Source organism: Durio zibethinus, chromosome 20 (assembly GCF_047325235.1).
Source record: "Durio zibethinus cultivar Kanyao isolate XHJ-2024 chromosome 20, ASM4732523v1, whole genome shotgun sequence".
Classification (NCBI taxonomy): Eukaryota; Viridiplantae; Streptophyta; class Magnoliopsida; order Malvales; family Malvaceae; genus Durio; species Durio zibethinus.
Genome location: NC_143181.1, coordinates 9,756,001 through 9,828,089, shown reverse-complemented (window position 1 = coordinate 9,828,089; position 72,089 = coordinate 9,756,001). Strand labels below are relative to the sequence as shown.

The window sequence follows — 72,089 nt, the reverse complement described above, 5'->3', positions numbered from 1 at the left end:
TAAATCAAATGAGTTGACTTTGAACAAACAAGACCAATTTAATTGGGATGCTCAAATGGATTCAAATTAAGGTCTATTTTGATTATCTCAAACAAAATTAGGTGTTTCTAGCTATCATTCTTTGTGCATTACTAAGAATCAAGAATAGAGTAAGGACATCGACAAAAATTTTGTCTAGTCTAACGATTCAAAATACATTTTTTTTTATTTTTTTTAATTTTAATTTTTTTTTTGTTTTTGTTTTTGTTTTTTTTTTTTTTTTGATTTTTTTATTTTTGATTTTTATTTTATTTTAAACTCCTATTATTAGAGGTTCAACAAATTTAAAAATCATACTAAAATGACTTAGAAATTGTACTTAAAGAACTTAGAGATTATGCTTGCAAGTTTTGCAAATCTTGACACTAAAATAGATTCAGCTTAGAAGACTTACAAATCTTGCTCGAAGAACTTAGAGACTATACTCAAAGGTCTTATAAATCTCGATATTAAAACAAATTAGCTAAAAAAACTTACAAACTTTACAAATGTCATCACGTGCTAACTTAACTAGGCCTGAAACTTTGTGCCAGCTGGATTAGGCTTGAAATCTTATCTATACGAACTTAACTGGGCTTAAATCTTTGTGCCGACTAGATTAGGCTTAATGCTCACTTCATGCTAACTTATTTGGGCTTAACTTTTATGCTAGCTAGATTGGGCATAACATTTATCTCTTGCCAACTTAACTGGGCTTAACTTTTGGGCTAATTAGATTGGACTTAACATTCATCTCGCGTCAACTTAATTGGACTTAACTTTTATACTAGTTAGATTGAGCTTAAAACATTCATCTCGTGCCAACTTAACTTAGCTTAACTTTTGTGCTAGCTAAATTGAGCTTAAAACATTCATCTTGTGTCAACTTACCGATCTTAATTTTTATGCTAGCTAAATTAAGCTTGATATCTATCTCATGCCATCTTAACTGGGCTTAACTTTTGTACCAACTAGATTAGGCTTAACATTTATCTTGTTCCAACTTAATTAGGCTTAACTTTTGTGCCAATTAGATTGGACTTAAAACATTCATCTCGTGCCAACCTAAATGGGCTTAACTTTTGTGCCAGCTAGATTGGGCTTGATATTTATCTCATGCCAACTTAACTAGGCTTAACTTTTGTGCTAGCTAGATTAGGCTTAACATTTATCTTATGTCAGCTTAATTGAACTTTAACTTTTATACTAGCTAGATTGGGCTTGGGCTTTAAACTAGTGTCATGGAATCAAATCTCATTGGATAAACTTATCTTGAACCTCTTAAAAAGATTCTGGGAACTTTTTGTTTTCCATAAACTCTTTCTTTTTTTCACCTTTTCATTATAGATTATTTTTTCCTTTATGTTTTTTCTTTGAGAAATTCTCTCCTTTTCTTTTTCTTGATGGCTCTTTTCTTATTGCTACATTACAAATATCTATTCTTAATATGATGGTACAAATGCAATGGTTTTTTTGCTAATGCAAAAACTTTGTCAATCAACGCAAATGCCTCTTTTATGATGCAAACACCACCTACAGAGATGCAAGTACATAAATCCTTACTAATGATGAACATGCCAATTTTTTTTCTACGATATAAATGCCTTAACCAAGATGCAAGTGTAATGCAAAATTTCTTACTATTAACTTTCATTCAAAGATGCAAATGTCTTTCTTTCATATGTGAAAATACATGCCAAATGTACAAAAACTATAAATTTCTTTTTTTCAAAATTGTTTTCCTTTCAATTTACTTATTCATCAAATCACTTCTTTTACTTTTCCCTAAAAGATTTCTAACTTTTGTCTCGTTTTGACCATCAAACTGTCTTTCTCTTTTTTATTTTCATTTTCAAATCCAACATTCAACACACATACACTTAGTTCAATTTCTAAAAGTTCAAAAAACAAATCACCATATTCTCCAATCATTGATAAGACTTAACCAGTCAAACACAATTTTTATAAAAACTATTTTTTTTCATGCATTCTTACATTAAAAAAAAACTTCATATATCAACTTGAATTATGATTTTCAGTGTTTCACATGCATTTTTCCTCCAAAATGGATTTTTTCCCTTTTTTTAAAAAAAAAATATTTCTATTTTTTTTTAGAAGTTTATTCATTCAATGGAAGGCCTTTTATTTTATTTTACTTTTTGAATCAAACTTGTCTTAAAAATAAATCTTTCACAGTTGCTAAAAAAAGTTTTTAAACTACCAACAAAATTACCCTATATATTCCCTTATTGTACAAGTGAATTTCGAGTCTTTAGTAAACTGGTGATGACTACTTGAAATATATTATAGGTGGGGTGATTGAAGATTTAGTTCTTTCTAATGCATCTTGAAGAAAGTTTCACAAAAAGTACAATTTAGTATGGGAGCCAAGTTAACATCTATTCTTTGAAAATCAATCTTGACTCTCTTTAAACTTATTGGAATGTTACTTTGATACATGTCAAAATTAGCTTTCGTTTGTGGGCATAGAATTTGAGTGACTTGCTAGAACAAAAAAAAAGGTTTAGGCTTTAAAGAACATTAGCCTTTGACTATCTTTCATGTTTATTGGATGTTTCTTTAGATTTTCTTTTTTGCAACAACTTATTATGGGTTGTCATCTTTGTTCTTAGCTGCCTTCTCTAGTCTTCACCCTATAACTCTATTTTCCTATATTTTTTTACTTTTTTTTTGTTGGATGATTTTAGCATGCACTTAAGTATTATTTTGAAAGGGAAATTTTTGTAAAAAAAAAAAACCAAAATTGAAGTTAATTTTAAGGATTCTATAAAAGGTAAAGTCCTTATTTCAAGTATTCATGCTTGATCAAAATGGACTTCTTTGGGCAATTAACGTAGGTTAGGGATTAAGTTCTAAATGAATGGATGAATATACCCAAAGCACGTGTTTAAAAGTGATCAAACCAATGATCATTTTTTATCATGTGAAAGAAAACCTTTGGAACATTTGTTTTACCATCCCAACATCTATTTATCTTTTTTTTTTCTCAACTTCTTTCCAACTCTTTTTTTTTTCTTTGCACATTTTGACCTTTGACGGAATGGGTTCAAAACTTTCAAAACTCAATTAATCTAACATTTACCAAAAGATATTCTTCCTTTATTGTTGAAACAAGACTTCATCAAATGGATCCTTTTCGTGTTTACCTCCAATAAGGATGGTGATACTTGGTTAAAGGTCATTTATAAAGAATTTATTAAGCTTAAAAAGAAAATAAATGGATGATTTCATATTTTGTGAAAAGGATGATGTAAGATTGTTATTCGTCATTTCAAACATGATTACTTATGCTGAAAAACAAGTCCTTGGAACACATAGGTTCAAAACAATTTGGTTTTTTTTTTCTTTTTTTTTCCTTTTTTTTTAATTCATTTTCGGACCTTTTTTACTTTTTTTTATTTTTTGGTTTTTGGTCACTTGGATTTTTTTGCCTTTTCTTTTTCTGGGATCATTCAAATTTCTCAAGTGCACAATGTAACCATCAATTTTTTTCTTTTTTTTTTTTTTGTTGATTTTCATTTTGTGTTTCCTCAACCCATCCAATAATCAATCTTTGCCAATGTTACAATTCAATAAGAGTGTTTTTTTTTTTACAAACTAAAAGGTTCATGTGACATTTGAAATCATGTTGGAAGGGTTCATGAGATACAAATTAAAGTGTCATAAGAGCCATAAGAAATCACATTTTTTGGTCAATACACCTTTAGGCATGACAAAAAGATGACTTTTATGAAAATTTTAAGGTATTTTTAGTCTTTTGAAGAATGAGGGGTTTTGGCATATTTGAAACTCCAACATTGTTCTTGACACATATCAAATTACTAAAATTCAAATTATTTAAAGAGTATCATATTTGCTTAACCTCTAAGGAATTCAAATTTATTTTTCTTTTTTAAGATCAATATTTGCTTATAAAAGTCATCTTTTCTCAAAGTTACTGACTTTTGAACTAATGCTCCTTAAGTATTCAGCTTTTTCAAGTGAATTGGGGTATATTTGAAGATGTTTTTGGGGGTAAGTTCATAATGATCACAAATTCTTTTGAGATTTTTTTCACCTTTAAAAAAAAATAATTTTGTTTTCAAATATACTTTTCTTACAAGTTATGTGAGGCTTCAATCTTTTTATTTTCTTTTATTATTATTATTTTTTTGGAAACACTATGATGCTGAGAATTGATGTTTGAGATGTGGAGATTAACTATAAACAGAAAAACTCACAAAGAAGATAACTCACAAGAATTTGAATAATAGCATGATATGATTATTGAATTAAAAGGGATAAAAATTTACCACAAAGACTAGACACTAAGGGATACAAAATAATAGAAGTTCACCATTCTAGGAAATCTACCTAAGATATACAGAACTCGAAGAACAATCTAAAAGATTGCTTAAGGATAAAGAAAACTCTATTCAATCTTCTAGAAAGAATAATAGAAAATATATAGGCTAGGAACATCTTTCAAAGCATGGAAACTTTTAGATTGCATTGCTATAATTGTGCCTAAAATCATTGGATTTGCATGTGAATATAATCTACCCATTTACTCCTACAGATTACATGATAATGAATCTGATCATAATCCTATCCATATTTATTCTTTTCTTTTTTAGCTAGTGTGAACACAATCTTCCTATTTCAACCCATCTTATTTCTACATTTATTTAGTGGATTTAGACCAATGATAGACCCATCTTATTTTTGGATAAATCTACTTTAGTCTCAATCCAAGTTGTATAATGTACAGACACTCTAGTGTCACACTAAAGATCCCAATCATTGAAATTTAAAATTTCCATAAATGAAAATATTCACAAATTCATGGGATAATGTAATGTTCAATTACTGAACGTAAAATACATTCATTTCATGCAAATATTCAAGTTGAACAACCATTCATATTTTCCAAAATGTTCTCAAGATGGAAATATATATAAGCTTAAACTAAGATATATTACCCTAGATTAGCACACTATCTTTCAAAACATTAGTCCTTATTTTCTCACCATTGATTATCATAGCCACTAATAAACTCTTTGAATTTTACAAAATCTGTATTAATTAAAAACTAAACTTTATCCTTGAATGTGGCATAATCTTCTATAGAATGTCTTTCATCTCCACCATGGTAGTCACACTTGTCATTGGGATTGTACCATTTTGGATAGGTTAACTTTTGGGGCTTTGCAGGGATAATAAAGATCTTTTGACTTTGGACGAATAGCGGTAGAAGTTTTGTATAAGGCATTAAAAAAATATGATACACTTTAGCACTTTTTCTTTTATTGCCTTGGAGATTGCCTAAATTGATTTCTTGGTTACTTGGTAAAGCAAAAAGTACTAGAGCATAGGGGTGAAATGGCAAAGTGCTGGCACTGGACATTTGGATGTACAAACGAAAAGGTATAGACAAACTATTGATGGGTAATGATGAGTGAAAATGAGCATAAAAACATTATTTTTACACCACATCAAATTTTCTCTTGTTTAGTCATATAACAATTTTTTCTTGAACATGTCCACCAGAAACATCCATTCTCTTTTCATGATGCACTTATGCAATTTTCCTTTATTATGATGCATCTTCAATCCTACCCACAGAGAATAATATGGCTACAAACTTTGTAAAAGCATTTTCGACCAGTTTATCATAGTATAGGAAAGGCAATGTATCCACAAATAGAGAATTCAACTCTCTATTAGTAAGAGGTGCTCATACTAGTGATGTTATTTTCTTCCATCAAATAGCATATTCTTTATAGCTTTCTTTGGAGCTTTTTTTCATATTCTAAAGGGTCAATCAATCTAGAATTGTCTCTAACATATATTTGTATTGCTTCAAAAATGCTTGAGATAAATCTTTCCAAGTGCTAACTTAATCTCCTTTTAGCTTAAAATGCCAATTAGTTGCTGCCCCAGCTAGACTGTCCTGAAAGACATGAATAACTAACTTTTCATCATGAGCAAATCCAACCATTTTGTGATAATATTTGGCCAATTGAATTTCAAGGCATTTGGTTCCATCATATTTATCGAACTTTGAAACCTTAAACTTTAGTAGAATTATCACATTTGGAACCAAACAAACTTTTTTTGGGTTATAAAATTCATCCTTACCTTCAATAACTCATATCTTCTCTTTTAAGAGATCATACCTCATTTTTGCATTCAAAACCATAGATGTTCCAAATAGATCTTTCTTCGATGGTTCAAGCTAAACTTCACTGGCTTTCAAAGAACATGATCCTTAAGTTGGAATTGATTGAAATAGGGCCTTATCATAGATATGCATATAAAGGTTTTCCTTTTAAGTTGACAGACCCTCGAGGTTAATCATGCCCTTATCGATAAAATCCTCAACATTCTCTTTCATTTGCCCAAAATTCTTTGTTAATGGCATCATCTGTTCTTTTATCTTATTTTGGTTTCTCTCCATTTCATCTAACCATGTTTTATGACTTCTTGCCATTTTATCCCTTCTCAAACCTAAAAAGGAATTGTAAAGATTAATCTCTATCAAAAATTTTTCACGAAAATCCTTTCTTATGAGAGCTTGAAAGGAATATTTGTTTATCTTTAAAGGAGCTAAAATTATTGGTAACTATATTAAGTTCTTTATCATTAGTATTGATAAAGCCATATATATGCCAAGATGAATTGTTGTTGAATGAGAATTTATTAAATGGATAAGTGAATGACAGAGCACGTTAGTGAAATAAGTAATTGACTAAATGCAAACATCATGATTCCATATCCAATTTAGCAAACACATTGTTATATCATATTCATTTCAATCCATAAAACACAAGATCATCCTCCTTAAATGTTTACAAAATCCCTAAACATTCACTGACTATCTTAGCAAAACATTTCATTACCCTAGCACTCAACAAGCCTTTTATAATTAAAAGATCTTCTGGATCATTGTTTCCAAATCCTAGACAAGTTATAGTCGTAAGATCTAACCATTTAGCATTTATAAGTGTTTGAACTATATGTTTAAAAGCCTCAGAGTTTTCAATGGAATGCCCCACATTTCTTCCATGATATTCACATCTTGCATTTGGGTTATACCATTTCGGGTATGGAGGCTTCAAAGGTTTTAAAGGTACATGAGCAACAAGGTGTTTCCAAATTAACAAAGGAAAACATTTTACATATGGGATGGGAACAAGATCAAGCTATGTGTGTTTCTTCTTTTTGGGTAATTTTTGAATGACACTTCGATTAAGAGTTTGGGGATTTGTTAGTGTTGTGAAAACTTGGGCCTGACGAACTACTTGAAAATGTAATTAGGCAATAGTGGGATGGGGATAAAAACTTGAGTGTGGTATCCTTGAAGGGTGTATAGAGTTTGAGGGCCCGATCATCAGCATCTGAAAGGATGGTTGATAATTGGCATAATAAGGATATGCATACGGTTCAGATTCAAAACATTTTGTGAGGATTGTATGAAACTTGGAGACTTCATTTTAGATATTGAATCCTTAAGTTCGGTTATCTCCATGGTTAACTCATTCATTCCTCTTACGAGTTTCTCCAAACTTGATCATTGCTTTAGCCACTTAGTGCATTGGTTTATCCTTGACCTGTATTGGGCCTAACAAAAATCGATTAATCTTGACTCTATGGTTTCTTGAGACTTGACTGAGTCAAAAGTGGCAAAGGCTTTCGAGGAGGAACCATATGACCTTCATTGCAACTCTTAACCATTTTCAATAACTTGGCAACCTGTTGTTTTATTTCTTAGATATCACATCTGAATTCCTCTTGATTGTGCTCTAAAGCATTAATTCATGCCTCTAATTGATTTTTCATATTTTCAACCATCGGATATGAATTAAAGCAAATGTCATTCTTATTATGAGATTTAGCAAGAAATAAACATTATTGCACTCCAGGAGATTAATTCTAACTTGCATGATGATAAAATCCACATGACATGCTTATGGATGCATAGGTCTAATGATGATTAATGAAAGAATCAAATTTAATGACATGGTATGCAATATTTACACTAGACTACTTTTTTTCATTTTCACAACTTCCTCTCACAATCCACAATACTTTTTTTTCACTTATTGTTTCACTCTCTTTCTTTTTTTACATTGAATCACTTTTTGGAATTTTTCACATTATTATTTTTTTCTCCTTTAAAAAAAATTTATTCAGGAGAAAAATCTAAGTGAAAGGATATTTCATTTTCTCCTCTCTATCACTATGCAACAAAATGACTGAAAATAAAAATATTCTTACCTTCCTTTAAAATTTTCATTTTCCCAAAAATACTTTTTTCATTTTTAAACAAAGAATAAGCTAAAAAAATTCTTTTCTCTTATTTTTCCTTTTGTCTTTTTATTTTGGAGGAAAAAAAAACAATATTTTACTTTTTAAAGAGAAAGAAATGCTTAATTTATTTTCAAAGAAAGTAGAAAAGAATTGAAAAAAATATATATCTTTTTATGCAATTTTTTGATAAAAAAATTAACATGCAACATTTTTTTGAAAAATTTTGAAAATAAAAAATATAAAAAAATCATGAGATAAATTAAATTTACCCAAGAAATCTTCATTTGAAACAAAAGAAACAACATTTTTTTTTTACATTTTCCAACAAAAAAATCTCTTACATCTCTTTATTTTGTTTTAGTCATAATGGGTACACAAAATATAGTTATTTCATTATCAATCTAAGAGAAAAAAAATTTATTAGAAAATAATGCCTTCATATGTCTTAATTTCAAGTAATTTTTACAAAAAAAAATGAGGCTTTACCTATGGTTGGCTCTTTATAGCTTATTATATGCTTCGTTTAAATTGACACGTATCTAGAGGTTCCAAATTGTTCATAACTATCGTCTATACTACACTAGTAAGGCATCTTGATCCTTACCCATTACAAGCTATGAACGAAAATTGTTTAATTTGAGTAGAAGTATTTCACTTGCCATTGCAAAGATTATTACCTTGTAAAAGTATTCGTACTTTTCTTTCTCCTATAAGAGATAGAGCCCAAATATAGAGCTCATTCATGAAATACAATTTGTCATCATGTGTGTGTGTGTGTGAGAGAAAATAACGTAGCAATCTCTATCTTAAAAGTCTTCACAATTTATTGAGAATAATATAAGCAAAACATAAAATAATAAATCAATAAATAACATAATTAAAATGAAATACATGTAATTTTTTGTCTTTGTTATTATTATTGTTAAAAAAATCAAAATAAAAAAATTAAAGTTAATATCAATTAAGACCATTAAATCAAAATTAAGGATAACAAATAATTAATTTTTGCTTAACTCTAAAAAATTGCATTCTTAGTGGAGTTGCCAAGCTGTCGTAATAGTTTTGGGACCGCTAAACAAATTTAAAATAAAATGAGTCATCACTAATTTTTTTGGTCAGATATGATTGACCACCTATTAAAACTTCTTTTAATAAAATTTTAAAATTAATTAAAAGTTTATTAAAAAAAATATTTTTGGGGTCTACGAAAATAGTTTGGGTTTAGGAATATGATTACCATTAGGGAAGAATTAGCACCCCACAGTGTCCATTTAAGAAAATAATACCAATTAATTATATATTATCTTTTAATTTTAACAAAATGGTCTTAATTTTGACATTTCAGAAAATTCCTTAACTTTCCTTTTTGTTTAATTTATTTTCATTTCCACTTTTGTTATTTCACCACTTTTTTTTTTTACATATTTTTACTTTTTTTTTAAGATTAATCCATTTTATTCAAGGAAAATAAATTAGAACCTTATTATATAAAAAAAAACTCTTAAAATGTTTTAGTGCATTTGTAACATTGAAAGAATTTTTTTCACTAGAGATTTCTTACGAATCACTAATCGAATTTTCTTGGAATCTCATCTTTGGAGGCTTGTATTTATTTTTCCTAAAATTAAAGATACACCTGCAATGCTAATAATGAAATATTAATATTCATATTTTATTAGTATGTTTTTATTTCATCTTTATTTTATTTATTTATTTATAAATGATTTTTCCCTTGTTTAAAAAAATTGTTTATTATTTTTTTTTGCATTTATTATTAATTTTTTGTATCATTTAGTATAAGAAAAAGGAAATTTTATTTTCTTGAAAATTTGTTTATAAATATTCCAATATGTTTGTGGTATTTAAAAATATCTTTTCACTAAGAGATTGCATATGAATCATTACGCAGATTTCTTTAAAATCCTATCATTGGATAAAAATTTATTTTCTCTCATTTTTATTATTTTTATTTATTTTATTTTATTTTATTTGTAGATACCTCATTTTGTTTGAAATTTTTTTGGGATTGAAAACGAGATTTGATTGTGAAATTAAGTTTGATTGGGAAGCTTCAAGCCTAATAGAAAATTTTTCAATATTTATTTGACTGATTGATTTATTTATTTATTTTAATTTTACTTGTTTTAAAAAATAAGTCAAAAGTAAAAAAAAAAGTAAAAATAAATAAATAAGAAATAAGAAAACAGGGGATTTTGGCTTAATTCACGCAAATCCTCTAAAAGAGAAAACTTAAAATCAAATCACAAATTACAAAATTGTAATAAAATCATAATCTCTTTTATTTATTTTCCAAAATTAAAGTGATTCAATCCTTATAAATAAACAAAAACCACACACAAAATAAGGAAAAAAAATTCTAGAGATTTTAGTTTTCTATTTTTTTAATTTTTAGGAAGAATCATTCAAGCAAATTCTGGAATTTCTTTTTTTTCTGAGTCCTGTGATTTTATTTCGTTTTGAGTTTGATTTGATTTGCTTTTAGGTTTCTTGAATTTGGGTTTTAATTTTTTAATTTGATTTCATATTTTGTTGAGTTTATGAGATTTTTGCTAAGGTTTTTTTTGTTAGCTTTTGATTCTGGGATTTCTATTGGGTTTTCAAGAATTTGAAAATTTTTCTAGGTTTAGGATGAATTTTTTGTTGAAGTTTGAAGTTTTTGCATGAACCCGGTGACTCGCGTGAAGATCCACGATTTCAAGCTCGACCTGATCTAGGTTTTCTTATCTTTTTTTCTTTCATCCTATTTTCTGTTTTGATTTATTTTATTTTATTTTATTTTTAGATTTTTTATTTTTATTTATTATTATTATTTTCATCTTTGATTATTATTTTACTCATTATTTTAAATTGAAATTTTTATTATTTATTTTTTTAAAATGCCTTTATAAATTTCATTTTATTTATTTATTTATTTATTTATTTAAAAATAATAACTAAAAAAATATTTCTAAAATAAATTCATAAATGCTATCAAACTATTGGAAGATTTTTCATGAATTTAAATTTTTTATGAATTCTTCAAAACTATTAGAGAATTTCATAAATCAATTTTTATAAAAAATTGTTACTAAGAAAATATTTTATTTTGATCCTACCAAACTATTGGAGAATTTGTATCTTAAATTAAATCTTACCAAATTATTGAAAGATTTAATACATTTTCTAAAAATAAATTTATAAGAAAATCTCACCAAACAAGTAGGAGATTTGCATCAAAGTAAATATTACCAAACTATTGAAAGATATTACTAATTGTTTTCTTGAATAACAAATATATTAATGAACCCAACTACGGAGCCTCTTCAGAATGAGACACTAGCTTCCATGAATACTTTTGAGGTAAAAAAAATTATCTTAAATTGCTACCAAACTACTAAAGTAATTTTAAAATCAATTTCTAATAATAAAATTACTTGATAAAATTATAAGAATATTTTAAGGTTGGATAATTTGAAATCAAATTGATTCTATCCTTTAGATGGGCGTTATGAGGGGGCTATAACCTTTCTCACGCATAATTGGGCACGATAGGGGTGTTATAACCTTTCTCACGCATTATTGCACTTCCAAATCTAAAATCTAGTTTTGTGGATTTTAGAATCTACTATTTAAAGATATATAAGTCATCTTAGGATTCCTCTTTAAATAGGACAGATTTAGTTAAGAGGTCAATTGTACCTAAACAAAAAAAATTAGTGGCAACTTCTTCAATTTATGTCTAGTAATAGGTCTACGAATCTATACGTTATGACATTATTTTTAAAAAAATAATGGAATTTAAAGTTACCAAAATTTTAAAATTCATTTTAAAATAATAACTATTTATTTTGTAAATTTGAAATTTTAAACATGCATAAGTAAAAAAAGTAAACTAGAAAAAAATGAAAATAGTATAAAAAATAAAAATAAAAATATACATGAATCGGACAGGTCAACAGTCTAAGCGGTTTAAAGTAATCTAAGGTGATTTTCAGTTATTTGGGCAATTCAACCTAATTTGATTAGACCGGTTAATAAGGCTGAATGAGGCATGAATCTTCAGTTAAAGTTGCACAAATCCTCTGGTTAGGTCAAGCCAAAACGAGGATTTTTTTCCCAAAGTGCACTGTTTTATTTTTTAGTTATAAAATCCTAACTTTTTTTGTTAAATAATTTTCTTTTTTTTTGTTTTAAAGAAAAAAACCTAAACACTTTAAAGCTTTTTACCAAAAGAATCGTAAGAGCCTAGATTCTAACCTATAAGTGCCATGCTTTGCTAGTTATCATTATAATCGTTGACACCATCTATCATCACTGATTGTAAAAAAACTCTAAAAGAAACCCAAAAATATTCTTTTCGACCTCTTCTACACTGTCATGAGCCTTATTTTTCGAAAAGCTCTCTCAAAAAGCTACATCAACCCTTAAAGTTTTAACCAAAAGCTTTTTTTTTTTTTTGTTTTCTATTTTTTTTTTTTGTGGTTTGTTCTTGGCATTGGTTACTTATTCCAAGGGATGTGGATTTTGTTTTTAAGTTTTTTTTTTTGTTGACATAAGGCTTTTTTTTAGGCTTCTTTTTTGGGTAAAATTTCTTCTTGCTTTTTTCTCCTCTTTTTTTAGGGTTGTGAAAGCTTAATTTATAGAGTCAAGATAAAAGCCAAATCTCATATTTTTTGGGTCTGTAGGACACCAAGGTGCTACCAACAACTTTCTTAACAATTGGGTTTTAAGCTATAATGATGGTTTTCAAAGTCTAACCTCTTGTGTTCTTGATTTTCCCAAGTTACAATTGATTTTAAATTTTTTATTTTTCTTTTTTAGCTCTTGCTTGGTGGCTTGTGGGGTGAGGCTTATCTATCATAGCCCAAAAGAGGGTGATCACAGAAGAAAAAAGGATTTTCTCATAGGGAAAGAGGAAATTGCAAGTAGGGGTTAGGGTTGGCTGGTAGAGGTCAAAGAGTTGCAATGTAGGGTTTTAAGGTAACTTGGCCTTAGCCTTGGTAGTGTCATATAAGGCACCAAGCTATAATTTTTTTTTTCTTTTTAATTTTTTAAAAATAATTAAAATTTAATAAATTTGGACTTAAAATTTTGGGCTTCATAAATGAATTTTGGGCCAAGGTATAGAATTAATTTTGGGTTTTTAAGCCCAATTATCACAGAATTCAAACACAATTGCAATTGAACTTGTATAATTGACATCAAGTTTTGTTCATGTAATTAAACCAAACAAGATGACTTTGAACAAACAAAACCAATTTAATTAGGATGCTTGAATGGAACCAAATCAATGGCTATTTCAATTATCCTGAAAAAAAATTAAGTGTCTATAAAAAATATTATTTTTTTGTTTTATAAACAAAAGGCACTTTATTCTTCATAATTATATATAATGATATGTGTTGCTATTATGTTAACTATTTTAACTTGTTATGAGACATTATTGAAAGTTCGAAACCTCAAAAAAAGTAAAGAACAAACTTTACAAATACTGAGAGTTCAAAAATAGGAAATCATAGCAAGGTAAAGAAAGTTATCATTTATATTCTATAATTTATTAATATTTTGTGAAAGTTCTAGAATGTTATTCATTCCACTACATGTTGCTAGTCTAGAAGAATATTAAGAATTCAATAAAAGGAAACTATAGCAAGGTAAGGAGAATTGTTTTTTTGGATTTTATATTTTATTGATATTGTGTGAAAGTTTTAAATTTTATCAATTCCATTATATATATATATATATATTGCTAATTTATAACAAATTTGAGAGTTCAAAAATGGAAAAATAAAAAAAGAAAGGAAATCACGATCATATCAAGAAAGATTATTTATACTAAGATCCTGACAATGGAATATCAATATTCAATGTAATTATCTTTCTTTTTTTCTTTTCATTTATAAACTATGGTTTTAGTAAATATATTGCATTTCATTACAACAATCTAACAGGCCTGATAAGTTTATTATCGAAAGGGGATACATGATGTCTGGGTTATACATGAATAGAAATCAATCAATGATAATCCTAAAACTATGTCTTGACTACTATAAACCCTTGTAATGTTGAATATTAAATTTCACATATACTATGAATTATTTGCTTATAGGTATAAAAAAAAAAGTTTAGACAATAAAGGTAGCTAATAGAGCCTTTACACCACTCTCAACATAACAAAGCATTACACTAACATTCATCAAAGAAAAAGAACAGGCTTCAACATCATGATTTTGTTAAATTGAATTGAAGACCAACTTTTTTGTTTTTATTTTTTAGCATAAATTATACATAAAGGTATTGGTTGATAATTTTATTTGCCCAAAAATTGTTTTTGTTTTAGTAGGTGTTCTAAAAGTATAGTACCAAGTTTAGATCACAACAATTTAATATTTTATAATTGTTAATGAAGCCAAGTAAATGAGTGAAACGTTTTGTTTTACGGATTCAAATGCAGCAAAAAAAGTTCATATGTCAAACATTGTGTTTTATGCTTTGAAATGTAAATATATAGGTTATAACACTATTTTCGTTTTTCATTTTTCATTTTTTAATTTTACTAATGGCAGGTAGTTTAGAATGGTATGATTCAATTTCAAATCATAATACTTAACTATCACTCAAATCTTAGCAGAAAAAAACAAGAAAAAATATAAATTAATAATCAAAATATTTGCTATATAGATATTTACTTTGAGCCAAGAAAATGTTGGGATACCATTAACAATAATATTAGTCTTATATAATTACTCATGACAGAGCCAACAAATCACCTCCCATTATTCATCATTAATCACTTAAAATACAAAATACAATAAACTTAACAAAGTAAACATCAAAACCAATTTGTAGAATTTCTTGCATTATCCTATTCTTAGCTTTTAATATAATTATTTCATCAAATAAGTCATTAGTCTTGATTCTATAAATAATTTTTCTTTGACATTTATTTTCACTTTTTTACTCAACATTCATTCTTCTTGATGTTATATTTTCCTCATTCAAAATTGAATTCTCTCTTGTTAAACTTTTATTTGCATCCTTAAATTATATGTCGCTTCATTTAAAATTTTCATACTCAATTGTTCTATCACACTAAAGAAAAAAATTGATAACATTTAGCATGCACCCATCAAATAATAAGTACCTTTATTTTTAGCACTAAGCATAGTATCAAAACCAATTCAACGTACCGAATTCATAATCAAGAACCAATCAAGTTAATAATCAACTTCAATATACGGAATTCATAACCAAGTTTAATATACCAAATTCATGCATTCATTACTAGGCTACTGTAGCCAAAAAATTCTCCCTCCAAGATTCTCATCATTTTTTGAGCTAGAAGATCTTTCTTTGTGCAATAACAATATACTAGGTTACCTTCATAATCATAAGTGAACATTTTATTTTCTTTACATGTTAAACAATTGAAATTAAAGTTAGACTAATTCAACATATAAATCCAGTCATTTTTGGCACAGTTAGTTTTGTATTTGAAATCCCTAAATATAAAGTTTAATAATTGAATATATACCTCAACATAAAAACTAAAAATTGAACTTACCAAAATTCTTCAATTCTTTTGATTTCCATCATTTTATCTCATTTTCTAGATTTTGATCTCCAAAATCTTAATATTATAGCTTTTGACCTTTTCAATTTTAGATATTTTCCTTCGATTCAAAACCTAAGCAACTCATGATTACCTACAAATAATGTTTGAAGATTAGAAGAAATCGAGATTTCAAGGCTGTTGAAATTGAGGAAATCACATAAGAAGCTAAGCTTTTAATAGCCAAGTTTGAAATTAGATTTTGATTTCTTTTAATTAGAAATCAGATTTTTAGTTTTGGTTTTGATTTAGAAATCAAAATTCTTATAATCAAGCTAAATTTTGATTTCAGTTTTCAAATGATTAATGTTGAGGGAAATCAAGAAAAGCAAACAATTTTTGGTTTTTTTGGTTTTGTTATTATAAAATTTATTTTTTAAATTTTTAAATTTTTTAAGTATTATTGATTAAAAAAAATACCATCTAGCATTTTTTTAGGCAAGAGTGACAACAAAAAAAATTTGTTGCCACATGTTGAAAAGATTCAACATAACATACATGGCATAATATATGTCATGTCATTAAATTTTATCCATTTCATCCAATTAACTTGTCAAATCAATAAAATAAACTTCACGTCATAAAGTCAAAAATTAGGTCAACTAATTTAATGTAAATTAATTGACATAGTTAAGATTTTACTAATATTACAAAATTCAAATAATATGAGAAAAAAGTTTAAATTTCATGTAAATACAAATATTAATGACATAATTTGACTTAATTTAATCTTTTTTCAATTTGCATCTTTACTGAATAATGTAAACTCATTAATCACCTATCTAAAGTTAAATTTGATATAAAAATTAAGTAACAACTTCAACTTTTAGATAATTTATCACTATACTTACTTTATGGTATATATATTTCAAAAGATCTAGTCACATATATTACTAATTTATTTTATCTTAGGTCCAAATGGTTTAGATGATGGGATATGTAATACTTATAACAAATAATAAGTTGATTTGGGCCTGATTTAGATTTGAACACTCCCATGGTGAAGTACGAATACTTATAACAAATGATAAGTTAATTTGGGCCTAATTTAGATTTGAACACTCTCACGATGAAGTATGAATAAAAAGGGTAAACACGTTATTTTTGTATTTGTATTATAAATTTATGGTGTGTGATTGTGTTACACTTCAGTCAGTAACTAGATTCTCATGAGTCTAATGAAAAATTGTAAAACTCAGTTGAGGTGTTTTTTCACTTTTAACTCTATTTTATCTTATATTTTTCAACATTTTTTTTCATTTTATTTTACTTTAGTTTTTTACTTGAAGGATTTTAAATAATTTATTTTTTGAAAAAAATTAAATTATTTATTATTTATTATTTAACATAAAAATAATATAATAAAATTTTAATTATTTATTAATTCTATAAATATTAAATAATTTGAATTTTTTATTATATATAATTTTTAATCAATGTTTTTAATGATTATTTTTTATTCTCATTATAATTCATCTCATTATCACTGTTACTTTTTGCACCAAAATAAATATCATACTATTGATTTTAATCTTATAGCTATAGTAATTAATCTCATTTTCATCACTGTTTTCAATTTTATCGGAACTAATCTCACTGTCCATCCAAATAAGAAATCCATTTAGATGGTGGCGAGATTGAAAACAACGTTAAATGAAATTAGTTATTGTAGTTGTGAGATTTGATATTATAATGATAAGATTAAAATTAGTTATGAGACTTATGTCTAGATGAAAAAATAATGATGTTGGTGAAATGAATTATAGTGAGAAAAAAAAAAACGACAATTAAATACATTAGATTAAAAGTTTTGTATAATGAAAATTTTAGATTCTTCGTCATTTATAAAGTTAATAAATAATTAAAAATTAATAAAATTATTTTTATATCAAATAATAAGTTTGTTAAAAATGATAATAATATATTTATACAAATTAAAACTTAACAAGTAATATTCAATTAATTATTATTTTTTATTTATTTAATAAAATAATATTAAACATATGAAATATAAAATATAAAAAAATAATAAATAAATTGATTTAATTATAATACAAAATAAAAATAACAAACTTAAAAAAAGTTTAAGAACTAAAAAGTGAAAAGGTATTATGGTAAAAAAGTGTAGTGCAGCTGCTCACTCAACTTTTTCTTTCAATAAAAAATTGGTACTCTAATGAGTATTAATTTGATCAATTCAATTAATTTTAAATCAAATTAATGAATTATGTAAAATCATATTAATTGAATTATAATTTTTATTTTAATTAAAATTGAATCAAATTTCTTAATTTCAAAAATTAATCAATTGTAATTAATTCAGTCAGTGCAGTTAATTTTTTCGATTAATTAAATAATAAAATATATTAAGTTAAATTATATTTTAAATTCTTAAATTCTTATATTTAAAATAAATTAAATAAAATCATCTGATAAAAGATATTTAAATACCAAACTATTAAATTAAAAACTTTAATAACTTGAAATAAAATGAGCAATTTTATATATTTTTAGTTTTATATATAAATTTTATTATATCTTGATTAAAATTTTGATTAATTCAATTAATTTAGTTTTTGAATCAGATTAATAAAAATCAAATTTTTTTAAAAAATTATTGTTAATAAGTAATCAAAATTAATTCAATTTTCAATTAATTAATCAAACTAAATCACTTTAATCAATAAATTTTATTAAAATCGACTTTTGAACCGCTCTAAATGCAATAAGAGGCTACACCGCGAGGCATCCTAATAGCGTGAAATGATAATATTAGATCTGCCAAGCATTTCTATGTGGTTGGGTTTGGGTTTGGCCCGAGGCCTGGCCTTGTCTGCGTTTTGTTTGTTTAATTTTTAAATCTCCCTTTTTTCTTTTAGCTTAAGCCATAAAGGGCAAAGTTGTGTCTTCTCCTTCATTTTCAGTTTGTCAGATCTCCATACTCTGAAATTTCCTCCGACTACAGCCCTACAAGTGGCTGGCCGACGGTCTATATTTCTTAGTCTTCTCTCTCTGTCCTTCTCGTTGAAATTATAGTTTCACCCCAAAGATTTTCCTTAATTTTCCTCACTTTTTTGAACGAAAGGTAGAGAAAATAATCAGTCTCAGTTTTCTCCCATATTTTCTTTAATCCAAAATTTCTCCATTTTTTCCTAGCACCCATTACACTTCGTCTTTAATCTCTCTATCTTGTTTTCTGTGTTTGGTTTTATTCATTTTCATTCTAAAATTGCAAGACGGAAACTTTTACAAGCGATGAACAAAGGAACGGGAGTCGGAACTGGGCCAACGGCGGCGGCTGCAGCGGCTGCGGCACAGAAGCAAAAAACTATGATGCAGAGAGTGGAAACCGACATCGCCAGCATCGTCGACAATTTCACCCAGCTTGTTAATGTTGCCCGCGTAAATCTCTTTCTCTCTTACTTGAAAGCGATTACTACAATTTCTTCAATTTTAAAGGGTCTTAGGACAAGATTCTTAAACTTCCCTGAATGGGTTTTTCATTTCGTTTCTGAATTTGAATTTAGAAGTTGGAGGTGGGAAGTGGTAACGCTTCAACTTTAGGATCAGATTTCACTTTATTTGTCCTGTACAATGTTGGAAATCTTTTACTCATTTACGTGATTCCGTTATGTTGGAATGATATCCTTTTTTTTTTTTTTATTTGTGTGTACAATGTGTTATAGTCGAATATAGATGGTATTGCATATTTTGAAACGAATTTATGTAATGCTCAAAGAAAATGCATTTATATTTTTTCTATCTACAAACTAAATATAAAATAGGTGACCTTGAGCATTGAGCCTCAATTTGTTGAAAATGTTACTTGTAGAACATCTTTAGATAAAAGATTTTCTCGTTAGTTTTGGTTTTAGAATATATTTTTTCATTGGAATGAAGCAGTTTCTTGTGCCTGTTCTATTGAGTTTTAAACTTTTTATAATCCTTTTTTTTTTTTAATTCTTATGGTATTAGATTGGTTAATCATATGACTTCTTGCTATGAGAATATAATTTTTTAGCTGTCCCAGTTCTTCCTTTTCTCTTCCATATGATTCTAGGGATTAAATCTGCCAGCTTAGAAAGTGTTTATTTTAGTACATTGATTAGAAAGGCGATATTATTTTAAAGTCACTGATGCAGCTAATTTGGTCATGGACGGTGAGGTTTAGAAAGACAAACAGTGTTGCTAATCATTTAAAAGCTCATCATTTTGGTGAGGCGTTGGCTTGATTAATCATTTGGACAGTGAGGCTGTGACCCTTTACTGAAAATTCAACTGAAATATAATCTGTTAAAGGTGGTTTGGTAGATGGTTATTTTCATTTTTAACCCTGTTTTGTTAGATGTTACATTTACCTAGGAACTACTTTGCTTCTTGTTGGTAGCTCAGTTGAGGAAGCAACATCCTCTTTGGTGGCTAAGACTTTCTTTAACAACAAAGAAATCCTCTTGTCTAACATGAGGTGTCTATGGTAACTATTGAGTCAGTGTTTTGATTTAATTGAGTCTAAAAATCAAGATGGTAAATTCCTAGTTTGCTAGAATCAGCTTTCTCTGTTGTCCATTCCAAGTTTTGATTCATTTTTATGGTATTTTTCATTTTTGAACAACATTTATAGGGCCTGCTCATTGCTGCATATAATGGTTTTGAGTGTCCTACTCTATGTCTTTTATACAACTCTTTCTAATCTGTATTGCCGTTGTTTTTTTTTTTGGTAATTTAAGTCATTTGATAATTGTCTTTCAAATTGTAATGTTGTGATTGACTCTTTTCTTAATTTCTTGTTTGCTGATCATGCTTGGTTTTATGGTTTGAAATTTTAGACGTGTATTCTCCTAGACATTTCTTTGCAATAAAAACCTAAACTGCTATTTTCTTTAAGCCCTAACTTTGTATTAAACTGACTTAGGCTGATTCTATAACCTTGTTGTATATCAGTGGGTTGCATTAAGAAATTTTTGAGAAAGAAATAGGCTTCTCATGAGGAGTTATTCTTTAGGTTTGGAACCTTATGAGATTGTTTGATGAGTCACTCTGATGTCCATAGATTTTATGTTTAATTTAACAATTCACATGCCAGCACCTCATTGCAGGTAAATGATCCACCAGTTCGAAATTCACAGGAAGCTTTCATGATGGAGATGCGTGCAGGCAGAATGGTGAGAACACTTCATTCTCTATCAACATCTTTGTCATATTTATTTAATCTATAACACAAAATACATACATAGAGTGATACATTTAGAGGTCCAGTACCTGACTTGTCAGATGATATAGATCCCATGATAAAAGTGCTTTCATAAGGTCCATGGCACAGATTCATGCATCTTCATTATTGTCTTTTCCCTTGTCATTCTTCATTTCCATTCACTAACTGCAGGTGCAGGCAGCTGATTCTTTGCTTAAGTTGGTGTCTGAGTTAAAGCAGACGGCAATCTTTTCAGGATTTGCATCTCTTAACGACCATGTTGAGCAAAGAACTGTTGAGTTTAACCAACAAGCAGAAAAAACAGATCGAATGTTGGCCAGGATTGGAGAGGAGGCAGCAGCGAGCCTCAAGGAGCTTGAATCTCATTATTATTCTTCTGCACAGAGGACAGCTGATACTGCATAGCCCTTAGAAACAGCTTGTAAGCGATGGTCTCTAAACAAGTTCATATTTGTTGGTTTGTATGAAGAATATAAAATATTAAATTCTTCCCAGATCTTTATCTACGTGCTCCTTTTCAAATGCCATTGTCTAAATTGCTTCTGTTGCATTATCTTTTTTTATTTCTTTTTCTCTGTTGGTGTGTTGGTTATGGGCATTACAGTTGGTTTAGCCAGATTGTTTTTCTGCCATTGTAAGTTCTTTGTGACCTAGAACGTAATCAAGTGGAGTCTGAGTCACATGGAAAAAAGGATTATCATTACTTCGGAATCAAACTAAAAATTCGAGCTCACTCCCTCTATTATTATTACCGAAGCTACTTGTGCTCAAATTCGGTTTGATAATGAGTGCCAAATTCAAATATAACGAGTTAAAAAGGGCAGAATTGTTTTTCAACAGGTAGACGAGAGATTTATAATTATTATGAAATGATGGTAAAACATTCTGTACATATAGAACTAAAGAGAAAAATATTTCCTTGAAATCAGTTTAATCCTAGAACAGTGAAATTCCCCTTGAACAATACATTTATCATCCCTGGACAGGACTTTTCACAGACAGAAAAATAACAGCTTGTATCGCTCACATCTGCTTAGCAACTCACCAAAAATATCGCCAATCGCAAACAAATTTAGCACCCTACACAGAAAAATTCAGCAGATGGTCCCTTTACACAAGCAAAAGGGCCTCTTTGCCTAGGAATCTCAATTCAACATATAATTACAAACTTCGAAGTGTGTCCACCCGATCAATGACATCCAATGCCTTGATCCGATCAATATCAAAGTCGATGAAAGGAACTGAAGATAGCCTCCGAATAGGGAAGGGATCTTTCTTAGTTTCACTTGTCGGGGAGTGGCTACTGCTTTTACTCAACCTATGGTGCTTGCTTAACCTAGTTCTTGCAGTGTCAAATTCCTGGCTCTTACTTATTCCAGGTGTTTTTCTCCTCTTACTCACATCCCGGAGCATCTCTTGGTCTTCCACTGTCAAAATTGGTGATGGGGACTTCTGTGTTGATAGTTGAATTGTCTTCTGGTTAGGGGACCTGATTGGGGACTTCACAGGAGATCTGGTTCCACCATTGCAAGACCTTGCTTGGGTAACAAGATGGTGAAGCCACACTACCAGATCAAGAATATAAACTTCAGTTTTCTCCTTATCCGCATGGTGTAGCGTTTCAATCCTGAGCAAGTCAGTCTGGCCAGCAGGTTTACGGTTCACTTCAGACCTGAAAATTTACCACAAAAGCTGAGTAACAAAAAGCATTAACACCAAGGAAAGAAAAACCATCTAAATTCAGAAGTTACCCGGTGTTTGCCCATTCTCCAACCCAGCCAAACCCATGATGAGCCCTAGTTGGAACAATTTAGTACAATAGAAACAAGGATGAGTAATTGGAAAATTAACTTAGAAGAAGAAGAACAACTAGCGGGCAATGACTTCAGGGATGGAATCCAGACCATGCCTTGTGAATGGAAATAACAAAATGTCAATCACAAAATAAGCTACTGTGAGGGAGAGCCATTTACTTGGTTGTATTAGTGGCAATGGGAACAAGCCACTGCAATGTTTTCTCCATTTCAGCTTTAATCTGTGGGACAGTTAGCTGCAAAGAAATTTTGAGAATGTTAGTCGGTGGATATTACAAGTAAATATTTCCAACAACAGGCTTCCGGCTAACAGCATTGTCCAAATCCCAAAAGAACTATGATAGATGAGTAAGTAGTAAGTAATATTTCAAGCATCAAAATTATCAAAAATCACACCTCTTCCTTTATCTGAAATGACTGCAGTCTGGGACGTAGAGCAGACTTTATAGTAGGTGGCAGTCCTTGGTATAATGAATCCCTTGTATTACGGGGAACAGAACTTGATCGAGACACCTGAGAAGATTTGAGTTATGAACTGATCAAAACCCCCGTTGTTGCTGAATAGAAGCATATATATACATATATGTATATATATATATATATATATATATATATATCAAAATTTTGAACATTTTTATGCTTTGAGAGGAAAAAATAGAAAAGGAAATCTCCCAAAGCTCCAGTACCGATTCTTTGGATGAGGTTCATATTCAAATAAACATTCATATGGCTACTTGTACATTTATCTAGGAAGAGAAAAATCATAAAGACTCCAGTGCACCGCATTTTATCATAAACACTCCTAGCAGACTCATAATTATGCGCATAATCATGAGCATATACTAGATATTTTAATCCCATATTTTCTTGAATATCCAAAACAGGTTCTTTACAGAGTACCACAAGAAAATCCACATCATTTTGAGGAAAGAAACAAGAGGAGCTCTAGAGACCCAGAACAAGCTACGCATCATCCCCTCCAGAACATATTCGGTAGTGGCATCATGATCTTTCCAAGCCATGCTAACAAAAGGAAACCATTAATTATTCCCTAGCCACATTCCTTATTATTATTAAAATTTCCTCATTAAATATCAAGTTTCAAATGCAATGGAGAGAAAACTTCACAAAACAGAAATAGAATAACTGAGCATTGATTCCATTATCTATAGCATGTTAACTATTGTGTGCACAGATTGTGCCACACAAAATATTAGTTGGTCCATATTCATCATATGCCTAAAATGTTTATCTGACTTGGAATGATAAAAAAGCCAACCTCCACATATAAAATAGGCTAGTGAGGTTAAAATCACAACCAACTCTCCATTTCATAAAATAGTCAACACAGATACAAATTATCCAACTTCTTTATGTTTCAAGTTGATTCCTGCTAGACATCCATAATAATTTAGGGACTATGAAACATAACATACTACATGACAAATGTACGTCTGTTCACTTGAAAGCTAGAAGACTGCCAAATGCTTAGGCCCATTCAAGGATAATTTAAAAGGAAAAATATCCAAAGACAAGCAGACCTGCTGAATACAGCAAAACCTGTTTAATTAGCAAAGCTTATAGCGTAGCAACAGAACTACTTTCCCAAGTAGCTGCTGATGATATAGACTTCAAGAATTCCAGATTAAAAGCTTCTTTTGATAGGTTTAAAATCATCAAAATACATAGAAGATACATAGTAGTCATTTCAGGAAGTAAACCACCGAAACCACATATTCTTTAGTTTGGATAACAGCACATTATTGTATCTTTACATGTGAACTATTGTAGACAAGGAAACAAGTAGTTTTACTTGTTATATGTACAACAGTGCTGAAGAGAAACCATTAATTATCTTTAATTCATTGCAATAGTGCTTGGAAATGTAGTCCACAATTTTGTTTTTTCAGTTAGGTTATGTTAAGCATCAAACCCAGAATCAATTGGTTATATGCACAACCTGAATATAAGGCCTACAACAAGCTCTAAACAAATGTAAGATAACACCACTAAAATACCTAGAACACTTATAAAGCTTTTATCAACTTTGGTAAATGAATTCATCAGGTCTGTTGCTGACTTTTCTCCAGTTTCTCTTTTCTCTGTTTGGGGTAATTTTCTTGATGTTATTGATTCCTTGAATCAGAATACTACTAAAGTTCTTCACTCTTTCTTTCTTTTTTTTTTTTTTTTCTCTGTAGAACTTTCTTGTAAATTTCTAGTCACCCCTCAATGATGATAAGTAAAATGGTAGAGCAACAAAAAGCATGAATGCTCTTATGGTGTATCACCAAGATTGTAATACAAAGTGTTCACCATCCTAAATCTCTAAAAACAATATGTCCACTCAAAAAGACCACCAAGGGATCAATTCTGTCATACTTTCTAAGTCTTCCAGAAATATACCACCACAAATTAGAGGAGAAAAAGAAAAAGGGTAAAGAAAATCCAATTTGGAAGAAAATGATAAACTTACAAGAGTATCAATTTGAGTAATAATATTTGCATAATGCAACGCAAGACCAGCTGACCCCAACATTTTGTGACTGCTGACTGAACCTTTAACAGGTTTATCACCATCTGCAAGGTCAGAGGCAAAAACCAACACTAATAAATAAATAGAACAAATAGCTAATTCTGTGTTTCTAAGTGGATTATAGGTTTAAGCATGTGCATGAGCCATATGTATGTCATCTTAATAGATGTAAATAACAAAAGAAGATAGATTTCCTTGCAAAACAAAAAGGAAATAGCCTAACGCAAGGATCTAGATTTCAATGGAAATCAATTTTCAGCATTTTATCCATCCTCAATTTAAGAGGAAATTAAGAATTTCCGATTAAGTAGGAGAAGTTATAATTTATTAAAGCTTCAATGATTTGCACAGGTCACATTCTTAGCTCAAGTTTAATAAAAAAGCGCAACTAAATATTAGCCTTCACAAATTCTACCATAACATAATTCCATTTCCAAATGTTTTGAGTTTGATGTTTTAAATTCTTACCAGCACTGCCAAATGCCTCATGAATCTCCAAGTGCAAGAAATGAACAATATCTACGAGCTTTTCCATGACCTATGAATAAAAGATATAAAACTTCCTTCCACTACATATATATATATATATATATAAAGTAACTTCAAAATTAAGTAGCAAAAGACACTGGTAACATTATGTACAAGTTTAGACGCAAAGTCCACCATGAAAAGACAAAAAGGATGAATAACAATAACAGATTTTTAGGAGTTCAGCGTAAATTTTTGAAAAACACTAAATTAAAAAGAAAATGCGTAGAGCTTTACTAACTCATACCTCTTCCAAAATCTTAGACCAAAGAGATTTTTTCTTCAAACTTTTCACATGTTTCTTTTGACTCTTTAACTCTGCTCTCAATATCGCAAGGCTGTCTCCTACATGTCAAATTAAAATAATAATATTAAAGGGAAGGGCTTACATGACATTAGCTATATTCCATAACATTATGAAGGAAGGGCGAAAAACTTAATGTAAAACACTTTCATCCTTACAAGAAATAAGACAGTAAATAATTACAGCTGAGCAATGTCTTAGACATATAAATATCCATTCTGACTCAAGCTGCCTCTGAAAACAAAGGCAGCAATACAGGGCTGGGCCCAACAATGAAATATAGGATTGACTGCGGTCCACCAATCTAAAATATGAAAGGTGGAATGAGTTTAAAGGAAACAACGAGATTCATATAGAACTTCACAAGGAACTTTGCAAATGAAATGTCATTAGAATGAGCGCTAACATGCCTGAGAAGGCCCATGATAAAGCTACCAGTCCCTTAAAACTAAAACTGAATTGGCCTTATAGGATTTTGAAGAGATATGAAGAAAAAGAAATTGTTACTTCTACATATATGCAGTTTTTTTAGGTTCAACACAATTCACCATTTTAATCTAGAAATACAAATTAGAAACACCTTGTTAACCTAGAAGTATGCTCCAGAAAAAGTAACAATTCTAATAGAGATCCAAACAACAGGTTACCCCTTTGAGCAGCATTTGAATTATCCTCTTCCTGAAGCTTACGTCGATAATCTTGTTCAAATCTGTCCAAGGCATGCAGCTCATGATATAATTCCTAAAAATAAAAATAAAAACAAAGTCATCTCCTTAAATGGTTAGAGATAAGATGTCAGTTTCAAATCCAGAAACAATGAATTGAAACATTATTCATATGCCTTCTTTTATAAGAAATGCATTGGGACATTAAAGTCAAAAGCATAAAATTTTCCCACAATTGTGTACTCTCAACCAATCTAAATAGCATCTGTCGCCTCTTTTTTGTTCCTACAGCCAATCAGCTTAAACTATCAATTCCCAAATAAGTCTACAAGGTAACTCTTCACTCACAGAAAACACCTAGTTGCACATACAGTTTGCAACTTGCATGGAGCCCCAAATCACTCCTCACTAGCCAATTATCAAGTAGACATGACAGTTGGTTTTTCAACTTACCAGCACATGGAGGCTAGAGTTCCATGTCATACAGGACTGATACATTAAAATAACAAATAAAACACACTAGGCTATTAAGAGGATGAATACAGATTTCTCTCAAACCTTACACAAATCAACAGAAAGTGGAGTTATACCATTGTCAAGGTACATTTTAAAGAGGCAAAGCTGCTATAAGAGACAAAGAACTGCCTTAAAATGCAAAAATAAAGAAGCACATGGTCAAGCCTGTAGGGCATTCATTCCTCTATGGAAGCATGAAAACTAAACCTTACAGGATTTAGGTTGAAAACTTATATCTTTTATATTCCTTTGAAATCATCACTGTTTAGAGCTTGTCATCTAGTCTACACCAAGGTTTTGTGGTCAAAATTCCTTTAAACCACTATTAAACTATCCAATATAGGTAATAAGGAAAAAAGCAGCAAAAGACAAAATTTCACAAGTGGATGCAAAATGAGGTAGCAATGCAAATAATTTATGATTATGAGGAGAGGCAAGAAGGGCATTCTCAAGCCAATGGAAATTAGTAAGAGTTATTGGCAAATCTCTATCAAAAAGATATCTAACAATGACATGAATCAACAAAGAACTGGAATAGGTAGAAAGATTTACACTTATAGATGCCAGAGACAAGATAAAATGAAAACCACATAAGCTGTCTCCCACAAGTTATTCTAGGGCCTTGATGATAACAAATCAGCTGCCAGCTATATTTTTGAAGAATTTTCATATAGTCACTATTCAACATGTGATGGGATCAAGGTACTAAATTTTGATCCATCATTATCAACAAAGATCTCACTTCGCAAGATGCATTCACATGGTCAAATGCAATAGTACAAAATGGCATCAACATAACTTTAACAAATTTCAAATACATAATTTCAGAAGAAAAAAATTCTGAACTGTACCCTGTTAATCATAACATGCCTAGCAATTATGATATCTACCCACCAGCTCATATTCAGAAGAAAGAACCAAAAAAAAAAAAAAACCCAAAAGCCAATCCCTTTGCCATATGGTACACAGTTCATTCAATTTCTCCAAACACAAAGGGACAAAAGAAATCTTTTCTCCACAACTTAGTACAAGATGGAAGATATGGAATCATCTTTGTTTAAATAATATAATCTTAGACTGCAACTTTTGAGAGAAGCTTTCTCGTTATAACAGTATAAACTGATACTTACAGCAGTATAATGAACCAAAGCCAGCAACTGTTGCATTATTGTCTCTGCTTCTTCCTTCAATTGCTTTTCAAGTGTATGTTCTGAACCCAACCTGAAAATTATAAAAGATAGTGCAGAAGCAAATATTAGAATCTTAATCTAATTTCATAAATAAAACTTAAAAAGAGACAGCTGCAAAATTACTTTTCAAAATAACGATCCAAATTGTGCCACTGAGGATCTTTACAACGATTGCCAAAACGTACCACCTCCCCAGAAAAAACTTTTAACTCTTCCCTGTTGGAAAACAAAAAAAAAAAAAAAATGAAGTAAAAATACCCTCTCATATTATTAGAGAACATAACCACCATTTTACCATATTAACAAATTGTATAACAAAAGAATCATTTTCAAAGCGATATGGCATTTTCTGCATTATCCACCTCTTATCAGCAGCTGCAATCCTCAGGAGTTCATCCATGTCTCTTGATATTAAATTTTGCACTCCTGATGACAAAAGGACCACTTCTTTTAAATTTCTAATATTCTCCTTAGAAAGCGATTGCATCAGATTGGCACCTTTAACAATTGTATTTGCAACTTCAAAAGCTAGAATTGATATTTTATTCCCTTTTGTCGTTACCCCTGAGGTAAAGCCACTGCTGAGATTCAAATTCGTCATGCTACTACCAAGGGTGTCCAAAACCTCCACTGCCTTTCCAAGCCCAGCAGTACCAGCTCTACCTAAAAGTGAGCTGACCTCAGAAACCTGCAAAAAGAAAGCGACCAATTAATCTTAGAAGTGAGTTTGGTGGACGATACTCATCAAATAAAGTTTGTTGCAACCTAACAAAAAAAAAATTGTAATAGTAGAACCAGAAGCATCACTCTTTGCTCTAAACTCAGCAGGGAGATAAAAACCAGCAATTAGAACGCTAGAATCCAAAGCATTACAATATTAGAACAATAATCAACAACCTCACTTTTCTCCCTACAAACATGAATTTCAGAAAAATCAGCAAATTTCCATATTAAACAAGATCCTTATCATAGTTTTCCACATGGTTCAGGGGCAACCTTCTATATTTCTAATAATTTCTTCCTCATTGCCCTTCCACTCGCACCAAATAATAAAATTCTCAATCTCAATCCTAGCAAATAAAAAGAGCTTAGGCACATCTATGATTAAGTGTGAAAGCTTCAATCCATTCTATACATATTTTAGAAAAATGGAAGTTATCATGACTGTGCTCATACTCTGGACTATTCAATGACATAGAAAAAGATTTTTTTCAGATACAAACTTGAATTGTTTTAGTGAATACTTCAGAATATATATAATTTCATTTTAATTTTGTTTTCCAAATCCATTAACACCGATCACAGAGAAAAGATTTGTAAAATGCTCGCCCTAATTATGGTGAGTAGCTTTTCAAAAAAAAAAAAAAAAAGATATCCCAATAGCCCCTTAAGGCATTTGTCAAAAGGCCTCAGTCCTCACCTCTATCAGGAATCACAAATTTTCACGAAGTTACACCAAAAGACCCAACAGTTTCAGTGTTCTAAGGTTAGATATGCTTCCATTAAAATGCAGCATTTAGGAAACAGATATCAATGATACAATCCACAGTTAAGGAGAGAAGAATAAGTTAACACCAAAAACAGCAGTTAGAAAATGTGAATTGTAGTTTGTTAAAATGACAGAAACATAATGAGTTTCACTGCATCAAGCAGTCAGGGATTTTTTCCATCAAAGAAATCATTGTGATTATATATGGTAGACCCCAAAAAGATAAGTTACCATACCACCTTGTGGTTCTGATATAGTAGGTTTCATTAGCGAGTGGATGTTGCATAATCACTAAGTGATTACATATAAATATACCCCCAAAAACAATTCAGCTTCTTTGACAGACATCATGCATCAATATAGCTGTGGAAATCTAATCTTCATTATTACTTGATTAGTTGATTTTATCTATTTTAGTTAAGTCTTTTTAGAATAATAAGTGATTTGAGTAATTACTCTAAATCCATTAGATATTTTCCTATTATGTGTAGAGAGTAAATTACTCCTTTGATTAGCTGTTTTGATGCATGAAAATCTTGGGTTTTAAAGCCGAGAATATTCAGTTTTTAGCCTATATATTTTCATGCAATTCTAGCATTGTAATAAGAAAAATATATAAGAATAAAATAGTTTTATTCTAGAGATTTCTTCATGGTATCAAAGCACGATCTAAACCTTTGAAAATTTTCACTCGGAGTCCAACATGGCCAGCTGAAATGAGAGCCCGGCGTCGGAGGTTACCTCTAACCCTAGAGCTAGCGTTTCTCAATCACTGCAGAACATTACTATTCCTATTCGAACAAGTTCTTTAGTACAAAAAGGTAATTTTCTAAGTGCCTTGAGTGTAAAACTAGAGAAATAAAATTCATGAGTTGCGAATTCAGGAGCTTTAGACCATATGACTAGGGATGCATCTGTATTTAGAAAATACAACCCATGTCATGAAAACTTCACAATTCGAATAGCTGTTGGGTCACTTTCAAAAGTAATCAGTACAAGTTCTATTATCATTTCCAAAGAAATAACACTTGATTCTGTTCTGTTTGACCTAAATCTAAGTTACAATCTACTGTCTATAAGCAAACTTACAAGAGACCTTAAGTGTGTTACTAAATTTCTTCCAAACATGTGTGAATTTCATGATTTGGATTCGAGGAAGATGATTGGCAATGCTAAGATGTGTATAGGACTCTATATCCTAAGAGCTAATGATTTTGAAAGACAAAATCAAAAGACCTCTTGTGTGGCTTCATCTTCCAGTAATAATAAAGATAGTACTATCATGTTATGGCACTATTAGTTAGGTCATCCAAATTTTTTGTACCTCAAAATGTTGTTTCCCTCATTATTCAATCAAAATCTTAACAACTTTCAGTGTGAAGTTTGCCAACTATCCAAACATACTCGTACCACATATCCTAACTAGCCTTACAAACCATCCCATCATTTTTCAATGATACACAGTGACATTTGGAGTCCCTCAAGAGTAAATAACATTATTGGCTCCAAATAGTTTGTCATGTTATTGATGATCACACCAGGGTTACTTGGGTATTCCTTATGAAGGAAAAATAAAAAATGGGCCCGCTATTCCAAAACTTCAACAATATGATCCAAACTCAATTCAAAACCAAAATCCAAGTGTTGAGAACCGACAATGGAAAAGAATACTACAATTCTATTCTTGGATCATATCTAATGAAGCATGGTATAATTCATCAAAGCTCATGTGTAGACACTCCTCAACAGAATGGTGTTGCTGAAAGAAAGAATCAACATTTGTTAAAAGTTGCAAGATCCCTAATGATGGCTGCCTACGTACCTAAGCATTTTTGGGGTGAGGCTGTTCTTACTACTACATATCTTATAAATAGAATAACTTCTCAAGCCCTGAAATTTCAAAGCCCTTGCCAATCCTTTCTTAGTTTCTATCCTCACCTTCAAATCATCTTTTCTATTTCAATTAAAGTGTTTGGATGCACTGCATTTGTTCTTACCAGCCAACAAAACCAAAGCAAATTAGATCCTAAATCCATCAAATGCATATTTCTCAAATACTCCCCTAAACAAAAAGGATACAAGTGTTACTCACCAGTAACAAAGAAATTCTACCATTCCATGAATGTTTCCTTTTTTTAAAATCAACGTTACTTTCCCAAAACTACCATTTAGGCGAGAATCCAATCACATATGAATATCAGCTTTGGGACGATCCTATTACCGAACCCCCAAACACTTCTCAAACTCCTTTTCACGTCCAAAACATCCAACTAGATCCTCCAAGCCCAAAGTCCACACAAGGGAAAACAAACAAAGAATTGATTGTTCATTCAAGAAGATAAAAAACTTAGACGGATATAGTAGAATGTACAACTTCAAAGCAAAACCAAGAATCCAAACCGATTCTAGAGATACTTGAAGCCAACACAAGTAACACTCTTACTGAATCTTATTCAATTGAATCTTTTGATGATCTTGATCAACTGATTGCTCTAAGAAAAGATGTGGGATCATGTACTTAACACTCAATCTGTAATGTGGTTTCTTATGAAGATTTATTTACCCAGTTATTGGGCTTTTGTTACCACACTAAACAATATGCAAATTACCAATAATATTCATGAAGCACTCATGCAACCAAAATGGAAGATAGCTATTTTGGAAGAAATCAAGGCCCTAGAAAAGAACAAAACATGGGAGATTTCAAAACTACCCAAAGGCAAATATCAAGTTGGGTACAAATGGATTTTTATTATCAAGCACAATGCAGATGGACGTATTAACAGATTCAAAGCTTACCTTGTTGCAAAAGGATTTACTCAATCTTATGATGTTGACTATGAGAAGACATTTGCTCCAGTTGCTAAGCTTAATTCAATCCAAGTGTTATTATCATTGGCAGCAAATCTAGATTGGCCATTCCACCAACTAGATGTCAAAACGCATTTCTTAATGGCGACCTAGAAGAAGTTTACACGGAAATCCCTCCAAGATTCAAAAACCAAGCCAATTTTGGCAAGGTATGTAAACTTCAAAAGTCTTTATATAGTCTCAAACAATCCCCACGCGCATGGTTTGATAGACTAACAAAAGTGGTAAAGAAGTATGGGTTTTCACAATGCCAGACCAATCACACCATGTTTGTCAAACATTCACCTGAAGGAAAAACAGTCATTCTTGTTGTCTATGTGGATGACATTATTCTTACTGGAGACTATGTGGAAGAAATTAGCAACCTCAAGAACCTCCTAGCCAAAGAATTTGAAATCAAAGATTTGAGACACCTAAAATATTTTCTTAGCATGAAGGTAGCTCGCTCAAGGAATGGCATCTCTATTTTACAGCACAATTATATCCTAGACTTACTAAAGGAAAACGGAATGCCTGGATGCAAACCTACTAACACCCATATGAACACAATGAATAAGGTAGGAATGGAAGAAGGAAATCCACCAACAGATAAAGGCAGATATCAAAGACTTGTTGGAAAACTCATCCACCTCTCTCATACAAGACTAGATATCGATTTTTCAGTTAGCACAGTAAGCAGATTCATGAACAACCCAACCGAGGAACACTTGAGGGCTGTGTATCGAATCTTATAATACCTAACAGTGTGTTTGGATTGAGTGGAGAGGAAGGAAAGGAAAGTAAAGGAAACCAAATCCCCATTCCCTTGTTTGGATAAATATTTAATTTAAAGAAAGGGAAAGAAGTGGAAACTAAATAACCCTTGGTTTCCCTTGTAAATCCAATTTTTTTAATACCCCAATTTGGAAGAAAAGCTAGGGAAAGGAAAGTTGAAAAACTTTTTTTTTATAAAAAGACTATTATGTCCATCTTTTTATTAATACTAAAAACCTAATAAAAAAAACCTAAGCAGATCACAATCATCCTATAATTTTTTCAAAGCCATCTCTATTTTCAAAACCATCTCTTTTTTCAATTAAGTTTCATATATATCTTCCAATATAAAATTTTTTTATAATTTTTTGGTGATTTGATTTTGATGAATGGTTGAATATAAATAGATATATTTTTTGTGTTTATGAGATGTCAGACTAGGTCAAAATTCATTAATGCATATTTGTAAAACATCTTCATGTTTCACTTGATTAAAAACCATTGATATAGCAGCAATTGTGAGACCAGACAAGATAGCAAACATATCATGGTCCAAGAATGCTCTAAAATCACAAGCAAAGAAAGGTTATAATTGGAAAAAATTATTATAATGAATCATTTCCTTTCTTTTTCACTCTTTATCCAAATAATGATTGTTAGAATTCCTTTCCTTTCCTTTATTAATTTTAATTATCCAAACAAGGGTTACATGTATCCTTTCCTTTCCTTTAAAAAACTTTCTTTTCCTTTCCTTTCTTTTATTAATATTTATCCAAACATAGCGTAAAGAAAAGGGTTATTTTTTAAGAAGACATCACGCCAAAATGTTTAAGTTTACACTGATGCTAATTGGGCTGGATCCATTATTGACCAAAGATCAACTACTAGTTATTGTACCTATATGTGGGGAAATTTGGTTACTTCGTGAAGCAAGAAAAAATTTGTAGTAGCTAGAAGTAGCGCGGAAGCTGAGTTTAGAGCTATGTCTTATGGCATATGTGAGGGAATTTGGCTGAAAAGATTGCTAAGGGAGTTAAAGGTCTTTGCAAAAGAATCCATGAAGATATTCTGCAACAACAAAACTGCCAGAAGTATAGCAAAAAATCCTATTCATCATGATAGGACCAAACATGTAGAGATTGATCATCACTTCATCAAAGAGAAGATAGAGGAAGGAATTGTTAGATTAGTTTATACTCTCACATGCCTCCAAACTGCAAACATACTCACCAAAACTCTCTCGAAACAACTTCGAGAATCTAAAGTCCAAGCTGGGCATGATTGACATCTACCACCTAGCTTGAGGGGGAGTGTGGAAATCTAATCTTCATAATTACTTGATTAGTTGACTTTATCTATTTTAGTTAAGTCCTTTTAGAATAAGAAGTGATTTGGGTAATTACAACAAATCCATTAGATATTTTCCTATTATGTGTAAAAAATAAATTACTCCTTTGATTAGCTGTTTTAATGCATAAAAATCTTGGATTTTAAAGCTGAGAATATTCAGTTTTTAGCCTATATATTTTCATGCAATTTTAGCATTGTAAAAAGAAAAATATAAAAGAATAAAATAGTTTTATTCTAGAGATTTCTTCAATAGCAAACATAAAAAATTAAAATATGATAATGAAATTATAAGAAAAAAAATACAATCGCACTGACACTTATAGCATGTCCAGAGTAGCAACATAAGCTTCGATTGTTTCATTAATATCATCATAAAGCCATTTGAAATTACTTCAATTTCCCACTCCCACCCCCACCCCCCAAAAAAAAAAAATCATATCAGTGTTTCCCTCGTTAAATTTAGCTCAAATGGTTTTAAAATTCTTGGATGCTCTGGTTATCAGAACATAAAGCCCTAGATCAGGAGTTTGCTTCCAAAGTAATGAGAAAACTATTCATCTTATGCAGAAGAAAGTCTTTCCTGAAACTAATAGTTGGTTCCTAATTGCTAGTCCAGAAGCAAAAGACAATTTTTTCAGCTCAAATCATACACCACCACTCCCATTCATAAATATTTATTCCAGTAGCAAAAGACAAAATTTCTCAGCTACATCATATACAATTACTTCCATTTAAACATGAATTTTAACATAGATTATGGCAAAGATAAAGAAACTCAGACCCGCACTCTAATCCAGCCACCACTCAGACATTGCAAATTACAAAATCATCAAGGCAATATCTTACAATAGAATTTCTCAAGTCTAGACTCAACTTTAAATCTCTGATGCTCAAGTTTGGGCTCCTACTAATCCATTATTTTTTCCCACTCACATGCAGCATAATTCCACATGGTCCAATAATGGATACTTGTGCAACTTCAAAAAAGGCCACGAAGAATTGTGTGTGTGTGTGTGTCACAAACCCCCTAACAGAGTTAAATACAGTACGTTTCTATAGATATGTGGGAAGACTAAGTTTTCTAGCAGAAAGAAAGACTTTCCATATCATGCAATATATGAAACTGCACAAATATTGTGTTTGTTGGGGATCACAAGTTTTCTAGCAGAAAGAAAGACTTTCCATATCATGCAATATATGAAACTCCGTAAATATTGTGTTTGTTGGCAATCACAACATGTATTTCAAATAAATTTTGTAGAAGTAACTTCAGCTCTGAAAATATAAGAAAGTTGCAGGCCCAGTTTCATTTCACAGGAAACAGTGCAGAAATTGGTTATGGATTATGCATTAAGTCATATATTCAGAGGCAAGCAAGGCTCTGGCTACTGAGTTTTGAGCATTTAAGTATCAAGATACGCAGAAAATGATTGTAACTAAGTTGAGAATGTTGCAGCAGATGTGCCGATATACAAGAAAAGATCAGAAATGGTTGCAATTAGAAAAGTATGGAGGTAGCAGAAATTTAGGACAAACTGAGGACAACATATTTAAGGTGGTCCAAACATGCTAGAGTGAGACAAATATCTACAAATGCTCCTATTGATTTTAATGGAAAATTCACAAATTGAAAGAAGAGTGAGACCAAAGGAAAGATAGAAGGAAAGTATTAAAAAAGGAATTTTCTCTTAATAATCTTACTTAGGATATGATCCTAAACATAGCACAATGGTGAGATCAGATCCATGTAGACAACTAAGTACTTCTTGTTGCTAGTGTTGCTCCAGCTCTTCGTTGTCCATGAAGTACCCATGAGCAAAACATCTAAAGGGTTTGGTTATGGAGGCCCAAACCTCCAAAAATAAGGAAAAACTTAGAAAATTCAAACTTACCATGTTGGACACATACCCACGTTCAACACTCACCCCAAGTCCCAGTAACATAGGTTTTTGCTATTGGATTAAGATAGGACTTAATTTCAAAATCTAATCCATTTAAAATTTAGGAAATTTTCACAGAAAAATTACAGAAGTACTTCCAACAAAATGAGAAAATTTCAAAATACATCCTTCTAAATGTTATGTTTTTTCTAAAGGGAAAGAAACTATGAACATCATTTTCACATTCCTTAAAAGCAACATTCATTCAAGGAAACAAAAATTCAAAAACACAAACAAGAGTCCCAAAATAAGTGTATTAAGAATAGAAATCAGTTGGAATCCTCAAAGCAAGTAGTTTTTATTTTAGCTTTCGAATTTTTTATAATTCTAAGCGCTAACCATTCCTTTAGTTTCACTGCATCTTTTTGCACTTTCGAAACCACTAGCCACTCTTTAGTCGTGTACTGGAGTTCAAATCCTCAATGAACATTAAAAATTAATTCTGTATTTAAAGTTCTCTCTGAATGATATGACAGTCTATAAAGAAGTGTTTATGCTACACTTTTTCCTTATCTATTCTTGATTCAAGAAATATATATTTTGAGCTTATTGATGCTTATGGAACATATCCTCTTTGGATTTTCCTAAAACAATTTCATGGAACCGAGGAAACATTTGACCCACGAAAAGAGAGAAAGAAAACATAAATAAGCATCCAGAGAGGATATGATAAAAATGTGTCTCAATAAGTGCACATATGCATAATCCAAATGAAAATAGACTAGTTTTATGCCCTTGATCATAAAATATCTAAAATTTATAATACATTCATTTTTACAAGCATCTCCTTGCACAAATGAAAAAAAAATAGTCTAGTTTGCCTCAGTGAAACCTAGTGAAAACATATTCTGATCATACAGAAATAGCCATAGACACCAAGATAAGGTTCAGAAGCAGTAAATATAACAGAGAAAGAAAAGTAATAGTCATTAACAACAATATAACCATATATTCTTATCTCTAAAAAAGCATGCATTCAAGCTTTTACCCCTTTCTGAGGATAGCTAGCATAGAGACAAAATGATAAAGCCCAATAAACAACATCTCTTGGTTACACAGCTGCTTCTCTTAGTCTGTCACTTAAATAACTCTTTGTCCATCTTTAGTTGTATTCTTTGTTGTCACAAATTGTACTCTGCCAAATATCAAAAGTCAAAACCTATCCTGGTTCCTACATCTAGCAAACAGCTATTGACCCAGAGATGAAAGGAGGAAAACAGACAGCCAATTTAACCACAACCAACTAACTCATTCATCATCTTGGAAAGAAAGAAGAAATTTATATGGCTTTGACTAAAGAGGCGTTCAATTAACACTAAAATGGACAGCTCTAAGAATAAGCTCGTAAACCCCCTTTCAGTCATCATGCACTTTCACCGTAGAGAACAAGAGCAGCAGAGAGAGAACAGATAAATTCCAGGCAGCTACTCATGAATATAAATCTTAACATCCTATTGTAATCTCCCAACACCTTCTGCATCAGTTTCCTTCCAAGTAAATAAAACCAATTAACAAAATAGTCTACTCCAACACAACATAAGCACCTATGGACAAAACAGATAATTGGGACAAATTTAAAACCAATTAAAAACAAAGTCTACTCCAACACAACATAAGCACCTATGAACAAAACAGATAATTGGGACAAAATTGTAGAGGAACACATTGGGACTTGAACTTACCTTTGCAACAGCAGCCTGCTTAGATTTGGTTGATCTAGATTTATTTGATAGTGCCCTTGACAAATGAGGAATTCTATCATCAATATCATCTGGACTCATACCATATGGAACTGTACTGATCTCTGGAAACGAAAAGGGTTCTCGTAACTCCTTGTCTGCATTATCTGAATTATCCTCAGGGAGAGGATTTGAATTGGTGTTTATCCGCGTGGGCAGTTCACGGGTCTGAAAAACGAATCCAGGCACTCGACCAATATGGCCATTAACATGTGGAAAGCCTCCACTGGGAGCATTATCTAAAGTGGATCTCCTCGAGCAAAGCCCACCCATTTGTGTCGATAACCGTGAATTTTATACTTCAGTATTGATTGAAATTTGCCATATAAAAGCCAACAAGCTCTCAAGTATGTACAAGAACAAAGACAGTTTCCTTCTTTTATCAAAACAATCTAAAAATCTAATCAAAAGCCCCCCAACTTTTCACAAACTGATAGGGCCCTTAGCTACTTATTGTATCATACCAGTCTAAACCTAGAGATATAAAACCAAGCCCCAGCAAAGCATTCACAGTACCAATTTTGATTCATAATGAAGCTCCAGTCCATTAACACCAAGTCTCACCATACTGTAAAACAGCAAGAAAACAAGCATACCCATGAATACAAATTCCAAATAAAGAAGCAAAGAATGAACAAAACCCAGTTCACAGCATCTATAGAAATAAGCAAAAGACAAATCAGTAACAAAAACAAGTAAACGGATTTTGACTATGCTGACTAAAACAAAGAAAATCCAGAAAGCAGGCAAATACCCAATTAGCAAAAAAATAAAATAAAATAAAAACTTTGAGATTAAAACACTGCCCAATATAACCAAAAAGAAGTAATTTAAATCCAAAAAAAAAAAATAAAGCTTACCAGGTGGGGAGATAGAGAAAAGGGTTGGATCTAAGAAGAGAGAAAGATTATAAGAGATGCTGGGTTCTGTTGTTTACTAACAAAGATACAAACTTTACAAAGAGAATAGAAAGAAAAGAAAAGAAATTTCTTTAAATGATGGTGATGTTAAGAAGAATAGATCAGTAACAATAGCAAAAACAAGAGAAAAAAAAAAGTCTTTAAAAAAAATTGTGAGAAAATTACAATGAGAGGGGGACTGGAAGAGAGAAGACTTCTCTTCCTAGGGGGTGTCAGTCAGGGCAACTTGATAGTTTCTCTCTTTATTTTGTCACTGCTAAACAAACAAAACACACTCGTTTTAGTCTTTTTACATCGAAAGAACAGAGAAAAATAAAGGGAGAGGAAATGGTCAAAAACTCTTCTCCTGAAAAAAAAAAATCAACTTGTTTTTTTAATTTTTTTTAGAATTATTATTTTTAAATATGATTTATTTATTTATTTTGTGTTAAATATATATATAAATAAAAAATATTATATTATATTTTTATATTCACATATTAAATATAAAATATATTTTTTATTTTTATTAAACTTATATATGATTTTTATTAAAATTTTAAATCATAAATTTTATATTTTTTATATTATTTTTGTATCATATAATGTTATAGTATTTAAAATTATCAAATTTATTTTTTTTCATATAATTAACTTTTAACCATTTTTTTTCAAAGACTTACTCATCTTTTAATTCTGATTCAGTGCTAATATTATATAAACAAAAAAAAATTCTAATTCAATTACACTCTTTTTTACTTTCATGGGTCAATTCTATTTTTCCTATTTTTTTACATGTAAAATTTTATTGAAATCGTTGATTAGAATATTTATTAAAACATAAATCTCATTTTTGTTAGGACAAAATTTGAATATGAAATCTTCGTTAAAATCTAAAGATAAATTTAAATTGATATGTAATGTATGAAAAACTTAATGGAAAGATAATTTTTGTAATAATGTTAACCTATTTTCGTGATTATACCAATACATAGGGATGGAAAGTTCCAAACTTTGTCTTGTAATATTTGTCTTCTAATGTTTGTTTTTTCCTTTTACCTGCTAAAATTTTTAATCAATTAGAATGCCAAAAAGATTTTTCTAAAAATTGTCAACTTTCAAATTTTTTTATTAAACAATTAAAATTGTATTCTACATACATTTTTCTATTTCTTTTCTTTTAAAATATTTTTGAAAGAAGTAGACACCAAAATTGACTGATGTAATTTTGTTTATATTATTATTATTATTATTATTATTATTATTATTATTATTATTATTCTAAAAAAAAGAAAAAAAATATGTTTGTTTCAACTCTGACAGTTGAAATCAAGATGCCAAAGTGATTGATATTTTCTCCTTAACACTGCCTAATTTGGTAGCATGAAATCCGGTGATCAAAAGTCACCGGATAAGCTTCAAAATTTTTCACAAAAAGATTTCAAAAGATCTAGGACTTGAATCCCAAAAGCTCTATAGAGCTAATTTCTACAAGAGAAAGAGGATGAGAGAATAAAAAGAAAAAAAACTAAGGGTTCTACAAAACAAAAATAAAAAAAAAAAAAAAGCAATCACAGTCCTCTTTGAGGAACTAGTAGCAAGCAAAAATATTTCAAAAAAAAAATTCAAGAATAAAATTTTAAATCTAAGAGGTTTGAGGTTTTTTTTTTAAAATTTGAGTTTCAAAGAGTGTTTAGAAAATAAAAGGGAACAGTTTGGGATTTTTTTAGAATCTTTTAAAAAAATTTTGGGTCGTTGGAAACTAGAAAAGTTTAAAATTTTAGACGACCGTTGAATTTTTCGACGACAGAAATCTAGGCTTATTGCTAGAATTTGAGAATTTTTTAATTTTTTGATGCCAATTAAAGTTTTTGGCCACTGGTGCACGATGACGACCAGCCGAAAACTGGGTAACTTTGGTTGCTGATGAGAGGAGTTTGGGTTTAGAGAGAGAAGCTCAGAGAAAGGGAAAGAAAAAAAAAAACTGAAATAGGCCTTCTATAGGCATTCTAAAATGACATCATTTCAAGCGTTTGACCTATGCAGGGTCCGCACTTTGACTCATGTGCCAACCTAACCCGTTTCGTAGGTTTTTTTTCTTTTTTTAATTTTCTATTTTGATTTTTATTTTATTTTGTGTTGATTTTTATGATTTTTTTATGATATTATTGTTATTGTTATTATTGTTATTTTATGTTATTACTAGTAATAACTCTTTTATAAATAAATAAATAAAACTAAAAAAAATAAAGACCTAAAAAATATAATATGCAAAAAAAATTAATAATAATAACTATTTATGAAAAATAAAATTTTATTACAAGTAAAAATGTTATTTAAATTTCACCAAACTGTTGAGATAATTTAAAAAATAATTTTTGCTAAAAAATAATAAAATAAGAAAAATGATAAATAAAATAAAAAATGATAAATTGTTTAAACGAATCTTTTTAAATATAATTTTTAGAGAAAGCTGAAAGAGTTTAGTTTTCTTTAATTATTGCAAGTAAAAATAATTTTTTCAGATTTTATCATAGAGTTGAGATAATCCAAAATTATTTTTACTAGAACAAAGGTTGATTTAAACAATGTAAAACAATAATAAAAAATAAAAAAATAATAGTAATAATTTATATATTGAATAAATTTTTAAAAAATATAAAAAATTGAAAGAGTTTGATTTTCTTAAATCCAAATAAGAGATTAAAATTTAAATTTCATCGGTAAGTCGAGATATTCTAAATTTTTTAATAAAAATAATTAAATAATAAATAATATAAAATTTAAAAATAAACATAATACAGAATTAATTAATTAATTAATTCCCTTAATTATAATAAAAATTTTATTTAGGATCTTGTTAGAAAGTTGGGATGATCCTAAAACTTGTTAAAATTTTTAAGATTTTGTTAAAAAGTCAGGATAATCTTAAAATTTGTTTAATAAATTTTAAGAACTTATTTAAGAGTTGCGATGTTCCTAAAATCATCTTTTTTTATAAATAAAATATCTTATGACGAGATTTCGAGAATTTTATAAATGGTCAATTTTTTCAAAATATTTTTTAAATAATGATTTTTTATAAATTCCACCAAAGCATTGGAGAATTTATAGAATACGGAAACAATAATAATAATGTTAATTTCACAAAAAATATTTTTTAAAAATAAATTTTAGGAAATTAAATTTAAATAAAAAAATCGCATTATCAAAATTATAGGATTATACATGTTTAATTGGTATCGTTCTTCGAACGGGTGACGTGAGAGTACTAATACCTTCATCACTTGTAACCATACTCCCAGACTTAAACCGAATTTCATAGAGCTAAACTTCTTTTAGTAAATCTTATTTAATTTTAAGATTTTTACTAAAAGATGATATTTTTTATGGCCAATCATACCCCATAAAAAGATTGGTAGTGACTCCGAAAACTTTTACCAAGTTTAGTAATCGAGTCCATCCAGACAAAAAATCATTATGACAGCTTGACAACTCCATTAGGGACACTTGAGAGTCAAGCCAAAAAATTAAATATGCATCATCAAAATTTTGATTTTATGGTCTTTTCTATATTTAATTTTAATTTCTTATCTCATCTAAGAATAAAAAAAAGAAAAATAAATTCTTTTTTTATGGTTTCATTTAGTTTTGTTATGTTATTATACTTATTTTATATTAATGCTAATTATATTATTAATTTTATTAATAATTGTTACGTTCCCTCACACACATGCACATTTGAATTCATGCACGAGCTCTATATCTGGGCTCCCAAATCTATCCTTTTTTAGAAAGGAGTAGAGTACTTATGCCTTCGTGAGATTATAATACATCTGCTTGGGCTAGCAAAATACTTTCACACAAGTTGAATCATTTCTGTCGGTAGCCCATTATGGATGAGGATCGAAGGCTTTACTAGTCCAGAGTGGATGATAGTGAGGATCAATTTGAGAACCTTTTTAACCTATGTTAATTACCAAACTATGCATATAGTGAACCGTAAGAAACCAATCTTAGATACGGCCATACCATTTTTGTAGATTATACCATAAATTAAGACACATGAAGGAATATTTATTTTAATATGATTACTAACCCTATTTTGTTTTGTTCTTCTTTTGTTTTATGATCATGTATAATCATAAACACTTGCATATGAAATGTGCTTATCAACATGCCAATATCAATCAAAAGATTTTTAGTCTTGCTTCGAAAACACCATCATGATGTTCGAAGCTCACTATGTGTAAAAAAACCAATATGATGATAACTTTATCATCATATTGGCTAAAGTAAAATGGGAAATTTTTTGAAAGAATCTAAACAAGAAACTTTGCTTGAAGAAATCAAATTGGGACTTCAACAAAATGACATCTCTAAGTTGGTTAAGATCTGATGCTGTGTAACAACTCCTAGGGAAATAGCTTTCGAGGAAAAATACAATCATATTACTTCACTCCTTGAGGTGTCTATGGAAAATCAGTTGATAAAAGCTTTAGTTCAATTTTAGGACGCTGCATACAGATGTTTCATATTTAACAAGATAGATATAACCCCAAAGATCGAATAATATACGACATTATTTTGGTTGCATCTTCTCAATCCAGATAAGATTTATTAACGTGGTCAAAAACTTGGATTTCGAAAGAAACTTGCTTGTATGATGGAGATCCCCACTCAGAACATGAACTCATAAAAAAATGATTACATCCCGTAGGGAATCTTACGTGATTACATCATTAAACACTTAAAAAATGAACAAAACATGAGAATGATGGCTTTAGCAATTTATGGCTTAATTATTTTTCCAAAGGTCTTAGGGCACATTGACTTATTAGTAATTGACTTATCAGTAATTGACTTTCTGGAACAAGTGGACAATAAAATTAATCATGTTCTTTCTAAATTGGTAGAGACCTTTAGATCATTGAATCATTATTAAAGAAGAGGAAGACACTTCATAGGATATGCACAATTACTTTACATTTGGGTAAAAAGTCATCTTTAACATCCTATAGGTAAATTTTATCCTACTTATAGTAATAAAAATAGGTCAATTGAAGAATGTTGTAATGTTGAGTGGCCAAAATCAAAGATTAAAGAAGAGTGGGTATTGACTTTGCAAAATCTCACTAGTGTTTAGGTTATATGAAGAGCTCCATGGATGCCACAAGAAGCAATGTTCTATAAGTGTGGTGACAAGCCATGGGTTCCACTTTTAGAACCGTGGAGAGGTATAAGATATGCCTTGACACCAGTTCATCAACAATTAGGGTTAGAGCAATTTGTCCCGATAACTCATGGGCTTCAGAAATTAGAATTCTTTTTTGATGAATCACTATTTCTAAGAAAGATGAAAGAGATTATCAAAGAATGAAAGCAGACTCGAAGAGTAGATCGTGGGGGATATACAGACAAATTCACATATGAATATCTGATATGGAGAAGTCAACATGTCATAAGCAAACTTGGTCTCAAAGAAGATAGATCAGGCTACCAAAAAAATGCCTATTATGAAAAGATCCTTGAAGACATAAAGATTATGAAGCGTAAATTTGAAGAAAAAAAAATATAAGAGCTTGAAAAGAAGATATTTCAGTATGAAATTAATAAGTGAAAAGGTAAAACTGATAAGAGCGAAGCAAAATCTCGAAAGCTTGAAAGAGAACAAGAAAAGATTTTTGAAAGCTGGCATAGGTCTGCCACCACAATGACCACAAAGCTTGAAGAATTTACAAAGAATGCAGAACAACTTCAGTTTAATTTGTTATCTAAGTAAAAAGAGCTTATTTGTAGAAGAAAAGAAGGTATTATAAGATCTCATAGATGACTTAAAATAGTAAATGCATTATCGACATGAAGCCATTCAAGTTTTGAGAAAGGAACGAGATCAATTTAAACATAGAACACAGTATTAGAAAGAAGAATGTCAACTGAAAGAATCTCAAACCACCCACCTAGTAGAATATATAAGAGAAGTTCACTTCAAAGTAAGAGACATGACCCAAGATGCTAAACAATTAAAGGAAAAAGTTTATCCACGATAGTATAACGAACGTTTGACTAATTTTTTAGATAGTACTTATGAGCAGTACAGGCATATAGGGTGTTTCTTTCGAAAATTTTAATATTGTAATGAAAGAAGTATTCAGTAAGAATAGTGTGATGTTATGATATGATGGTTCAAGTTTAGACTCAAAAACTTTTACAAATATTAGATATATAGTAAGTACATCCTTTACATTTATGCATTCATGCATCATATGTATGTTTCATTTAAAAAATAGATCATAACTAAAGAAAAGGCCTCGAAATAACAAATCTCAAAGAGTTTCCTTTAACTCGATCAGGTGTAAAGGTAGTTAGGCCATCAAAAAACATAGATTAGACCACTTGTCATCGTTACAACACTTATTTACAAGTCAGAATCATGAAAAGTGAGCAAGTATCTAGAATAAAAAAGATAGAAAAAGCTCAATTTGATATGCAAGAGCAAATGATTAGGTCTCAAGAAAAGTTGATAGAATAAATGACTACGTCTCAAGAAGAAACTAAAAAAAAATGACTACAATGATGGACATGATAAGGAAAATGACAAAAAAAAAAGGGTAGTTGAAGAAATAACCACTAAGAAAGAACCTTAAGCTAAAAAAAAAATCAGTGATAGGGAAGATTTATTATATCCACCAAGGTTTACCCACTCTATGCTCAAATCTCTCATCAAATGCATCTACAAATGAAACAGCCTTAAAGGCAGTCATATGCTCAGTTTAATTTACCTCCTTTCATGGTTTAACCATGTAGTCAAAGACATGTTGGTCAAACCATTGGGGCAAGTCATGTTAAGCCCATTATGTTCTTAGATTTTGATGATCCAAAAGAACAAGAGAAACTAAAAAAAAGTACGTCTGAACAATTTGAAAATATGAAAGCACAACAGAAGTTGGACCTTTTGGAAGAAAGGCTGTGAGTTATTGAAGGTATAAATATTTTTAGTACAATTGATGCCAGTGAACTTAGTTTGGTTTTAGATTTGGTAATCCCACCAAAGTTTAAAGTATCAAATTTTTAAAAATGTGATGGAACCAAATGCCCTCAGGCACATATCAATATGTTTTGTCAAAAAATGATCGGACATATAAATAATGATAAGTTACTTATCCATTATTTTCAAGATAGTTTTACTATCCAACTATCAGATTTTTATATTCAATTAAACAGGAGTCATATTTATTCATGGAAAGATCTGGCCAAAAAATTTATTATTTAATACAAACATATCACAGACATAGTTCTAGATAGACTGTCATTACAAAACATGAAAAAAAAAGCTAACGAAAATTTTAAAGAATATACCCAAAGATGACGAGATGTTGCCATCCAAGTTCAGTCTCTTCTCACTGAGAAAGAAATGACTATTCTATTCATCAATACCCTTCATGCCCCATACTATGACATGCCCATTGGTTATGTAACAAAAATTTTGCTAACATGGTGATTTTTGATGAAAATGATAAAAAATGCAATAAAAATAGCAGGATTAAGTTGAAAGATGTAACAAATGGTGAAAACGAAAGCATATCAAAAAAGAATGAAAGAGAGGAGCAAATGGTCACAAAAGAAGGGTATCTACCTAAGAACTTCATCTCATGTAACCCTTACCCTTTTCATCAACCCTATTACCCTGTCACATGCAATATCTCTTAAAGCTCATATTTTTACCAACTAAGCCAACATTTGGGCTTTTAAGCAAATTTTCATCCTTAAATGACCATTTACGATCTTGTCCCTACACTTGAACCTACTACTTGACTAATAAAGAATAAAAAAAGACTAAATAATGATCAGAAGAAATTGTTAAACCCTATTTTTCAGTTTTTTCTTTTACTAATAGAAGGTCAGTTTCTCACTCTTATGTCTCTAAAAATAATATCAAATCCATCGGTAAAGAGTTGTGATCCTAATAGTAAGTGTGATTATCATATCAAAACAATCAGTCACTCAACTGAAAAATACAAAAAACTGAAAGAAAATATTAAAGATCTTATCAATAATGGTATTCTGACTCCAGAAATGATAGAACAATGAAAGTTGACTCTATCCAATTGTGAAATATGAGGAGTTAAAATGTGAGATAAGGTCTTGAGAGTTGAAAGATCAAGATATGATTATTTTCTTTTAAATCTTTTCACCGATTATGTATGACACGTGCATGGTGTCCTTATGAGTTATCTAACTTATTTTAAAAGAATTGAATGCTTTGGATTTTTCTATGAAAATTTCTCTTTATGCATTTGTTTGAACAAAAGTCCCACATAACTAATTTTCAAAATCATTAAAAAAACAAAACAAAAAAAAATTTTTCTTTTGCAATAAAAGATGGAAAGATTTTCGAAAAAAATGGTGATTACTATTAGGAAAAAGGTCATAAAATACCTTTACACCTTTTCATGTCTCTAATCACTCAAATGATTCAAATCATTTACTAACCATTCAGGAAATGTGAGTTTGAATTTATTCTTGACATAAAAGGGTGATAACCTTTTTTTAGACAAGAACAAAATAGTTCATTTTTAAAATTTCATTTTGAATTTCAAAAATCAAGTAAGATGATCTTTTAAATTTTCAATTGATAATTCAATGTGTGTCAAAATTTTGCTATGATCATGACATAAAAATGCTTGAACTTTTTCTCTTAAGTAACCCTTGTTTTATGTCTTAAGACACATTGATTAAAAAAAAATAGAATCTTTTTTTACCTAAGATAATTTATTTCATACCTTTATACCTTTTCTCTTCCTTTTACTAAGAAAATACCAAAAAATTTAAAGCCCAAAAAGCTTTTTTGAACTATGTGATCAATCCTATACAACTTGATTGTATGAGAACCTTGAGTGAAAAATAAAATGGGACATCACAAAAAAAAAATAAAAACAAAAAAAGCAAAAAAATTAAAAAAATCAAAAGACGCATTTTATCTCATTCTTCAATTTACTCTTTTAACCAACTGATCATGTTTGAAATGATGAATGACCATCTTTCTCTATCCTTCTCATACATAAAAATTATTCATTTGTTACCCATTTGAGCCTATTAAATTTTTGTTCCAAAATAAACCCTAGCCAATGATCATTTTTTACATTGTGGGGTAAAATAAGGATATCTTTAAGAGATCAATTTCAAGAAAAATGTTTGATATTGAGAGCATCTAACATGCACTTCGAAAATAAAAGTCTAAAGCAAGAAATGAATGAGGTTTCATTTAGAATCTCAAGAATTCAAGAAAAAAGAATGATGAAGTTGAAGTCGATGTTTTCAAAAAATAGAAACAAAAAAAAAAGCAAAAGCAAAGAAAGAAAGACATGCTCTTTAAATATGAGAGCTAAAAAAAAAAAAAACAAATGAAGTAATAGTTAGAATCCAAAAAAAAAAAAGGGACAGAATTCAAGAAAGGAGATTGCTAAAATTAAAATCAAATATTTAAAAAAAAAAAAGTAAAGAAAGAAAGATACTTGGCTTTTCGTTCAAAGAATGCTCCATAAGATATTTGGCCTAATTACTCTGAATAATATATATATTTTTTGAGCTTATTTATCCATTCTTTCAGAATCCTGAACCTTGGCCTACATTACACACCTTAAAAAGTCCATTCTAATCAAATGTGGACACTTGAGTTGAAATGCTATATCCTTGAAATTTGTATATACTTGTTATTTTGGCAAGATTTTGCCAATTTCTTTAGTATTAGAAAATATAGCTCTAAGGTGAAAATCCCACGATAGCAGTTTAGAGCTAAAGTCATTCTTGAACTCCTAAAATAAATTTTAGAGTTCTAAGGTTCTATTCATAATAAAAAAATCTCTATGCAAAACTTTTTGAAAGATCAGTACCCATTAAAGATTTTGTATTTCATAAAAAAAAAAAAGCTAGCCTTTTTCTCTTTCCAAATTTTGCCCAAAAAATAATCACTAGTTTTGACACACATTGAACTATCACATTTTTTAAAAAAGTGTTTTAGAAAGTTATCTCTTTCGTGAGCCCAAGAGAAATCCTTACAACCTTCGTTAAGCTTTCATGAGATATGCCCACTCTTGAAAGAATTGAATTATCAATTACCCCATCCATAAGCTTTCCAAATAGTAATTATCAATCTCCAAGAGATTCAGAAGTCTTGAGTTTTAAAATTTTTCATTGATTGTGAAGACATTTTGTGTAGGGTAATTTTGTGATCACTTTTAAAAAGTTTGAAGATTATTTAAGCATTTTGTACATAATACTAAGATCATTTTTTTTTGTAAAAGTTAAACATTAAAAACTTGAATAGAGATTTTTCAAAAAAAAAAAAGAAGCAAAAGAGCCTTCACATTTGCATCGTTTGATTATGAGAAAGATATTTGCATACGCATTATCTACATCATAACCAAGGCATTTGCATTCGCATCACAAGAAAGACATTTGCATTTGCATTATGGCATTTGCCTCATAGAAAAAGTATTTGTAGGGGTATTTACATTAAAAAAATCTTGGCATTTACATTATGAAAAAGTCACATATATTTGCATCAAGCATTCGTATAGGTTTTTGCATTCGTATCATTTGACAGAAATAGACATTTGTATCATGTTTGTTTTTATCAACTTTGTAAATATTAGAAAAAAAATGAAAAAAATTACAGAAAAAGAAAAAAAAAAGGGTAAAAAGAGAAAAAGGGAAATTTGTCATAAAAAGATAAGAAAAAGAGAAAATAATTTAACAAAAGACCAAAATGTTAAAAAGATTTAAAGAGTTGAAAGAAAATGAGTTTGCAAAAAGTAGAAAGGGTTATGGAAAAATGAGTGAAAAATGTGAGATATGATGCAAGATAAGATTTTAAGCCCAGATAAGTTGGCACTTAAGACATTTTGTAAGACCTCCAGGTAAAATATTTTAAATTCTCAAAGTTTAATACCTTCAATATGAGGGCACTCAAAGATGTTGAGATTTGTAAGACCTCTAGATGTAATCTTTAAAACCTCTAGACGTAATCTTTAAGACCTTCCGACATAATCTCTAAGTCTTCTGAGCAAAATTCATAAGTTTTCTAAACTGAATCTATCTTAGTTTCAAGATTTGTAAGACCTTCAGGTAAAATATTTTAAATTTTCAAAGTTTCAATGGCTTTTGATATGAGGAGCATTCAAAGATGTTAAGATTTGTAAGATTTCAAGACATAATCTTTAAGACCTGTCGGTATAATCTTTAAGTCTTTCGGACAAGATTCATAAGTTTTTTTAGCTGAATTTGTTTTAGTTTCAAGATTTGTAAGACCTTTTGGGCAAAATATTTTACTATTTAAAGTTTGTTGCCTTTGATTAAATGAGCCATTTAGAGTTTGTTGCTTCTGGTCAGAAAAGCCTTTTAACATTTAAAGTTTGTTACCTTTAGTTAGCTGAGCTTTTTAACATTTAATGTTTGTTGCTTTTGGTTAAATGAGCTTTTTAAATTTAAAGTTCATTGCTTCTGGTGAGAGTTCGTTGCCTCTGGTGAGAGGAGCCTTTTGAATTTAAAGTTTCATAACTTCTATTTAAAAGAGCCTTTCAAAATTTTTTTCAAAAAAAAATTTTACGTTCAACATTTTATCTTTTGTATGTATTTGTCCGAAGCAAATTGGTGTCGTTTTGTCTTTACTTTATTCTTGATTCTCAGAAATAAGTAAAAAACAGTAGCTATAGACACCAATTTTGATTGATGTAATTTTGTTTATATTATTATTATTATTATTATTATTAATCTAAAAAAAAAGTAAAAAAAATCTATTGGTTTCAACTCTAGTAGCTGAAATCAAGCTACTATAGTGATATTTTCTCCCTGACATTACCTAACTTGGTAGCATGAAATTCGGTGACCAAAAGTCACTAGATAAGCTTCAAAATTTTCCACAAAAAGATCCTAAAAGATCTGGTACTTAAATCTTGAAAGCTCTATAAATAGAGCTAATTTCTATAAGAGAAAAATGATGAGGGAACAAAAAGGAAAAAAAACTGAGGGTTCTAGAAAACAAAAACAAAAAAAAAAGCAATCATAGTCCTCTTTGAGGGACCGACAGCAAACAAAAAAAATTTAAAAAAAAATTTGAGAATAAAATTTTAGATCTAGGAGATTTGAAACTTTTTTTTTGAAAAATCTAGGTTTCAGAGAGTGCTTAAAAAACAAAAATGATCAGTTTGGGATTTTTTGGAAATTTTTTAAAAATTTTTGGGTCACCAAAAATTCAAAAAGTTTGAAGTTTTTGACGACTGTTAAATTTTTTGACGACCAAAACTAGGTTTATCACCAGAATCTGCAAACTTTTGAATTTTTCAACACCTGTTAAAGTTTTTGACCACCGATACACGGCAACATCAGTCAAAAATTGAGTAACTTTGACTTTTGATGAAAAGGGTTTGGGTTTAAAGAGAGAAACTTTGGGGTAGAAAGAGAGAAGGGAAAGAAAAAAAAACTGTAATAGGCTTTTTATAGGCATTTTAAAATGACGTCGTTTTAAGTGTTTGACCCATGCTTGACCTGTGCAGGATCCACACTCTGACCTGATCGCCAACCCGACCTGTTTTGTAGGTTTTCCTTTTTCTTTTTCTTTTTATTTTATTTTATTTTATTTTATTTTATTTTGATTTTATTTTGTGTTTATTTTTATGATTTTTTATGATATTATTGTTATTGTTATTATTGTTATTTTATATTATTACTAGTAATAACTTTTTTAGAAATAAATAAATAAAATAAAATAAAATAAAGACATAAAAAATAATATGAAAAAAAATTAATAATAATTATTATTTAAGGAAAATAAAATTTTATTACAAGCAAAAATTTTATTTAAATTTCACCAAAGTGTTGGGATAATTTTAAAAATATTTTTTGCTAAAAACTAATAAAATAAGAAAAATGATAAATAAAATAAAAAATGATAAATTGTTTAAATGAATTTTTTAAATGTAATTTTTAGAGAAAGTTGAAAGAGTTTAATTTTCTTTAATTATTGCAAGTAAAAATAATTTTTTCGGATTTCACTATAGAGTTGGGATAATACAAAATTATTTTTAGTAGAAAAAAAGGTTGATTTAAACAATGTAAAACAATAATAAAAAATGAACAATGAAAAAAATTGATATTTTGAATAAATTTTTCAAAAAAATAAAAAATTGAAAGAGTTCAATTTTCTTCAATCCGAGCAAGTAATTAATATTTAGATTTCACCGATTAGTCAAGATAATCTAAATTTTTTAATAAAAATAATTAAATAATAAATAATACAAAATTTTAAAATAACCATAATAAAAATTAATTAATTAATTCCCTTAATTATCAAAAAAAATTTATTTAAGATCTCATCAGAAAGTTGTGATGGTTATAAAACTTGTTTAAAATTTTTAAGATTTCACTAAACAGTCGGGATAATCTTAAGATTTGTTTAATAAGTTCTAAGAACTTATGTAAGAGTCGGGATATTTCTAAAATCATCTTATTTTATAAAAAAAATATCTTATGACGAGATTTCAAGAATTTTGTGAATGATCAATTTTTTTGAAATATTTTCTAAATAATGATTTTCTATAAATTCTACCAAAGCGTTAGAGAATTTATAGAATACAGAAACAACAATAATAATGTTAATTTCACAACAAATATTTTTTAAAAATAAATTTTAAGAAATTAAATTTAAATAAAAAAAGATCGCATTAGCAAAATTATAGGGTTATACATGTTTAATTGGTAACATTCTTCGAAAGGGTGACGTGATAGTGCTAATACTTTCTTCACTTTAACTGTACTATCGGACCTAATCCTGATTTTGCAGACCTAAACTTCTTTTAGTAAATCTTAATTAATTTTAAAATTTTTACTAAAAAATGATATTTTGGGTAACCAATCACACATTACAAAAAGATTGGTGACGACTCCGAAAAGTTTTATCAAGTCTAGTGATTGAGTCCCCCGGACGAAAAATCGTTATGACAAAAGGAATAATTATGAGTGTTTATTTAGTTGGTTTGGTTAATTTCAAATTAAATAATTTAAAATCGAATTAATCAAATTATGTTATTTTATTTTTGTTAATGGAATCAAAATTTTTAATTTTAAAAATTAATCAACTAAAATTAATTCAATTGATTAGGTTAATTTTTTTGATTAATTGAATAATAAAATATATTAAATTATATTATATTTTAAATTCTTAATTTTTTGTATTTAAAACAAATTAAATAAAATCATCCAAGGGAAATATTCAAAATACCAAAGTATTAGATTAAAAACTTTAATAATTTAAAATGAAATGGACAATTTAATCTATTTTCAGTTATATATATATATAGGTTTTACTATATTTTGGTTAAAATTTTGGTTAATTCGGTTTTTGAATGGAATCAACCAAAAACAAAAATTTTTCTAAAATCAGTTTTGATAATCGACCAAAATTAATTTAGTGGTCGATCAATTAATTAATTAAATTGGTTTGGTGAGTTAATTGCATTAAAACTAAATTTTGAACACCCGTATAAATGATCCCTAAATTATAATAAAATATTTAATAAGGTATTTGAATTTTAAAAATATCTAATATAGTATTTGAATTATAAATTTATTGACCAATGTAGTACTTAAAGGATTATTTATCCATCATATGCCGTCATTTAAAACAAATATGTTAGCAATAAGTATCACATTAGTTAACAAAAATATAGTTCAGACATCATGCTAGAGATTTTTAAAATTAAAATATTACATTGAATACTTCACCATCATTTAGGAGGCATTCATGACATTAATCTACTATTGCAATAAGACAACCACAAGTGAAATAAAATGAAAAAAAGAAAGAAAAAGAAATAAGAGTACTTATTAATACTAACTATTAAATGCTTATTTAGATGAGTGGAGAAATTAGTTTCAGTAAAATTGAAAACAATAGTGAAGGTAAAATTAATTACTATAACAATAAGATTAAAATTAATTGTATGAGTGAAAGTAAAAAATGACCATTAAAGATTTTATCTTAAAAGTGTATTGATAGATAGTTTTTATATATATTTTAATCTTATTTATAACATTTAAAATCTTATCATTTTTTCTTAATAAAAAAATTAATATATATTATTATTTATTATATGATAATTTTTTTTATTTATTAGTTTTTTATATAATAAAATTTATTTATTATATTAAATCAATAAAATTATTTTAATATTTTTAAATAAAAATTTCAAAAATAAAAAATGTTGAATATTTTTGTTGATTACTATAATTTTAAGCGCAAAAAAAAAAAAAAAATGTTAATGACGAAATCGGAAAAAAGTTCAACAAAAGAAATCAAAGCTCAGTAGATATTAAAAGCTTAAGGCTGACTTTGGATTTCACTGGAGCTGCAGTTACAATTGGAGTTTGTGCCAACCACACTGTACGGTGCAAAAACTTTCATTTGGTTTCCTTCGCACAACACAATTGGTACCAGTTTCCCGCTAACCAATTTTGGTCCAGTGGCCAACCAGGTCACTCATTTTTTTTATATTTTTTTGCCTTTAGTTTTTATTGTAAATACAAAACCGCCCTACAATTTATTTTTTTATTTTGATTTTTATTTAAAAATTTTAAAATAATTTTTAACTTAATAATAAAGGATATTTCTTATTATTTGATGTATTATTATTTTTATTAATTTTTAATTATTTATTAACAAAATCATTTAATAGTTTTTTGTAAAAATAATTTAATAATTATTTATTTATTTTATCAATACTAAATAATTTAAAATTTTTATTATATATAATTTTTAATCTGATATCCTAAATAGTCATTTTTTTTATTATAATTCATCTCATCATTGTCATTGCTTTTGTATTCAAATATGTATCCTACCATAGATTTTAATCTCACTACTACTGTAATTAATCTCACATTTATTTCTGTTTTCAATTTCACCGAAATTAATCTAACTATTTATCTAAATGAGCCCTAAGTGAAAATATAAAGGCATGATTGCCTTGTTGGGACCTTTTCAGTGTAATCCAACAATATCACAGCACATTGAACCCCAAAAAGAAATTTAATCTCATCGTAATGCCACTGCAGTAAAATCCAAATGAACTTAAGTTTAGGAGTCATACATTAATAAAATATTTATTGAAAATTACCTTTGTAAAAGACACAGTTCACACTTTCTATTAAGGCTAGTGGTCAGAAAAAAATCTCACATTTAATATAAAGGATTAAATTATGGTTTATAAGTAGGATGTATCATTCTTTATCGAAACATCTTTTCTCAAAAAACAAGATAGTAAAGGTCATGTTAGACCTTTAAAGTAGACATGCATCATAATAGGTATAATCTAACAATCTTTACATCAACAAATAACGTCATCCCCATAAAAAATCATATCAATTTTTTAAAATAAACATAATCCTATTTTTAAAATAAACACAATCCACACCGTTGATTACAAAGTTAGCATTGAGAGAAAGGATCACACATCTAATAGTGAAGGTTTCCATCCTTATTTTGAATTCCACACCCTTGAGTAAAGGATAGTGTTGGAATAAAAAATCTCTTATTTAATAAATACATGTAAAGTGAAAGTTCAAATCCTACAATCTCCATTCCTCATTCCTCTTGGATAAATATATATATATATATATTGAACTATAACTTATAAGTAAGGTTCTATTTAGACTAGACAATTTGTGTATCCATGTTATATCTATTTTGTATAAAACATGAAAATTGATGTGTCACAATTTGTGCCAATATATCAAATACAAAACATATTTATTGGCTTTTTCCAAAATCATATATGATTTTTACTAAAATTTTAAATCATATACCAGTTTCCAAAATCTAGATGCGATGACAAATTGATTTTTTAAGGTTATTGATAACAAAAAGGTATGAATTGCATTTCCTAGTTACTTAGATTATTGATTTTTTTTAGTCAATTATTATGTGAAAGTGTTAATTGATGTTTATTTTTGAAGAATTAGGTTAGATTAGGGATTAATTAAGAAAATGTGTGAGAATTTAAATATCTATTTACCTTGATTGGATTTACTCATAAGCATCATGTGGATAATGTACTTAAGATTGTATTCTTTTAGCTCTCTTAATGGAATTACAGTATTGATTTCTTTTTTCTATTTTTTGTTGGTTTGTTGTTTCTTAGTTTTTAAAGAAGTTGTAGGGGGGAATATTTCTTTTCTATTAACATTTTGGATTATTATTATTCCATTCAAATAGAGACTAAGAACTTTGATGGCATGTTGTTGAGGGAAATAGAAACTACAAAATTCTTGATCATAGATAATTAAAGACCTAGGTTTGTTAAAATAGCCTTATAAACTTGGTTTGTATAACTCCTTGGTAAAGTTGGCACAAACATGTTGTCTTGTGAGTTTCCTATATTTTTTGCAACCAGGTTATCAAGAGTTTATAGTAAAAATAGCAATTCAGTGCCTTTATACAAGGGCAAGCGAAATACTCCCCTTAAATTGACCATTTTTATTTGTAAACTATGATGGATGATGATCGAGATACCTTACTAGTCCAGCATGGATACCAATAAAGAACAACTTGAGGACCTTTAGATGTGTACAAATTCAAACTAAGCATTTTGTAAGTTATAAAAAGCCAGCCCTATATAAGGCTATGTCACTTTTTTTGGTAGAAATCACCTAAAATTATAACATATAAGGAAATATTTTTCTTTCTAACATCGTTTTTTTTTTCTTAAATTAATGGGTATGTGTTACAACCTAAAAAGTTCAAGAGAAAAGTTGTAAAAAATGAAAAAAAAACCTTCTATTTCTTTTATTTCAAAAATGAAAGATTTTTCTTTTATGGTATTGCTAAATTTAATTTAAATTATCTTGCGTTTGTCTAAATTTTGTATCTTTCAAATTTAAACAAAAAAAATTTTGCATTTGAAAAAAAAAGTTGTTAAAAAATTATTTTTTTCTTTTATTAGGAAAAAACAAAAATATAAACTTTTATCTAAAAGAAATCTTTTTTAATTAGATCTTTCCTCCAAAAAAAAAAAAAAAAGAAAGAAAAAGAGTCATATTCCAACAAATGGGTAAAAGTATTTTTGTTACTAGATATTTTTGTCCAAAAGTGATAAAATAAAAAGAAAATTTCTTTTAGTTAGATTTTTAAGAAAAAAGAAAAGAAAAAAGTTTTGGCAAAAAAAGGGAGGATTTATAAATAAACTTTTGTTAAGAATGTTAATTAAAATATTTTTAATTAATAATGCTTTATAAAAAAAAATTTTCCAATATGAAAAAATTAAAAGTGGAAAATTTTTAATTAACTACTGAAACTAAAAAAGATATCATATATATTATATTATATTATAGAATACATAAATATCCAATAAAGTTTGTCACGTAAACGCTTATATGGATAAGTTATTTTGTTTTACATATAAAAAGTTACCTCAAATAATTTGCTTATGTGGATAACTTTTAAATTATTACCAATATAATCTAATTTAGATATATTATCTTTTTAACTAATTTTTTTAATAATATAAATATATATCTTTTTAAATATAAAAATATATTAACCTTTCAAATTTAATAATTTATATTTATATTTTTTTAACTTAAAATTCATAACCATTCGAGAAGGTGGCTTAATAGTAAGGGACTTGATGCTTAAATATTGCCTTAAGATTACATATCTCAAAAGTTTATCTTTTACTTACTTTTTTAAATAATACGCATGAGAAGTTGTTTTAGTCAAACTTCCAATTTAAATTAGATTACAATTACAACTAAGTATATTGATATTTTTTAAAAATTTACAAATCTCATATATAATTTTTTTCCTTATAAATTTTCCTATAATATTTTATTATTTGATATTTTTAAAAATTGAAAAACACATATATCACTTATTATTGTCATTTTAAATTTAAAAGATAGTTATTAATTTGAAAGTCTATAATATATATATATATGTGTGTGTGTGTGTGTGTGTGTGTGTGGCTAAATGGTATAAAAGCCACTGAACTATCCAGCCCCTTTTTTTTTATTGCAATTAATCAATCCCTTCAGTATTTATTTGTATACAATTAAGCCCGTATTTGGATACAAAAGTTAGCATCGTTAATTTTATTCTAACTAAGATAAAATTCTATATGACATCAATAAAGTAGATAAAAGTTTGCCACATCACAAAATTAACATATATATATATATATACACGAAAATAAAATAAAATAAAATATTCTTTTTTTCTTCTATATTTTCTCTCCCACTTTCTTTCTAAGATCTCGTTAAGGGTTCAAATTACTGTGGTTTGAGGATCATTTAATTTAATTTTTTTTCCACATGACTAGATTTTGTCTAATCAATGGTTCATTTAAGTCAAAATAGAAGATTAAGAACTTGATTAATTGTAATAAAATGTTAAGAGCTTAAATAATTAATGAATTATAATTCAAAGGCATTTTTAACCCTTTATATATATACATATATATATATATATATCCTAATTGTCATTCAATTTTCATATAAACTAGAAGTTGCCCCCAGCTTCACGTGGGGTTGTTAATCTATCAATATGAGAGGGATATGTCAATTAAGTTGTTCAGGCCATTAAAACATGAAATAGAAAGATATTGTTTGAGTTAGGATAAGAAAGTTTAATAAATTTAGTATGACAATAGGATTGATTGTATGGGATAAAATTTTTTAAAATGTATAGGTTGTTGTAAACATCTGGTGGAATAATCAAAGTTACTACTTATATTATATAGCATTGAAAGTTTTATACATGTATCCAAAAGAAGTAGGAAGCAAAAGTTTGTTATTGCCATACATTTATGTACAAATCAAGTAGATTTATGATGGTTAGCCAAGCATATCTGGATCTTGATATGTTTGATTTCCACCATAAATTTGTTCCTATGTTTTGGGTTCAACCAAAAAGCTGGGTTAACCAAAAAACTTTTTTTTTTTAGTCTTTGATGCAAGTAAAAAAAATGTTATTTCACTAAATCCACCAGTGTTGTTCTGCTTTGTATCCTTAACATACTGTGGCTTTTGATTTTTAATTTTTGCTAGTTGTACCGAGAAAGAAAATGAAACAAAAAAGAAAATCAAACTTTTTTTAGTAGTTTTTGGGAAGTGTAATGTAAAATTTTGGTTTATAATCTGGGGTTAGGATCTTTTTTCAAGTTTTTTGGTTAATACCTTGCTTTTAGGCAAAATAAGATACTTCATATGTACATATTGTCGACTAGTTTCCATCTTTTACTTGTATAAGAGGCCTTTCCCCTTACTGCTTTTACTGCTATAAAAAAAGAACTAGGGAGGTATTAATTTTTTAGTCTGTATGTTTTTTAATTAAATGTTGAGTGTATTTTTTTTATAATAGTAAGGATGGCTACCTTGTTTTTTGCTTTTTTGCTAGTGATTCTTTAAGAAATAAGTTTGCTGGTACTTTTTGTTATGTTGGTGAGCTTGGTAATTGGTTTTCTTATTTTTCTTTTAGTCATGATTTTGGTTTTGACTGCTCAGGTTCTATTTCTTGTTGAGCCAACTATGCGAGTTTTATATGTATTTCAGATGATAATCCTTCTTTTGGTGTAGGTGGTAATAGGAATAATGGACTTTTTTCACCACAGTCATTTAGTTAATAAGTAGTATGAATGGAGAAATAAGGAATTCTAATCTCTATTAATTATTTTGTCATAGATATTTGGAAACCTTTTTTTTGGTCTTTAAGTATTTTTAATAGTTGGGAAGGATTATAAGATCTTTTTTAGCCAATGCTACCAAGCTCATAATTGAACCTCTTAATAACCTATCTTTAAGGTCATCCAAAAATGTAAACTGTGCAATTCCAAGTTAGTCCAATAATAATGGGCATCTTACAAATCTAATGAGCAATGTTTTAATTTCAGTTAAATGGTTAGGGCTATTTAATGTATTTTTTTTCCAAGTTTTAGAGTATACCTGGGTGTGGGTATCTTTCCATGATGTTTTGAGCACTAGAATTTACCATCACATGTAATAATTATTTGGTTGGATTGGTTGCAAGAGTTGTAAAACCAACTTTGTGAGGGATCAATTTCAAGGATCCTTACCACACATGTGCACCTAATGTTCTATCATTGAGAAAATGTGGAGAATTTCTTATTATTTCCTGTTGTTAGCAAAACCAAAAAAAAAAATAAAGAAGCCAAACTGGTTGATGAAATACCATAGATTTGTTTAGATCAAGTCTAAGTAGCTCTTCAATGGTCATTCTATTTTTTTTTCTTTTTATTATGGGAGGCAAGGCACAATGTTGAGATTCGACCTTTGTCTTTTCAACTATGAACCAAAGAGTGCAATCATAAACATCATTTCAACTATTGTATTGCCATTGTATGTATTATGATTTATTCACATTTGTTAGCATGTAATATACCTGTCTTTTAGCTCAATTGTAGGTTCAATGTTAAGATTGATGATAATCCTTGAGGTTGAACATGTTGCAATAGATAGCTGGCTTGTTTTTTTTTTTTTTTTTAATGGACTAGACGCATGTTAAGCTGTGCATTAGGTATGCAAGCTATGTGTATTTTTGGAAAATGGATAAAGCTTGAGAATTGTTTGGATAAAAAAATTGCATCGATTGGTTGTAAGTTCAAATTATGGAGTATTTGAGGCATAAATGTAACAACATACCCATAAATTTTGTGATAGTCATGGTAGCAAACAGAATTATAAGCTTATTTGCATCACCCAAGAACTGGTCTTCTCTAGGTAAGTTTGCAAAGCCACCTTAAAGTATTATATTAATCATATCATTTTTGCAAAAGGAAATTATCTATTAAAAAAAAAGCAAAAATAAGACAACCTATATTGATTGGTCAAATGATAATAGATTGGACAAAACTACAATGAACAACACATACTAAAAAATTTGGATTTGCAAGTTTCTCTTTGTCACATTCTGAGGGTTGTATTCAATATATGTGCTGCTTAGCTTTCCTATGTTAATAAACAACCTAAGCACATTTGGACATGGTTATAGAAAAGTTAGTGAGCTTTAATTTTGGCTTAGAACATATGATTTAAAGATTTGTGTTTTGTAAATGGTTTTAAACCTAAAAGGTTTTCATTTTTCCTAATTCTAGTCTCCAATTGTTGGGCATTTACAAAATTATAATGGTAAGTAGGGAAAAAGCTATGAGGTTTGGTTGACTTCACAACCTAGGTGAATTTGGCAAAATTGATTATATACTGATTGGGTACAACATTGTAGTACTTCTTCTTTTCACTAATGTAAAAATTAGAAATGACATAGGTTTGCCCTTCTTTAAGGATATTTTCAAAAAATGGCATATCAGTTGGCTTGATTATAGCTGTAGACACCTTTTTTCGTTCGGGCTTGTAATTGAATTTTTGGTTTCCGAGCCATTGGAATTTTAGGATGTTATTGGGAACAATTGGATTTTGAATTGGTGTTTAGGCCTTAAGTCTAATGGATAATCATTGTTGCTTTTTTTTTTTTTTTCCATTTGTATTTGGGCTTTAAACCTAGTGGGTGGTTCATTTGGGTTTAATAGTTTTCCTTTGTTTTTATATTTTATTGTTCTAATAAATTAAATAAAAAAACAAAAAATAAAAAAGGAAAGAAAATCAGAAAAATTTTTGGGAGTCCAATCCAAAAAACAAAGTTGCTTAAAATTGAAAATTAAATAAGAAGATTATTGACCACAATCAAAAGGGAAAATAAAACATAGGGAGTATGCACTAGGAATCAAGCCGTGAATAGGATCTAATCTGTTTATGATAGATTTGATCTTTATTAATCAATTCAATTCCAAAAATCACTGTAAAAAAATCTATACAAATCAGTATTAACACAAAAAAAAAAGAAAAATTGATAAAGAAATTTTAGCAATTTAGGCATTGAAGGTTTTCTAGGTTTCTAGTATAATTTGGGGATTTTTATAAGCCATTTTTTATTTTGGAGTTTTGATGTAGTTTCTAGGTTGATTTTTAAAGTGTTGTTGAGTTTCTAGGGTAAGCTGATTTTTCTAGGACTTTTCTAGCAATTTTAAGAGTCTAGGTTTCTAGGATTTTTTTGGAAAACTATTTGAATTTTCCAATGGCTATTAAAGTTTCTAGTGGCCTGTGACCATTTTCTAAAGTTTGGCTTGAATTTCCCGATGGATTTCTAGAAAGAGGTTGGAGAAAATTTGGTTTAGAGAGAGAGAGAGAGAGAAAGAAAAGGAGTTAGGCGATTTTGAAGAAAATAGAAAAAATTTGGATTTTATACAATGAAAGAACGATGCCATTTTTGGAGAAAGATCTGACCCACATAAACTCGGTTGACTTGCACACAACCCACGTACTAAACCCAACCTAATTGCAGGTATTCGTTTTTCTTTTTTTTTTTGTTTTTCTTTTTTTCCTTTTTTTGGTTTTATTTTAGATTTTTTATTTTACTTATATAATAATTATTATTATTATTTAATTATTGATTGAATAGCTTATTTTTGCAAGATACCTTTATGAATTTTATTTTATTTATTTATTCATTAAAATAACAAGTAAAATATTTTCAAAATAAATTCATGATTCCTACCAAACTATTGCAGGATTTTTCCTAGATTTAAATTTTTTATGAATTCTACCAAACTATTGAAGAATTTTATAACTTAATTTTTATAAAAATTAAAATAAAATATTTTATTTTAATCCTACCAAACTATTGAAAATTTTAAATTTTGAATTAAATATTTCCAAACTATTGGAATGTTTAATGAATTCTGCAAAATAAATTTCATACATAATTTTACAATAAAATCTCAACAAACTATTAAGAGATCTGTATCAAAGTAAATTTTACAAAACTATTGGTGAATTTTACTAATTATTTTTTTGAATAAAATATATTAATGAATCCGATGATGAAGTCTCTACAGAGTAGGATACTAATCTTCATGAATACTCTCGAGGTGAGAAAATTATCTAAAATTGCTACCGAACTATAAGAGTAATTTTAGGAGCAATTTCTAATAATTAAATTATTTGATAAAATTATAAAAAATCTTAAAGCTTGGATAATTTAAAATCAAATTAGTATCATCCTTTGAATGGGCACTATGAGGGTGATATAATCTTCTTCATGTGTAATTACACTCTTAAACCTAAAATTTAGTTTCGTGGACTAGAATATACTATTTAAAGATACCTAAGTCAAACTTAAGACTTCTCTTTAAATGAGACATATTTAGTTAGGTGGTTAATCACACCTAAACAAAAAAGATTGGTGGCAATTTCTAAAATTAATGTCTAGTGATAGGTCCACGGATCTATACATTATGATAGTTTGATGACTCCATTGGAAACTACAGAGTTAAGCTAGTAAATGGTTTCTTGTTATCCAAGCCTACTTAATAAATTTAATAATTTTTCTTCATAAATTTTTTGTATTTTTTTTATCATACTTGTCATGCATTTACTATGCATAACATGAACTCTACACTCAAGTTTAGTCCTTTAGGAGGGGGGGAGTAAAGTACTTACGCATTCGTGAGATTTCATGTCTCAACATAAACTAGTGAAATACTCCACTCAAATTGAACATTTTTTATTTATAGCCTATAATGGACGAGGATTGGAATGCCTTACTAATCTGTGATGGACAATGATGTAAGAAATAATTTGGGAACCTTTAGAAGTGACCCAAGCTATATATAGTTAACCTTATGAGTTTAACCTATATGTAGAGCCATGTTCCCTTTACCCTTTAGAATTAATCCAAAATTTAGAGTCATGTTGTTATTGTATTGTATTTGTTTTATTAATATGTTTATTTTTTATTTTATATTAAGATAATTAACCAATTTCTTTGTTTGTTTTTTTTTTTTTTTGCATATATATAAACATGTATATAGATTACATATCATTTTTGGCATAAAGATATCTTCAACAAAAGCTTTCATGGAACTCATAAAATGTCTAGTTTATGCTTCATCTGTGTTCTTCAAGTGTGAGTCACCTAGTGATTTGAAGATAGAGCTAAAAAAAAAACAACCAGAAGAAGAAAATTGTTTACCACCTAGCTATGTCTATACCTTGCCTAAAGAAGTTCGATTGCTCCTTAAACAAAATGATTTGAAAGATCTATTAGACATATGGAATAACATGGTTCTTTTAAGACAACAAGCTTTTTGTCAGAAGTTTGGGCAAATTGTACAGCTCCTATTGGTGAAGCTTAAAAATTCACTCATTAAGACAATGGTTTAGTTTTAGACCCCTCCTATTGTTGTTTCATTTTTAATGAAGTTGATTTGATGCCAATCGTAGAGAAGTATATGATTCTAGTAGGTATGCATCTTTAGTATCCATATAGGGTTTATGAGAGAAGCAAAAGCTAGGATATCACAAAATGTTGGCCCATATTTTAGGAGTAGAAAAAGAGCTCATAGATTCATATATTTAAAAGAAATTAGGGCATAAAGGTATTCCACGAGAATTTTTTGAGATTTTATTGTCAAACATCTCGATGATGACCAAGGAATGAATGTGTTTGCCTTAGCAATATTTGAAATGGTGATCTTCCCCAAAGTCTTAGGTCATATTGAGACAAAAGTGGTAGATTTGTTTGAGCAGATTGAAAAAGGATGCAATCTTTCACTAATAATAATGGTAAAAACTATCAGATCATTGAATTATTGTAAATAGAATGATAAAGCACACTTTCTGGGTTGCACACCATTACTGTATCTATGGATGAAAAGTTATTTTGAATGTAAAAAGAGTGCTTTCTCTAAACTCTATCTTTGTAATCGAAATATAGTTAAAGAGTTCTATAAAAGCGAATAGCTAGAGTGAAATCCAAGGAATAATGGGAGTATTTGCTGTAAAAGCTCATAACTTGTCAGGTGAAATGGTTAGTTCCATAGATAAATCAAGAACCCATGCTATATCAATGTGGAGATAAAATAGGGGTTCCACTATTAGGCTTATGGGGTTAACAAGCTATGTACCATTGATGGTGAGAAGGCAATATAGAGTTGAATAGTTCGTTCCCATAACACATATGCTTAACCAATTTAACTGCTTATATAAGAAGCCTAAGACATCTTTAAAGATTGATAGCAAGATAAAAGCCTAAAAAAAGTCTAAGAGAGTGATTCCTAGGTCATTTAATAACAATGTCACTCATGGATATTTGGTGTGGAGAGCTACGAGGGGCAAAGAGATTGTGTTTACTCCTAAAGATCATTGTCAGCCAGTGAACCAAAAATCGGATAAGATACTTTCAAAGTTAAAATTTACAAGGATAGAATTTGAAGTTACAAAGACAAGATGAAGTAACAAATTCAAAGCCTTCAAAAAGAGAGAAAGCAATGAAAAGACAAAATCGAAAAGCTAGAAGTTAAAGTCCATAAGATCTACAAAGAGCATGATATACTGATTAATGATTTGGTTGAATTATATCAACAACATAAGAAGTTAGAAGCTTAGAGTAAAGCCCAAAATGTTGTTAGAGAATATGACATTACCTTTAAAAAGTTGATGGAGTTACGTCAAGGATATAAAAGGCTACGTATCCAAGTAAAGGCCAAAGAAATAAATGTTATTGATTTGACTTATGAGAATGAAAAGTTGAAAAGAGATTATTCCTAAATGGAGGATGAATGTGTTGAAACCTAAAAAAAGAATGAGATGCTTAGAGAGTATATTCAGACATTAAAGCAAAAGTTGAATGAGTAAAAGGATCACATCATGACATTTACAAGAGAGCATGGGAAACTATCATATCAAGTATGGTTTGGCAAAAAGAAAGTTTGGAGAGGCAAAGGTACATAAAACATCTTTAACATAGATAAGCAAAGTAGTGATCAAGGTATAAAAAATGGTGGAAAAGACTAAGGCACTAAGAACACTAGTCACACTAGTAGGAGAGCATGGGCAATGTCTATTGAACTTCATTAAGGAAGTCAAGGATCAATATAAGCAAATTAAACCTTTTTACATGTGGAGAATAATAGACTCGATGTAAAATAAATTTTGCGGAATAAATGAAAGTTCATTTTTGTTGAAAATCTTTAAAGGGCAAATATCTTTTTTTCTTTCTTTCTTTCTTTTTCATGCATTGCATTTATTTATTCATAGTTAATTTTTAATCATGTGAGTTAATAATAAGTCCATTTATTTAAGATTCTAGTATATAAGGTTTAAAGATAGCTTGCTTAACTCCACATGAGTATAATACTTGAGCTCAAGCTAGAAAAATAGAGTAAGAAAACATAAATCATTTTGAGAAAATAGAGAGGGCCCAAGAAAGCTCGAGGGAAAACTGAATAAAATTCTAAAAGCATTAAGCAAGTTGAATAAGGGAAAGGTGGTAGAGGAAGATGTTGGCTTTAAAAATCATTTTTTGCAATATATTGCTAATCTTTTATGTTTTTCTTGTTATGGTCCATACCAAGCCTAATCCATTCGAGGCTTTTCATCACATCAGTTCATATTTTTAACGGGTTATACTTATTCAAGAATACTGCCTGCACCTAGCTAATGGAATGTCCAAGACTATATTAACCTTGCCTTCACTGAAAAGGCAATTGAACCAGTCTAAGTTCTCAACTTAGACGATCCAAAAAAAAAGATTGAAATTGAAAGTGGCAGTCTTTAGAGGATTCAAAAGTTGATCACAAGATGAACATCTTGAGGAAAGATTACGAGCTATAAAGAGAATTGATATTTATGGTTCTATAAATGTCATTAGGCTTTGTTTGATCCAGATGTACTTATACCACCAAAATTTAAAATATCGGAGTTTGAAAAATATGATGGTATAAAATGTCCTATCACGTATGTTATAATATACTATCATAAGATGACAACTTATACTAGTAATAAAAAATTACTCATGTATGTATTTCAAGATAGTTTGATTGGTTCTATTACAAGATGGTACATCTAGTTAGACAAAACCCACATTAAATCATGAAAGGAATTTGCTAGCTCTTTTATAAACCAGTACCACCATATCATAGATCTAGCTCTTGATCATATTTCTTTGTAGAGTAAAAGAGAAAAAGGTGATGCAATTATTTAAGAAGTATGTTTAGAGGTGACGGGATATAGTTCTTCTGGTCTAACCATCTTTGATTGAAAAAGAGACAACTATTTTGTTTATGAGTACTTTGAAGTCATCCTATTATGAAAAGATGATAGGAAATGTAATTAGAAATCACATTAAAAATGGCAAGCTTGAAGGAGAAGAGTCTTCTACTACCAAAGGAGTGCCTAAGAAAAAGGAAAGAAAAACTCAAGCTGTGGGTTTCAAAAGGCAACAATTGAAGAACTATACTTTTTACCCACAACCCATTTACTACCCCACCATAAACATTACTTCAACTTTTCCATACCAACCAGTTCTATAACCCTCTTATCCACCCACCTATAAACCAACATTTAGACCACCTACCAACATGTACAACCCTAATACCTCACTTGCTGTAAAACCCTTTATGCGTTTAACCAACCCAACAAGTGGTCCACTGGAACCATAAAATAATAGAAAAAAGACTAGTTTTGATCCCATTTTGTGACGTATATAAAACTGTACCAAGAATTCTACAAAAATCATCTGGTTGCTCATATCCGTGTAAAACCACTTGAGCCCCCTTATCCCAAGCGGTATGATCCTATTGATCATTACGATTATCATTTTAAAATTGTTAGCCATTCCATTGAACATTATACCACTTTAAAATACAATGTACAAAGTTTGATTAAAGAGAGGTTGATTAATTTTGATACCAATGGAAGGACAACATCCAATGTTAATGGTAATCTATTGCCTAATCATGCTGTGAATGCCTTAAATGAAGATAAAGAGCATGTATGAAGAAAAAAATAAAGGAAATTAAAACCCCATTTAGTCAATTATTTTGTCTTATATGAGGCTGATATGGTACAACTAGTAGACCCACGTATCTATTGAGGGAGATGTGTTTTAAACCAAAGGTATATGTACCATAATGGGGCTCCAGGGCATTCTATTGAAACCTATAAGTAGTTTCATAAAGATGTATAAAAATTAATAGATTTTTACCAAATTAAACTATATGAGGAAAGAAAAACTTCAATAAGTGTTGAGGTGTCTATGATTGATAAGTCATCAAAATGGATGCCAAAATCGATAACAATCTATTATAACGAGAAGCCAAAATTAATCACAAACAAGCTTATCCTTAAACCCTTCAAAGTCTTGAGTCTGTTCTCTTATAAAAATAAAAAGATTGTGCCATAGAGATATGATTGTGAAGTAATAGTTTAAGGGTGGGAAGAGAGCATGCCCAAGCCAGATGCTATCAATATAACTCATGTAAGTGGCAAATCAGAAGTGAAAGGTGTTATACTGTGAGGTGCTAGAAAATGCAAGAAAAGAAAAGGAAATAGTGATGGAAAAATAGGTTGAGCCTGACTTAATTCTAAAAAAAAAATCCAAAACCATTGTCTAAGAAAAAGGTTTATGAGTTCTTAAAGTTGATAAAACATAATTAGCATTCTATGGTTAAGTAGTTAAACAAGATGCCAGCCATGATTTCTTTGTTATCATTGCTATTGAATTTAGAACCACATTGCAATGCCTTATTAAAAGTGTTAAATCAAGCTTATATGGCACATAATGTATCAGTAGAGTATGTGAACCATTTGGCAAAAAATCTAGTAATGCCACATTACAAAGTCAGGAATAATGAGATCCCACTTGAAAGAAAATGAGGTATAAAGGCTTTACATATTACTATTAAATGTAAGAGTCATACTATAGCCAATGTGCTTATTGACAATGGTTCTATGATTAATGTTATATCTATATCCACCCTAGCATTACTACCCATTGATATGCCTTACATAAAGAATAGCCATATGATTTTTTAAGCTTTTGATGAGGCTATACGTGAAGCATTAGGAGATATTGAGATACTTTTATAGATTAGGTCATGTACCTTCAATATAAAGTTTTAAGTGATAGATATCTCTTTGTCTTATAGCTATTTGTTGGGTAGGCCATGGATTCATATGGATTGTGCTGTTCTTTTTTCTTTACACTAGAAAATTAAGTTTAATATGAAGGGTCAACTTGTGATCGTGGCTACAGAAAAAGATTCACTATGACTCAACCTATGAATGTTCCATATGTAAAAGTTATAAAAGAATTATTGAAGTGTTCTTATCGATCTTTTGAGCTTGTCAATACTATGAACAAAAGGTCTAAATTATACTAACCAGATTTTACTAAGATTGTGATTAGTTAGATTATTAATAAAAGTTAGTATCTTGAAGCTAGGTTAGGTAAAAATCTATAGGGAATAAAGGAGCCACTAATGATAATAAACAATAGTGAAAAAACTAGGCTTAGGATATAAGGTTGAAGAATGAGCATTGAAGAAGATACAAGACAATAAAAGAAAAAAAAGCATGGCAAGAAATATACCAATGGTTATTCCACACTTGTATGAAACCTTTAAGCCAGGAGGATATATGTATTCAAGATCAGAGGAAGCTATTGAAAAGAAACTGAACATGAAAGAAGCTTTTACCAAACTGTCAATCCAGATGATAGGTGAAAAAGATGAAAATGGCTAGAAAGAAGAGGTATTGGTTCGTCCATGTCCACCAGGCTTTGAGTTGAAGAATTACAGTGTCATCAAGATGTCTGCTATCTTAATACCTATATAATGTAATTATAACTCTTAATTGCTTATGCCCAAAAGCATTTGGATAGTCTTTCATGTATGGGCTGCTTATCATTTATTATTTCAATAAAAGAATATGAGTATGCATTTTCATTCAATTCTTTTATTATTTTCAATTTCCATAGTCCTTTTAGCCAAAGCATTTCGCTAATATTTCCCATTTTATTCAATTTTAGATATTCAAATGAATATAAAAATAATAATGATAACAATCAAGGATTTAATTTTGAAAATTCAATTAATGCTAATGAACTTAACACTAAAGATGACTCTAACGAATACACTTTGCCTTAAGATCTAATGAGATTGATTAAATAGGAGAATAAATCTATTAAGCCTCATCAAGAAGTCATCGAGATAATAAATTTAAGGGATGCTAAGAATAAGAAGAAGTTAAGGTTGGCACATCACTTTCATCAACTGATAGGCAAAGGTTAGAGGATCTATTTTGAAAGTTTATAGATATGTTTGCTCGGTCTTGTCAAGATATGCTCAGGTTTAGCACTAAAATACTTAAAAGTTAAAACGAATAAAGCTTGAAGTGCTATTGAAGATTAAAGAAGAGGTAAAGAAGTAGTTTGATGTAGGCTTTCTAAAAGTGACCAAATATCTAGAATGGGAAACTAACATGGTACACGTTCCTAAGAAATATAAAAAGGTATGAATGTGCGATAATTATCACGATTTGAATAGAGCTAGCCTAAAGAATAATTTTTCTTTGCCTTATATTGACATATTGGTAGATAATATGGCTAGACACTCTTTATTTTCGTTCATGGATGGATTCTTAAAATATAATCAGATAAAGATGGTCATGATGATATGGAAAAAACCACTCTCATAACCACATAAGGTACCCTTTGTTATAAGATTATGCCTTTCAAATTAAAGAATGCTCGCGTAATTTTCGTAACCATGATGCATAAAGAGATTGAGGTATGTGTGGATGATATGGTCACAAAATCTTGTAAAGGAAAAAACCATGTGGCTAAACTCAAAAAGTTGTTTGAGAGCTTAAGGAAGTTCCAACTGAAACTAAATCCATCTAAATATACATTTAGAGTTAAGTTAGGAAAGTTGCTAGGCTTTATGGTTAGTGAAAAAGGGATTGAAGTTGATCCAGATAAGATACATGCCATCAAAAATTTATCTCCTTCAAGCATATTGATAGAAGCCTAAGGTTTTTTGGGCAAATTGAATTACATCTCTTAGTTTATTTCCCAACTTACCTCTAAATGCAATCTCATTTTTAAGCTCATTCGAAAGAATAATCTTGGTAAGTGGAATGAAAAATGTCTAAAGGCTTTTGATAAGGTTAAGCAGTATTTGTCAAATCATTCAGTACTGACACTATTTGTTTCGAAGAGACTGCTAATTTTGTATTTAAACATATATGAAAAGTTAATAGGATGTGTGTTAGGGCAATAAGATGAGTATGAAAGGAAAAAATAGCTATTTATTACTTGAGTAAGAAATTTATAGAATATGAGTCCAAGTATTCGACATTAGAAAAAATGTGTTATGCTTTAGCTTTGATAGCTAAAAGACTCAGGCAATATATGCTTTATCACATTACTTGGCTTAT

At 29.2% G+C, this 72,089-nt stretch overlaps 2 protein-coding genes across 2 annotated transcripts; one reads left to right on the top strand and one right to left on the bottom strand.

The window, feature by feature from the left end:
* Window positions 1-18,825: 18,825 nt before the first annotated feature.
* LOC111315767 (mediator of RNA polymerase II transcription subunit 22b-like) lies at window positions 18,826-21,705 on the top strand. Its single transcript, XM_022917766.2, has 4 exons — window positions 18,826-19,028; window positions 19,180-19,345; window positions 21,040-21,105; window positions 21,327-21,705. Exons 2-4 carry the CDS (start codon window positions 19,199-19,201, stop codon window positions 21,558-21,560), a joined length of 447 nt encoding a protein of 148 aa, XP_022773501.1. The 5' UTR covers window positions 18,826-19,028; window positions 19,180-19,198; the 3' UTR covers window positions 21,561-21,705.
* Window positions 21,706-22,049: 344 nt separating this feature from the next.
* LOC111315766 (Ikzf5 (DUF668)) lies at window positions 22,050-39,984 on the bottom strand. The gene is made up of 13 exons (XM_022917765.2): window positions 39,711-39,984; window positions 38,794-39,418; window positions 29,071-29,396; window positions 28,832-28,924; window positions 28,649-28,739; window positions 26,985-27,078; window positions 26,281-26,378; window positions 25,974-26,043; window positions 25,446-25,549; window positions 23,366-23,482; window positions 23,129-23,205; window positions 22,907-22,951; window positions 22,050-22,827 (listed from the first exon to the last, which is right to left on the bottom strand). The coding sequence occupies exons 2-13, from the start codon at window positions 39,121-39,123 to the stop codon at window positions 22,317-22,319; spliced, it is 1,956 nt and encodes a 651-aa protein (XP_022773500.1). The 5' UTR covers window positions 39,124-39,418; window positions 39,711-39,984; the 3' UTR covers window positions 22,050-22,316.
* Between the last annotated feature and the right edge of the window lie 32,105 nt (window positions 39,985-72,089).

What these genes read in the sequence shown, in the direction of transcription:
- LOC111315767 (XM_022917766.2), top strand. Translation starts at nt 19,199, where the DNA reads ATGAACAAAGGAACGGGAGTCGGAACTGGGCCAACGGCGGCGGCTGCA. An exon ending in AGCTTGTTAATGTTGCCCGC is followed by an intron (nt 19,346 to 21,039) that starts GTAAATCTCTTT and finishes ACCTCATTGCAG; the next exon opens with GTAAATGATCCACCAGTTCG. An exon ending in AGATGCGTGCAGGCAGAATG is followed by an intron (nt 21,106 to 21,326) that starts GTGAGAACACTT and finishes CACTAACTGCAG; the next exon opens with GTGCAGGCAGCTGATTCTTT.
- LOC111315766 (XM_022917765.2), bottom strand. Translation starts at nt 39,123, where the DNA reads ATGGGTGGGCTTTGCTCGAGGAGATCCACTTTAGATAATGCTCCCAGT. An exon ending in TTGGATCGTTATTTTGAAAA is followed by an intron (nt 28,740 to 28,831) that starts GTAATTTTGCAG and finishes TATAATTTTCAG; the next exon opens with GTTGGGTTCAGAACATACAC. An exon ending in TTACTCAAATTGATACTCTT is followed by an intron (nt 23,483 to 25,445) that starts GTAAGTTTATCA and finishes AAATCTTCTCAG; the next exon opens with GTGTCTCGATCAAGTTCTGT.